The 62,043-nt window shown below is 51.5% G+C and overlaps 6 protein-coding genes across 6 annotated transcripts; 4 read left to right on the top strand and 2 right to left on the bottom strand.

The window, feature by feature from the left end:
• The first annotated feature begins 17,612 nt into the window (after positions 1–17,612).
• On the top strand, positions 17,613–19,082 carry LOC128720345 (uncharacterized). Its single transcript, XM_053814009.1, has 3 exons — positions 17,613–17,750; positions 18,412–18,670; positions 18,763–19,082. Exons 1-3 carry the CDS (start codon positions 17,613–17,615, stop codon positions 19,080–19,082), a joined length of 717 nt encoding a protein of 238 aa, XP_053669984.1.
• Positions 19,083–25,538: 6,456 nt separating this feature from the next.
• On the top strand, positions 25,539–28,341 carry LOC128722601 (uncharacterized). The gene is made up of 3 exons (XM_053816278.1): positions 25,539–25,720; positions 27,318–27,502; positions 27,617–28,341. The coding sequence occupies exons 1-3, from the start codon at positions 25,539–25,541 to the stop codon at positions 28,339–28,341; spliced, it is 1,092 nt and encodes a 363-aa protein (XP_053672253.1).
• A 4,060-nt stretch (positions 28,342–32,401) lies between these two features.
• LOC128730962 (uncharacterized) lies at positions 32,402–33,991 on the bottom strand. Its single transcript, XM_053824054.1, has one exon. The coding sequence runs from the start codon at positions 33,989–33,991 to the stop codon at positions 32,729–32,731; it is 1,263 nt and encodes a 420-aa protein (XP_053680029.1). The 3' UTR covers positions 32,402–32,728.
• A 2,497-nt stretch (positions 33,992–36,488) lies between these two features.
• On the top strand, positions 36,489–37,292 carry LOC128720405 (uncharacterized). The gene has a single exon (XM_053814074.1). It carries the CDS (start codon positions 36,489–36,491, stop codon positions 37,281–37,283), a length of 795 nt encoding a protein of 264 aa, XP_053670049.1. The 3' UTR covers positions 37,284–37,292.
• A 13,696-nt stretch (positions 37,293–50,988) lies between these two features.
• Positions 50,989–51,840, top strand: LOC128720666 (uncharacterized). Its single transcript, XM_053814350.1, has 2 exons — positions 50,989–51,430; positions 51,533–51,840. Exons 1-2 carry the CDS (start codon positions 50,989–50,991, stop codon positions 51,838–51,840), a joined length of 750 nt encoding a protein of 249 aa, XP_053670325.1.
• A 3,054-nt stretch (positions 51,841–54,894) lies between these two features.
• Positions 54,895–58,535, bottom strand: LOC128722612 (major royal jelly protein 1-like). Its single transcript, XM_053816289.1, has 4 exons — positions 58,512–58,535; positions 55,997–56,853; positions 55,725–55,919; positions 54,895–55,654 (listed from the first exon to the last, which is right to left on the bottom strand). Exons 1-4 carry the CDS (start codon positions 58,533–58,535, stop codon positions 55,054–55,056), a joined length of 1,677 nt encoding a protein of 558 aa, XP_053672264.1. The 3' UTR covers positions 54,895–55,053.
• Between the last annotated feature and the right edge of the window lie 3,508 nt (positions 58,536–62,043).

Genomic DNA, 62,043 nt, shown 5'->3' on the forward strand with positions numbered 1-62,043 from the left:
CAGTAAAGAAAGCGCGATCGATTCGAGCAGTGAAAAGTGCTTCCAAACGATCTGTCCCTTGCTGATGGATGCCGGGCAATTGGGGAATACAATCTATTTGATCATTGACGATCAAATTAGATCTTTTTTCAACGAGTTGCCATCAGTTCTGAGATAAATAATATGATTTAATTTAAAGCGCGAAACAGCAGGGATTGTATGGTTAACGTGATTGAAAACCTAATGGCAATGTGATGAGGTCGATGAAAAATAATAGAGCCCGAAATGGAACCACAATAAGATGAAAAAAGTCAAAATCTTCTCATGAAGCCAGTCTGGCAATGAAAAATTAAAAACTATTAAGGGGTAGCGTAAACAGCAGCCTTAACCTGAACACCATAGACAACTCCCATCAACACAAACAGTCACGTAGTTCCATTTTTTTATTATAGACACCATAAGCATCGATCATTTTCGCGCTTGAATGCACTCCAATTTTCTGCGTTATTGCCGTTCAGCACCACCCAACGAGCAGTGCTCCCCGCTCAAGCTTGTTGTTGTTTTACCACCCAAAACCAATAAAAAAGGGTCCATTACAAGTGGCACCTGGCAAATGACCAGATAATCTCACCTACCACGACCACCACCTGTAACCGGGCGAGCGGAACCGCAACACCGAGCGGCTGCCGATTATGCTACACCGAGTAACACCGACGGTGCATTGTTGCGGACTCGGTTCATCGGGCAGGTCCACCACATAGGGATTAATTCAAACGCGCGCTTCATCGACCGTGCGAAATTGGCTGGGAAAATGGTGGCGCAAAATTGATTGAGCTTTTCTGCACTCGATGCACCGCCTGTGGTGCCAGGTTTTTCCAGCTACCATCCGGTTGGGCTGGAACCCGAGCCGGCAAAGGAGGTGCCATCATCGCGGACCCACGTCGCTAAATAGAAAGTGATCAACCACCAAGCGAAAGCTACCTCCTGGACGAACGGCAGCCAGCGGCAGACCGCTCGATTGCATCATTAATTTCCGTCACTTAGCACGCGGTCGCGCATCGGCACAGCATGCTAAAAGCACGTCCGGTTCCGTTCCAGCGTTGTCTCGCGGCCCATTTCTAATTCCTACCATGGCATGCCGCGGACGTCACGAAGCTTACACAATCCGTTCGCAGGGGCTTCCGATTCCCGAGTCGATTGGACCGAATTTTCACGTCCGACCCGGTGTGACAACAACCGTGTGCCATCGGCCATTACCTCACGCGAACCGCGAGTCGAAGGGCAATCCTTTCGTTGTGCAATCGCGTGACTTATTCGTGCACTTATCGACGCCCGCGATGCCACCGCGGAGAAAGTGCTCTCCCATGGTGTAATGTGTTTCCTTTGGATGAGAAGGGCTCGCAAGGGGGTTTTGTGGGGAACTGAAACAATTGAAAATGGATGGAAAATGACGCGAAATTAAACGATCGACACGAAGCACATCATTTGATGTCATGTTCAAAAGGCTGTGTTTGATTCGTTTTCTCTGCCGTTCCTGGAAGTGCTGCAGAAATATTTCTTTATTTGTTCATACCAGCTTCTGTGTCGGACATTTCAACCTTTCGCAGAAATTCCATTGAAACGCAAAATTGAACCTTCCGACAGAAAAAATACCCATCCAATTAAACTATTCTCTACGTTGCCATAGAAACGATGTAGCTTTTTCACTTCTGCTTGCTGATCCCTGCCACGTGCATGCAATAAAATGCAATTAAACTATTGCTACATGCGGCTATTCTCTTTTTATTTGACAAATATTAACGTGAATCCATTCCAGAAAATAGCCTCGAGCGAACCCCAGCTGGAGGATTGAAATGTCATCACTGTATCAATGACCCATTCCGCAAACTAATATCTACGGTTCTGGTTTGTTATATTTGCATTTCGCTTGCCCGCAGAGGCTAATTAATACTGGTTCGCTGAAGTGGAAAATAATTAACTTAACACAATCAACCCTTGCATCAATTCATTTACATCCGGCTATTAGACGAATGGCAGGGACTCGATGGCCGACACGTTAGCAAGCGGCATTCATAGCCATAGAAGAAAGCCTCAGCTTGGTTTACCAAGGCAGACCTTGACCGTACATTGGTTGTTGAGCCATTTATGAAGAAGTTACACGGATGCGTCAAGATGTCGTTGGTGGATGGGAGAATTCCCTTATCATACTATGTCCTAAGACACTGACTCCAGAAAGAACCCAACTTTATCGATCGTTGGTTAAGCCGAAATCGCGAACACCATGCGATTTTACAGCCAGTTTCTTCCCGCGGTAATTCTCCAAAGGGTTGATTACGGGAAATTCGTGTAGTCAAACCTACTCATCGACGAACGTACCTCGAATTTACGTTTCTTTCCAATTTCTTCAACTATTCGTGCTCTCTCTCTCTCTCTCTCTCTCTCTCTCTCTCTCGTTCGCTCTCTTCATGGTTTGTCTTCATGACCGCTCCAAGGAGCAGTCATTAACCTCCAACCAGCCGATGATACTACGCAGTGGTCAAGGTACGAAAAACAAAAAAAAACGCAAACACTCACACAAAACGGGCGCTCTTCCGACGGAACGAGAGTCACCGAAGTCGGAGGGCCTTCCAAATTCGATCACTTTCCATTTTCATTCAAAACGCTCCCCGCTCTCCAACTCAACCCTGCAAAAGCCGGATCCGGATCGCACCGAAGCGGTCGTCGAAAGTGACGATGGCGTCGGCGGCAAATGGGAGCACCCTCCCCGCACGGGGGGCCATTTCCTCTCACCGTTCGTCCTGCCGATCAACGCCATCGATCATCGTCCCCATGCTGGCGGCCCGTGCCGGAACTTGGCCGGTTCCATCCTTTACCACAAGCCAGCCTCGACCGCAGGTCACGCGAGAGAAAACCGGCTGCCGTGTGCATGTGTGTGTATGTGTGTGTGTGTGTGCGTGGCGCCGAGGGAGCGATGGAGGAAATGGGGGAGGGAGCGGAGCTCAATCGCGTTCCGGCGAATTCGGCCGTTTTGTTTTCCCTCGCCTGTACGGCAGGGAACGAGAGAGAGGGAGCGGGTTTTTGGACAAATTTTGGAAAGTTTTACATTTTCGCTTCGCCTTCCACTATCGGTGCCGCGCGCATCTCACGCCGTTTCGTGGTCTGACCGCGCAAATTGGGGTCCTGAACGATGCCGGCAACGACGATAAGGCCGCGAGCACCGGGCACAATAAAAGTTTTGTGTGATGATTAACGAACGGCGGACCGTGCTTTTGTACGTTCGCTCGTTTTTTTTTTTCCTTTCCTTTCGAGCACGTCTCGTGACTGCTCACTTCCCAGCGGAGTTTCGGAGTTTCGCCAAAACCGTGAGTTGCAAGCGAAGCCCTTTGTGGATGGGTTTGAGACAAAAACAAAACTCGCAATAGACGGTCAAGCGTTTTTTTTTTCAGGACTAAACTAACGCAATAAAAACGCTATACAGTGAGATGACGTCTCGAAATGACAGCGATCTCGTGTCCCTTGTGACAGCTGGGACAAGACAATGAAAATTGGGCACTAAAAACAATACATCAAGAGAGATTAAGAGGCAAATTGAGAGCTCGCCTGTCGCGAGTCGTTACACAGTCGTGCACAGTAATAAATAGCCGTTAATTTGGATGCAAATGTAACCCTCATTTACTTTGTTTTTCTAACATGCACAGCATTGAGCTGCCCAGGTGCTAAACAGAGCCCTTTCGAGACAAGGTCCCAGAGTTGGTTAGAGTGTAAGTTTCTGCACCTGTCCACTGGCACCGCGTTTCCATCCAACCTTCCAAGCCACTTCCGATCCCATGTCGCGCCAATAGAAAGCGAAACCTTCGCGAAACCTTTTACAGCCCTCGCAGAAGAAAAAACACCAGACGCCACTCGTCCTGGTCACCATTCCGTGAGCAATTAACACCTTTCACGATCGCGCGCCATCTTTCACCACTCTGGACCACCCACCCACCACCAACCCAACCGGCGCTGGTGACTTTCAATTTTCATTCAGAAAACGCCATCGAGCCTCCACGAGCCATCCCGAACGTTCGCTGAATGAAACTATTTGTGGAAAGTTCATCAAACACTCGCGCGGGGACGCACCAAAGGGATCACAAATTCCGCCACTTTCGCGACGTTTCGCGAAAATGTGGGATAGCTGAAGGATAGGATGTGGGGGGGGAGGGGGATAGGGTGGTGGCCTGGTCTTGTCCTGTCACAAAATCCATTAGCGATCGTAATGAGACACCGTCTGCTTGTTTTTGCTTATTTATTGCCCTGGCCCGCTTGCAGCGAAATGGAACTAAGCGTCCACTCTCGCTCACATGCGCTTTCTTTCTCTCTCTCGCACTCTCTCTCTCTTTCTCTTTCGCAGAGTGGCGACAGGTGATCTAATTTGCAAGCGAAAAAGCATCCCCCACGGTGGTTAGCGTTCTTCTCCCATGCGATGAAACAATGACTTTCCACCCTCTGTTGACGCTTTGGAAAAATCGTGCCATCGTCGTCGAGAGGACTTCAAATAAAGCAGCGCCAGCAGTGCATCCATGCTGGCCACCAATCCTCGGATGCACAACAATGCAACTGCGGGCTCTCCGGTCCCCTGCAGCCTGCGGGGCATCCTCCAACGATCCGGCCAATCAATGAAACCTAAACGATCGCCCTCGCGTGCATACAATCGAAGCGGAAGCGTGTGGGCTGACGCGTTCACGCGCGCTCGCGTACGTTTGCGTTTGCGTATGGGATCGCTGTTTTCTCCCCGGCTATCGATGGCCACCATCGCCGCTGAGGGGAGATAGCCCCCCCCCCCACACACACACACACACAAAACACTGCCCAAGAAAACGAAATGGTAAGTAACACAAGGTACCAGCGTGTGCTCGTAAAAGTAAAACATGCGGGGAGTGTTTAAAGTGAAAAGAAAAAGCGAAAGTGGAGCCGGTTTTGTGGCCACCCGGCGACAACGATGATCGTACCGAGCTGCAGGGCTGGCTCGCTCTTCCGAATCCTGGCCCTTTGCCCTCTGGGGGTTGCTTGTCGAGAACGCGAGAAGAAAAGTCGTGCGATCGTCGAGCGATCGTTTGTAAGGCTTCAGAGATCGCGAGCGATCGATCGCTCGAGCTTCGAGATGTCCTTCGCAGGATCAACCTGTCGCGATGTGCTCTCGTATTCCGGGATCCGCATTCAGTCAACCGTTACTCAAGCGTTACTCAGTCGATTTCGGTGAGCTTTTGAGAAGCGCGCCACAGGGTGATTTGTGATTCGCAAACACAAGAGATTCACTAAACGGTTTCGCTTCCGTTTTCGGGAACTTGTGCGTATGTTTCCCACAACGGAAAACCACGGATGCAGTAACGGCAGTCGCTTACGACAATGGTCGCTTGGATCGAACGAATCACGATTACTTCCTTTCCTGGGCCAAAGAATCCCCGCCGGAACCGGTGGAACCCGGGAACGTTGGATAATCGTTGGCTGGTTGGCGAGACGAGCGAGCCGCTTTCCCGCAGCCGGTCATCGTTCGTTGACATTTCATGTTCAGCCACCACTTCTTACCGACCCCAACCCCACCAAACCTTGGCATCACCGAGTCCCGAGACGCAACCAGCACGCAACCAGAGGCTGCGGGTTTATCTCTTTCACTTGGGGCAGGAAAGTTTTCCATTCGGTCAACTTTTACCGGGCCTGCCTGTGGTGTCCGGTCGCGTGCAACGGAGGGCGTTATGGCGGAGGGTTTGGCGTCATCAAGTCATCAGCCCACTCGGACACCCTCTACAACCGAACGGAGCGAGCGCTATCAGATGGCTTTGATCATTGAGAAATTTGTACAATTTTCTCGACCGCATCGGGTGGCCATTGATCGCTGACCTGAAACGGGACGCGTGTGAGAGTAAGTGAGAGAGTGAGAGTGCGAGAGAGCGAGAGAAAGAGAGCGAAAAGGCTACGCACACCCCGACGACGCCCCGGAAAACTCGTTCCGTCCGTACCGAAACGCCCCTTCGACGAAAGAAAGCCGGACATCGGCTCGGAAGGATGGAATATATGCAAATATGAGCCCACTGTCTCCGTTGTTTCACCGACAATTCCACCGTTCCGTCGGAAGCGGGTCAAGCGAAAGTCACACATGTTTTTTTTTTTTTCGGCACACATGCTCCTCTCACGAGGCGCGGGAGGGCCACTTGGGCGAGTGAGATACGATAAAAACTAGGAATAAAAAGGGACGCGTTTCGCTGGCAAAACGTACCGATCCTCACTGTTGCGCAACGCGAGTGGCGTTCTTTCCGCTGGATCGACTTCGCGAAGTTGCTTCGCTGTTTTTCCCCATTCACAGGGGGTTCACAGATGATGGTGGTGTTTTATTTCCCTTTGTTTTTTTTTTTGCTGTTTGTTATACACCCCTTTTTGGCAACATCAACCACCGGGTACCGTGACCCGGTGGGTGGTTAGCCGTGTCCGGGGCTATCGGTCGATCTGCGAAACGGTCCGGGTCCGTGAGCTAACGGAACACGGGCGCGCTCTAGCGGGTGTCGGATGGCGGGTCGAAAAAAAAAACGAAAAAAGAGCAACCACCCACCGGACTGACGGATCCTGACCACCGAACGGATTGCTCTGAATTCGTTAGTGGCGTGGAGAAATTTCCACCCACACACGCCCACGATCGAGAAAGCCATCCGATGAGCCACCGATACGCAAGGGCGTGGAAATTCAAGCGGATTGCTTACGGATTCCGACACCACGAGACGTGAAATTTAATTCGTAAGCTCGCTGCTTTTCCGCACTTTCCAACATTCATGGTTGTTTTTTTTTTCTTCTCCCGATTTTGATTGCGAGGCAATCCGTTGCCACGTGCTCGTGATTTTTTGGTGATTAATAATGGTGCCTTTCGGCCGGTTTGCCAAACCCAGCCTCTGTGTCGCTAGTTTACGCCGTTCCATACGCAGCAGCCAACTGGTGATGCTGATGCGGCCCGGAGCCACAAACAAGTTGACAAGCCAGGCTTGGAGCCGAGTCCGAGGGCCCATTTGCGAGGGCCCCAAATCCACTCCCGGAGGCTGCTGATTCGAAGGGGTGATGAATCAAACACGCAACGGAACGATCGTTCGTTTGCTGGCTGACCCCGAACCGGAAGCAAGCGCGCACGTTCCACAAAATCACACCGGAGAAACGTGCCTAACGAGGGAAAATTAATTTTGATTGACCATTTCCACGCGTCGAAATACGCCCGTTGCCAAATTGCGGCGCCATCGCGAACGCCAGCACGAATACACCCATCGATGGGAAATGGGGAAAAATAAGCGGACAGATGCTGAACACCCGAAAGAAAAACGAGCCCAACTGGCGAGTGTTGGCAAGCGCTAAGCCACCCTAATTCCACCCTTCGAGAACTACAGTGCTTATTTGTTTTTGCCCAAGCACCCCAATCAGGGCGCGATACTTGAGTGAAAAATGGGCCCCTCTCCCACTCTGGAGGGCTGAGAGGGTTTGAACGGTGAAAAATGTGCCACCAAACTTGCGCGCTCGATCGACAGCCAGCAGCCCAATGTTCAGCTTATCAGCCTCGATTTCGAGTTCCCCTTCCGAGGGTCTAAATCACCGCACAGTTCTGTTCGATTTCTCCCGGATTTAGGGGCACTAGGCACCAGCACGTTGGGATGCGCGTCTCACCTGTTGGGGAGAGCAAAAAAAATATATATATATATTTATAAACATAATTTCCCGACCTCCCCTTTCGACACACACACACACTCGAAACACTCTACGGTGCGATGTTTTCGTTTCCTGTCGCCACAAAAAGGGCCTCGAGAAGGGGGCCACGCCACACGCCGGCGGGATGGCTGCATAAATTGCCAACAAAATCGAACCGACACACACACACACACAGTCAAAGGAGCCACCGAGGCGGACTAATCGGACGAAGAATATGCCTTAATTGATGGCAATAAATAAGCGCACGGTCCACCGTGGGCCAAGCCTGGAGCAGGATCCGGCAGGAGAGACGAATTTCGAACGGTTCAACCTAATTCTCGCCTTCCGGCCAGGATCGGAGCGCTTTGTTTTGGGGTGTTTCTTGCGTCCGGGTGCTTTTATTTTGCTTCTTCTTTTAGTATTTATGCTTCGCGATGCTCGAGCGCTCGAGCGCACCATAAATAATGCAAATCCCTAATCAATGGGGCATGGTATAGGGGGTGGGGTGGGGGGTGGGGTGGCATCGCCCACCAAGTGGCACGGAAGTACTAACCCGGCGAGCAGGCTGGCCAGTCCCGTTGCGTTCCAGAAAGAGGAGCAGAACCGGTCTCGGGGCAGTTTCGGAGCACCGAAAAAGCGGATCCCTCGTCGGTGAGCGCCACCAAAACGTACGTGTACGGGTAACGGTAAACGGGGTAGAGGCGCAGGGTGGGTGGGTGGATGGGTGGGTGCGCGAAACTTTCCAACACACACACACACACGCACACACACACAAACGGGGAGAAATCGGGGTGCAATCGGGATGCATCTGATCTGCTGCACCGATCCGATGCATCGATTGTGTGACGCGATTCGTTTGATTGAAACGCATCCGTGATGATGGCCACTTTTTGCGATGGCCGAGTTCCACTTTGTCCCGGCTCAACCCACGAGACGCGGCTCAATTCGATGCCCATGAGCAGGCAAATCACGCGCCCTTCCGGCATATGAGATTTTTGCCACCAAAGCAACCCCCAACTCGGGTGGTCCCCGAATGCACCTGGCACAACAAAAAAAGCGCACGGGTATGCAAATTTCGGCACGAACACATTCACCCCGCATCGGCCAAAAAAAAAGCAAGCAGAAAAAGGGGGTGCGAAAATGGAAATCATCCACAACACCCTCCGTTGGGGAGTCTGAAGGAGAGTGCGTTGGTCAGTACGCCGATGGATGCCTTCTTCTTCTTCCTCATCGGTGACACGTCAATGACACCTGTGCTGTGTGCGTGTGTGTGTGTGTGCCGGCAAGTGCACGAACGGATCGGTGGCTGGCTTTCACTTTCAGAGGACGCCCCCAATTCACGCTGTCACGGTGCGCATTTTTTCGGAGTTTCGCATCGAAAAAGTGGCGCCCTGTGGCGGTATCTCGGTCGTGCGTTTATACCACCCGCTTGAAGTGTGCATGGTCACGGTCACCGGCCTGCCGTGCCGCATTCCAAGGAGTGGCTCTCGCCGTTCTACATACGCCCAGGTGCCCAGGTATGACTCACGCGCGGTTCGAGTTGCGTGTCAAATTCCGTGTTTTCTCCTTCCGTGCTGCCCATTTCACTGCCAGCTGTTGGCAGCGGTGTTTCACCGTTGGTGACACCTCGAAGGCTTCCAGCCAGCCTCCAGCCCCACCGGGCGGACTAACTTTCGCTGAATCCCCAGCCGCTGGACTGCCGCTCCCAGCGCACGCGGCACTTCACTCATCAATCTGCCGAATAAATGCGAAACAAACAGGATTCCCTGGCTGAGAAAGTGGCACCGTTTCGTTTTTTGTTGTCGTCGTTGGACTTTTTTCGTTGTTGTTGTTGTTGTTTCTCGCCTTTTGCTAGCCTTTTCGTGGCTTGGATTGCTGGTCGGTTTCCTGCTGGCTTCAAGCTGATATCCCTTCAAACCATCACCTTCTGATGGCTTATCGGTGTAATTTTGACCGGTTGGAGCAGGAGGTTTTGATTTCCTTCTCAAACGGTTAATGGCTCCGGTGATGCTGGAAAATAAATGGGCCTACTTTGCTTCGAACGAGAAGGAAGTTTCGTGGCTTGTTACAATAAAATGTTTGAGGTGTGATTTCTGTGATTTACGAATGCTAGGAAATGATTGATTTTATAATAAATGGGGCATTTTAGAGAATTAATTTTCATACGACCTTTTCCGAAACGAAAACATTGTATTTAGGATATGCCAACACGAAGCTGGGTCAGCGAATACTTTTACCAAAAATCTAAGCAACCCGTCTCAGCCAACGCACACACGAGAGTTCTCTGTTACTCGGTCGCTAGATTTGCTGGAGTAAATTTAAGCCGTTATAATAAGCGGTTCAGCACATTCCACCCTTCCGACAGGATCTCGTCAAACTCGACGGGAACCCTTAAATCGAGCTCAACCCTCTTCTCACGTTTGCCATTGCGGAACTCAATCCCAACCCGGCGTTTGGGGGGGTGAAATTTTTCGGCTCACTCCCCTGTTCGATCGCACACTAATGGCTTAGCTGACCCGTAACTTGCGATCTTCGAAACCGGGGGGATCTTTATCGGGTGGACACTAACAACCACCGTCCGGCGTGACGCAGCAGCAAAAGCTAAAGGGCAGACAGACTGCGAGATGTCGATCACTGATCAAACGGAAGGATCGCACGCCAGATCGGCACCAGATCGGCACATAATGACGTCAATCAGCTGCCACACACAATAAACCCATCATCCGAATCGGTCAGGGGGCCGTTGGCTGAGAGTGGGCGGAATACATTAACATCTTCGGTGGTTCTTTTCATACTATTTTTTGTTTTCTTTCAATTTTTGGGGCCGAGAGGGCCCGATTTTCTACGTGATCAGTTTTTTTTTGCCAGCTTTCCACCCGCACAGTGCCTTCTTATCACCCAGCCGGCAAATGTGCCTCACGCGTGCCACATTCAAATTGAGGGCCTCCGTAATCACACCCCGACCCGTCGGTACAACCCACATCCGAACAGGCGGCCATTTTCGAGCGGCCGTACGCATCTCGACAGCATCCGGTCGATCGGAAAATTGATCCGCTCCAGTTCAACGGCAAACGGGCGATTCGCAAGCACGCGGCAATTTTTGAGAAAGTGCAACGATACCACCTCACGGGCGGATCCCCAATCGGATGTACTTTTAATATTCCTGCGTCCGCGTTTTCTCCACCACTGGAAATGGGCGTCCATTTCCATTTCGACCGGTATCGGTGCCGGCCAGGGGTTGTTGCTTGCTGTTTTTTTTTTTGCTTTTTTTTCACTACTGCTGCTGGTGCTGCTTCGCCTTCTTTGACTCCTCCCCGTGTGAACGCACGTACGGGCAAATGTAGCATGGAGAAAAAAAAACACCCCAGGCCACACGTACTGCACGGCGTCCGACGACCCAAACCCTACGTCTGTGCCAATGACCAGCGAGCCTCCGGTGTAGAGTGACGACCTCAGGCGATGCCGCGAGCGATTTGCAAGGGAGCGATCACCTCCCCAGTGTCCAGACCGGGCCTGTCCCTTCTCCTTCACACGCTTGTGTGTGTGTGTGTGCCTGTGTGTGCACAATTATTTTCCAATTTTCCGCGCGCGGATCCACGGTGGCGATCGTTTCCACCGAGGTAGGCCACGGGACAGTCACCTTTGGAGCGGGAAAATTGATTCACACTAAACGGTTTCCCGAAGTGGCTTGGGCTTGGGGCGCAACAAAATGGCCACTTCAGCCCATTGACCACCGTCCTTCCCGTCTCGTGACTCTCTCGGCGTGACCCTAAATCGGTGCAAACATGATCGGCTGCGTTTGCGCTCCCGGAGCTCCATAATTATACGCGCCTCATGCGGGGAGAAGGTTTGTTGGGCTAGCGCGTGTGAGTTTTTCTGCGTCACTTTCACGTGGCGTCCAGCTTGCGGAAAAACGATCCATTTCTTTTTGCCCACCTTCACGCCTGCACGTCTGCATTTCGAGTCCGCGAAGGAAGGCCGATGATTGTGCGATTTTTCTCCCAAACTGACCCTTCGGGGGGAGGCCACTCGCACACACACGAACATACAAACAGACGCTAATTCTCGCTAAACGAAAATTAACATATTCCCCGAGCTCAATCAACCGTCCGGGCATCCCGGGAGGTCGAAGGAGTGATAAAGGAAAAAAAAAGCAACGACAACACCAGCAACAACTAAATAAAACAGCCCTTTCCTTTGTGTTACAGCGCGTCGTGGATTGCCAGCGCATCCCGCGAATGGCTCTCTAAAACCATTTATACAAATTAACGACCGATGAGCACCGTCATAATCACCGCACCACGGCTTAACGGGAGATGAAAGCGCCCCACGTCTGACGCCTTTTGGTTGTCCTATTTTTTTCTTTTTCTCTCTCTCTCTCTCTCTCTCTCTCTTTCTTTCTCGTTTTTCGTCCCTTCCAAAAGCACCCCATTCTCGGGATTGAGTGCTTGCTTATCCGATTAACGGATAATGCGCTTCCCGAGGATGGCATCGATTCCATAAACCACCCTCGATAATGCCCCTTTCCGTGGGGTGTTCTCGAGATTTCGCATTCTAAGGTCGGGTCGGGTTGTTTAATCTCGAAGTGCCTGAACATGAGCACTCAACGTGCCGTAAATCTGCCCTTCTTAAGCCGTAGCGATACACAATCACGATGTCAATTACTTTGGATTACTGACGGGGAGAGAAAAATGGTCTCAAAGGACACGCGCTCTGCAGGATGTGCCTTCGACGTCGTGCCGTCCGGTGGCACTTTCAAAATCTGCTCCCAACTGCATCCAGCGCTCATTGTGCATTGTGTGGACGTCCACAGTTTCACAAAGGCTCAGCGCTGGGAAAAAAGGTTCCGTTGCAAAACTTTTTAACACCATTTTCATCCGAGCTGTGACACGTCCAGCGTCAGTCCATTCATTCTCGACATCCGTTTTCTCATTACACTCATTCGCTGGGGGTGGAAAATTGTCCCAGTCCGCCAACTTTCAACACAGCTTTCATGGTTGAATTTTTGCCGGAAAATTAAAGAAAAAATAAAACCTTATCAGTGCCCTCATTAGTAAAGGATGTCTAGCGCTGGAGCGAACTTCCAACTTTCCAGCTGCTCACCATGCAAATGCAGCCGGAGTTTCCTTCGCAGCAGAAAATACGAAGTATTCAAGGGAAGTTGAAGACATAAACCCTTATCAACACCCATCAGCGGTGGACATTTCGTGTGCAAAAGAACTCTTACTTCTCGGCATGCAAAATCTGCCAGCTTCCAAGGAAACTGGGCGCAAGTCTCATCATCAGTTTGGTCTGCTTTTTAAAAAAAAAACCCGGTCTTCTGACCGGCAAGAGGCTAATGGGGGAGGTGCGTTAATAAAATAAAGTACCTTACCATCCTTTCGCTTGCCCGGAGTGGGTCCCAATTCCCGCCTCGATCAGCTGGCCGCGTAACCTTTTCGAAGGGAAAAGTCCCGCTAAAGCCGCTCCCGAACCGAAATATGGATCGGATTTCCTGTGCCCGGGACAAACCCAGAAGTAACTGAACGTGGGTCAAATTTGGTCGCTTGCATCTCATTTCGAATCTCGGTCCGCCGCAGGGCCACACGAGATCTTCTTCCTTCGCAACGGTACTCTTCTCGGGGTGGCACGGACCAACAGATCGGTCTCGAGAACCGCACCACGCCGGAAAGGGTCCCCCATCGCACCATCATCGGCCGGGATGGCCTATAATTCGTGCCTTCACTAATTTGACCCAGTAATGGGTTCGGCCGCGAAAGAGGCCGGCTGGGAGGAATATTTATTTGACAGAGACTTCCCTTTCCCACCGGCCGCGATTTGTGTTCGCGGACGAGCCAGCAACATTAGAGCACCGGTAGCCGAATCCGCCTCCCGGTGTCGGTGGACTTTTCGCGGCTTCTCAACCATTCGGTCGGTGGGCATTGGAATTCGCGTGGAATTGGCACGGGAGGCGGATGGGCTTTTTTTGTTTTTTTTTTCTTTTCTTCCCAACCACACCGAGTGTCAGCACGCGCGATTGGTTTTCCTTTTACCGCCCCATCGTCGAAGTTCAGTGGGTCGCAGTGGGTCTCACTCATGGATGGTTGGAAGCGATGGGCTTCGAATGGGTTTTCCGCATGAACCGAAAAACCCACGGGCGACGACGAAAGGCCATACGATGAGCGTGCAATAAATGGGCCGGACGCGAGGCGAGGCGAAGGTCACAATTAGTGGCCCACCGCGCGCGCGCCCACCCACCCTAATAACCGTGAAGCTTGGAGCACCAACGCGGGAAGATCGAAGCGGATCAATAAAGCGGGCTTCCAATCGGCCCCGAAAATTTGGCCTCTCCCCGGGTTTATTTCTCCAGCGGCCCGCGCGTCTTTCTCCTTTCTTTTTGATTCGTTTCTTTCTTTCTTTTTTTGTTGTTGTTTCTTCTTCCTTTTGTTCCTTCTTCTTCGCCTTCTTCTTCGCCTTGTTATTTGGCGCTATCTCTACGGGAGTCTCTCAACCGAACCGAATCCCGGACGATGTTTTTTTTGTTGTGTTTCTTCTCCATCTTCTGCGCGCCATTTGAAAGAAGAGAATGCGTCCGATTTTGATGTGGCTGCTGTCGGGCTCCGCGCGTGTGTGTTTGTTGCTTTTATTGCTTCTTTGTCTTCTTCCTCACCCGGTGCCTCTCGCACGTTACACGGCGAGTGCCTCTTCCACACACCGTGCCACATGCGCCGGCCCCCGAGCCCCAAAAACGCGCAGGAATCGAATGTGAAATTGTACTTTCGAAACGTCAAGAAACGACGAAAAAGCATCCCCCTTAGCTACTCCCCATCACCACAAACTCGATGCCGAAAACCAACCGGGATCTGGGAACTGATCCCCCCCCTCCCCCCCCCCCTCTCCAACACAAGGGCAAGCGAAGGGCGAGGCGGTGGGGATTGATTAGAAAACGGGTCGATCGCTTTCGAAACGAAGTCGCGCGGAAGCCCCACAAGCCCTCTGAGCTGGGGCTGCTATCGGTATTATAGAAAAGGGTAAAGGCAGGAAGCGAACCACGCACGGCAAACGTGAACCCTCACGGCCCACGGTCCTGGCTATCCGGTGATCAGTTTTCCCCAAAAAATTTCACTCACCAGCCGCGCGTCGTAGAGATGCCTGAGCCCTGGGCGCCCATTAGCCCGAAAGCCGAATCCGGGCGCCGTGGGCCGGGATAACTCATCTCGTATGCACAGATTTCCCACTTTCGTTTGCCGCCGATTGCATCCTGGGGCTCAACTTTCTTCCAAGTTCCCTCGCCCAACACTGCCAGCACTTTCTCGGTGCATCGAGTGGCATGAAATTCGATTCCCCGATGAATCGTATGGTGATGAGCGAAAATTCGAATGAACGGGTTTTCGAGCGAGTGCGTATAGAGCGTGGCGTGGTTAGAAAACAAACAAAAACTATTCCGTGGGCTTTGATCTCATTCCGCTACCAAGCATACACCTGAATCGACCGTTTTTCGCGTAGTTTCGTGAAAAAGCCCGACCGATATCAGCCAGATGTGATCTATTCCGATTCAGCTTCAATTTGAATTCATTTCAAACGTTTTACATCCAAATTTGGACGGAATGCCTACATCCCAGTCACATCTCTCGCATCCGTTAATCGGCCAAATAAGTTCACCGACCCAAACACCAATGCTTTCCAATGCATTAACACCAAATGAACGCCAGAATTTGCATTTCCTTCTCTGCGTGCCGTGGTCTCAATCCCACCCGAGCATTCACGGGCGCTTTATCGTTAGCACATTTGCCGGACCAACGAATGTCCGGTAAAAATCGCAAATTCCTAGCATCCTGCGGTTCGGGACTTTAAACGGCTCGCTAATGCACGGTCCCATTAGGGTCCATTGATAAAACCGTGCGTCCGAAATGCAAATATCACATCCGCCCGTAGCTGACCCACAATTCGGTGAAATGAAAGAAAAATTCACCAAACCAAACCGGGCGGCTCTCAAGGAAGCCCCAAGCGTCGAAAGGAATCTCCCTTCGCCTGGTGGGCTTTGCCGCCGCTGGAGAAAGTGCTCCTAATGTGCGCTTTTATCTCAAGGTGGCTGTTTTAAAATTCTAATTTCGACACACAACTTTCGGAAGGGCGCACGTGGCGGCGTAGACCGAACTGATCCTCGGAGCTGCGGAATGTCGCGATTTGCATTCGACGATCGGTGTCGATCGTCGCACCCGCACCCTGACAGGGTGGTTCGTTCATTCTGGCTTGGGAAAAAAACCCCCAACATGCCCGGTTCTCGATGGCTGCTAAGCGAACGGCGAAGCTTTAGCCAATCATCGGAACTTCAGAAATCATGCGCATGGTGGCAAAAAAACGACCTTTGGCGGGTAATTTTTTGGTACGCATTTCGTACGGCATCGTCCGAGGGAAAGTGCACAGCGGCAGCCAGCAAGCGAGACGAAGCACGCCGTCCCGTTTCGACCAGCTTGTGCACATAGTTGCGGTGAAAACCATCGAATTCGCTCCTCGCAATCACACACGCCCGTTGGCCACCCCGTTTGGTGGGGGGAAAAATATTTGAAAATTATTTAAATTAATCCATCCTAATCTCGCCACGCGAACGCACCGTGGTCGATGCGTAAACGAGCGCACGGCTACGTTCGCTCTCTTTCTCGCACGCGTCTCGTCCTGACGCATACTTCGCCCCCCCCCCCCCCCCCCCCCTTTTCATCTTCCATACGATTTTATGCACCCGCGCATACTTCCTTCTCGGCGGGTGCGTTCGATGGGATCGGGGCGAAAAATACACATCGGGGCAGGGCGCGAGTGAAGATCGCGTACAGGGAGGAGCAGGAGGGGGCGGGGGGGGGTTGAGGAAAAATCAATCCCACAACGTAAGAAAGGCAAAAAAGGAAGAAAAAATCACTTACACACACGCTCGCGCGCGCGCGTAAATACCCTACCGATCGAACCGAAGCCGAAAACAAACGAACGACTTCAACGCCACCGTCAAGCGACGAACCTCCTCTGCTTTCCTGCTCGGTCGCGAATGGGGGCACCGTACTGGTCCGGTGACGAGAGGAACTGTGGGAAGAGGTGGAAGAAGGATGGAAGGGAGGAGAAAGAAATGCTCCCAGCGTGGAAGGAACTCGATCGTGCTTTCTTCTTTCTCCAACCTTTAACTCATCGCGATCATCGCGATCGTGAACGGCAGGCCAATCGGTCCGTCTGTCTCGCACACGCGTCTGCACTCCTCGCTCCTCGGCCCCCTTCTCACCTTCCCTTCCACCACCTCTCCCAGCTTCTCTACCTTCATACAACCCTCTCCCCTCCCATCCGCCAGTGTAGGTGTCGATGGCGATAGTGAAGTGAAAGAAAACTCAACGGTAAAGCGGCGCTGTTAGCGGCGCGATGTGTGTGAGTGCATCTCGTCGGGCTAGCGCGATCGTTTCCCTCACCCATCGCTCCCTCCCTCCACCCCCAATGGGCCCCCCCAAACGCTGGCAGGAAGGATCGTGCCGGCTCGCTTGCTCGCATGCACGGTCGCGCTCGCGATCGCTCTGGCCAGCCCGTGGACCATTGGCGGATCTCGGTGGTGGTGGTGGTGGTGGGAAGACGCCCGGACCAACCGAACGCCCGAGGGTCCGCAGGCCGTGGCCGGTTATCGGACGCGGGCCGGCGAAAGAGAATAAAACCCGCGGCAGCATTGTCTTCCAGTCACAGTTCACCGGTTGCCTTCCGACAATTAACAACGGCCTGCCTTCCAGCTAGGATTCATCCGGGCTTGGCAGTGAGCAGAAACAAAAACCCCCGCAAGTGGTGCAAACTAGTGTGCAAGTGTGCGCAGGAGTGACGCAGAGAGCGAGAACGAGAGAAGGAAAAGGAGTGAGAGTGAGAAAAGGATTCCCGCAAGGACTAAACAGTGTGTTCAGAGTGTGACCGTGAGCGAAGCGTGTGTTGAGCAAAACGCAATGAAGCAGTTCTATGTGTTGTTCGCCGTCCTGGCCGTGGCCGTCGCCGCCCCATCCTCGGAAGCCGATGGATTACTAACCTCCGCCCTGAAGTTCGTGCGGGACTGCGGTGAAAAGTCGATCGTCCTGTGCGCCAAGGTAAGCCACCGGCATTCGACCGTCTGGGAATGGTCACGGGACCTGTGTGATTACGAGCCCGAGTTGCAACGGATAAACGAGGGAAAACGTGAAAAACCGGAGAAAAACATCATAATCGCATAATCATCCCAAAACCGGCTCGCAATGGGGCGATCTGCGTGCGATTGTGGCTGCTCGTTGCGATCTGTGCTAGAAATGCGCACGATCGGGCTCGTTTGGTTCGGATTGTGCAGACGATCTCCATTTTGTTTTTGCTTCCCTCCGTTGTTGAGGATTCGCAGACACCTGTACGATCGCTGCATCCCATGACATCTATGGGCAAACCGCATTCGATCTGTCCCACTCAAGAGCCCAAGTCGTCAGATGGGCTCGACTGACGGGAAAGGAAGGAAAATTGGCTTGATTTGTCGGGTGGGAAGTAAGCGATAAGGTGGGATGAAAGGGTAGCTAAGCGGGTGGGTAGAGATGCCATCAAGAAGTCATCAAGAAGCCATCACTCTGGAATGACTGGGATGCAACACGTTGAAGGCCATATCCACTCCGAGCGGACTCGCTGTTGAATGCCACTAACCTATATTTGTTCTCTCTCTCTCTCTTTCGTTGTTTCTCTCTCGCTCTCTCTCTCTCTCTCTCTCTCGGTTGCATCTGTCTGGATCGATAGGAACGTGCACTGCGCCTGGCCGACAACGCTGAAGGTGATTTCGTGATCACCGACGGCATCAAGTTTGTGCAGACCGAAAAGGACTCCGCGAAGGGCCGTTCCCTGAACGATATCTCGCTGCCCGCTGAACCGGAAGCCCGCGAATCCGAGATCGATGGACTGCTCGTCGAACGTGCCGCCCGCTTCCTCGGCACCCACACCCTCCAGTTCCAGGTACCGAAGGAATCGATCGAGGACATGCAGCGCTCGCTGGATGAAGGTAGGTCGCACTTTTCTGGCGATTTTTCTGGCGACCCACGATCGTCTAACGTGATCCCTCTCTCGCTCTCTCTCTCTCTGTGTTTGCGACAGCTCGTGGCAAGAAGAAGAAGGTCAAGAAGCTGCTCCTTCCCCTGCTCCTCCTCCTCAAGCTGAAGGCCGCCGCTCTGCTCCCGCTCGCCCTCGGTGCCCTGGCTCTGATCGCCTTCAAGGCTCTGATCGTCGGCAAGATCGCCCTCATCCTGTCCGCCATCATCGCGCTCAAGAAGCTGTTCGACAAGAAGGGAGAGCAGAGCTACGAGGTGGTCGCCCACCCACACTACTCCCACTCGAGCTCGTACGATGACCACCACGGTTATTCCCGCTCGCTGGATGCCGCCCAGAACCTGGCCTACAGCGCTCACGCCCAGTAAGCTTGCCATACCACGCACGCACGCACGCACGCACGGGAAGCCAGAGGCGCCCGGTCGTCTCCGAACACGCCCGGCCAACACCATCACCAACAATACCACCACCAGCAGCAGCAGCAGCAGCAGAACCACCCCGAGCCCCAACCGGCGTGGGGCTGCGAAAATCATCCCTTCGTGAAGCGAAGTGAAGAGAAAAGAGAGCGCGTGAGTGAGCGTCTTGGCATGGAGCGCCGGCAGGCGGCAGGAGCAGGAGCTTAGCTTAGTTTAATTTATTCGCAAACGCGCACACACCAACATACCTACACACGCAGCCAGCCCCCACTACCCCCTGTCCCTGACACCACCCCCCACGGGCCCTTTCGGTAGGGTGCGATTTTCGAGCCGTGTGACCGTTAAGGGGCCGCACGAGAAGAAACCACCCCCGGGAAGCGGCGACGTCAGGCTCCAGGGCCCGCCCCCGACCAGCCACAGGACTCACTCAGCCACAGGCGCAAACAGGACGCACCCACAAAAACACCCACGCAGCAAACCGGAGCTCAGCGCAGGAAAAATTATTTAAATTAATTTATTGACCGCCAGGATCGCGATCCTTCGGTCGCCCACTCCCGTGGGACCATCTCTATGCAGTTGTTTTTGACCCCCCCGGGAGGGGAGGGAGGGAGGAAGGGAGGAAGGGGAAGGTGGTAAGGAGAGGACTCCATCCATCCGCCCACCCAACCCGGCACCCCCACCCAAACCCTTGAAGCCCGTTGTCGGTTTGTTTTTCCGCGATCTTTTCTCACGCCACCTCTCTCGAAGGGTGGCTCTCTTTTTTTTTATCAACCCCGTACCCGGTTGAACTTACCCTTTCTCGATCTCTCTCTCTCTCTCGCTCGCCGCCTCGCCACCCCCGCATCCGGGGGTGGAATCGAATGGCGGCCTCGAGTTTTCACTTTCTCTCGATCGATCGATCATTGCCGGGAGCAAGCGACAGCGCGCTTCCCGAGCCCTTTTGCGAGCGGTTTCGAGGGGTGCACCCTTTTTTGGGGGTGCAATGCGGAGTGATACAGGGGCTGCGATCCCATTGCCACTTCGCTACCTTCAACGATCGCCCGGTGATCGAACTTTGGGTGTTTATTCACCTACTTTGCTCGATCTATTCTCACCTCTCGCCGGATATATATTTTTTTTTTGCTCGTTTGCTTGTGCGAATGTGGCGCATCTTCTTCACACGTACACGCACACGTACACACATACGGGCAGAAAAACGGCATCAAGCCGAAGGCGGGTAAATTGGGACAACGCGGGGTGCGATCACCTCTCCCAGACATCCACCCCCGGGGGAAAAAGAACGTTTTTTGTAAGAATGATCTGTTCTGTTATTTATTGTTTAAATTATTGTAACTTTAATTCTTCCCTTTCCGCGCTTCGCGCCCCCCCTCTTTTAAGAAAAAAAACTCCCTCTCCGACGTTTTCCCCCCCACCCCCACTAGCCCTCCGGGCCATGCACCGGAGGGATGCGAGAGTGAGTAAGCAATTCCAAAACAAAAACTTTGACAGCAAAATGAAATAAAATGAATCAAAACAGAAGCTGCCCCCGACTACGCCGGCTACGGCTGCCATTTTATTTGTGTTTTTCTGTGGTTGCTGTGTTTTTTACCCAGATCGTTTGACAAACGTGCTCAACTTTCGGTTCCAGCTCGAAGTTTTACCTCGAATTTCAGCCTCCGCTTCATGATCGGCTGTTGGATTTGACAGCCAAACGAAAGAAATCGACTCCATCGTTTGAAGGACTAGAAATGCCAAGAAAACGCACACACGCACACTCCCCCCCCAGGGTACACGGTTTCGAGGCGATCGTAAACGAGACGCCGTACCAGAAACCGGCTTTTGGGGAAAGTGATCGTTCAGCTGCGATCATGGGCAAGGTTCGAACGGTCCTTCACCTTTTTGTGCGCGTCCCTTCTCTTCCCGAGCGGCTTCGATGCTCCTGCCGGAGGAGTCCTCTCAACCAAACTTCCTTCTCTCGCTATCTCTCTCTCTCTCTCTCTCTCTCTCTCGCTTTGCTTTCTAGTTTTCCATCTCTTTGTTCCTGCTCCTGCTCCGGAAGGGAAAGTGCAATGTGTGTCAAGAAGCGGCCGGTGAGAAGCGAGATCGAAAGTGTTCCACGCCAGCTTGGGGTTGGCTTCCCGAGTTGGGCTTGGGATTTGGGAGCAATCGAGAGCCCGCACTTACTCATACCCGGCGGGTCGTATTTCTTTCGTTTTATTTGCTCCCCATCAACGTTCAGCGGCATGAATCAGAACACGCCGTCCGGTAGACCAGGAGAAAGTTTCAGTTTATCGTTGAGTGTATATCGTTATTTTTTTTTTATTTTATTTTTCGGTCGTCATTCAACACCGCCGCAAGGCAGGAGCAGAAGGAAAGGCCACGAAAAGTAGGAAAATAAAATAAAAATAATAATAAAAAAAAACCTCCCAGACCGGTCACGAACGAACTGGACGATTTTCATCGGCGATCGGGACGAGCCAGCGAACACACAGACACAAAAACGCCCCGGTTAACCCAGGACTCAGGGCTGGTTCGGTTGGCTTTCGATAATATTTTTACTTTTAGTGCCGCCCCGTCGAAGGCCCACGAACCGGGGCCACAGGTGGGCGAGAAGTTGTTGCTGCGTGCGTTTGGGTTTTCGGAGAAATTTCTTCTTGTCCATTTCCGAAGTACCTGTTTTTGGGGGATCCGTTTTGTTTTCATTTGCATTTTTTTTACGAGCTACAAGGGCCGCTGGAATCGTGCGGCTAAAGTAACCGCGCTCTCGTTCAATGTAATGTGGTATTATCATTTTTTTTCTCTCTCTTATTCGGGGTGGTATTAATTTTATCCCAAAAAAGCACAATCCAGTCCGAGTAAGTGGCTCGGTGGTTGGAAGTGTTTTTTTTTTTTGGTAAACGCCCGCAAACACACATGCATTTTGATGCGCATTTATTAGCTTTTATGCTAGCTTTCCCGCAGGCACATGGACGGCGGTCGGAACCGTACGCTTATCGGTGCATAAGCAGCGAAATGCAGCCGAATCTAGCATCCACGAGCCATCGAGCCGCGCGCGCGTTCCGAGCCCCATTAGCCACCATGCATAAGCCGCAAGTGCCGGCCTAATTGTGCCTGTGCCAATTTTCCAGCCACCACTCGATTCCGCCTCCCGAACCGGTGAATTATCGCGCTAAAAGGTTAACTGTTGTTGCAGAGCCATTTCCTTTGGATGGCTGGCTGCTACTGCTGTTGGTTTTCCGTTTTTCCGCCACCTCAATTTTCCAACCCAATCATCTCCGGTGCGAGCTGCAGCTTACCTACTTCGCTGCCGAATGGGGAGCATACCGCACACTCACACGTACGCTTATTGCACTCCCTATTGCGAGCCGGGAAGCGGTGTTGCTGCGTAACAATTAGCATGCCTACACGTGGGGAGAGGTGCCTCGTATCGATGGCTTGTTTGCGTGACCTAGAGCAGATTTTGGAGTCGGAAAGTGAGCCAGATAAGGCACGCGGCGTGGACCGAGATTTAGCCACCGATATCCGGCGTATCTGGGACGCGGAAATGTGTTATTAATTCGTCGCAATAAAACCCCACCGAGCCGGACCGGGACCGTATCCCATTTCACCCAACATTCGGCTCTGTGAGGAAGGAATCGATGTCGGTCTCGAGAAGCCACAAATGCACACACTCACGCGCACTGCGATAATAGTTTTGCTTCACGAGCATCTGTGTGTGCGGTGTGAGGTGAAAGTTATAATGACACGAAACTCGTATTCCGCCTGGCGAACAGCTTCTCTGCCGTTTCGATGGTGGTTATGGTTGGACAAAACTGCGAAAATTACACGCTGCTATTAACGGCCAATGGACGGCAGAGAAATTATGCTCATTGTTTGTTCGCCAACGGGCATTCTTGCGAAAATTGCTTCTTTGTTCAGGAATTCATACCTGAAACGCACTCTTTTTGAGATGCAAAAGCAAAGGTAATCCGAAGCACTCAACTAACCAACGACCAATATTTTTTGTTATGATCTAGAACCTCATTCAATCGATCGATCTGCTTCTATATTGTGCGTAAACACGCTGCAAGGCATCATGAAAGCTTTACTCAATCACGCTCTCATTGTTCATCGTTCCGTGCTCTTTATGTTGAGATGCGCAAAAAAAACAACCGAAAAATGAGTTCAACAACTAATGAGTTTTAAAAGTGTTCGCGTCATTATGATTTCATATTAGACCTTCATTAACTCACAGATGAACGAAATGTTCACAAACGTAACACAACAGTGTACAATTCCACGCTCCTCCAGCGTTCAAACAGAAACAACCAAATGGCGTTTTAAAAGCAAGCCCCCGTCGCACGAACGTCGTCGCAAAATGCCAAAAAAAAGTAACCCACCGGCACCGTATCAAACACACCTGCCGTAATTATGCGCCATCTCGCTGGTGCGACAACCTCCGCATCAGGAGGATCACTTTCGCTCGGGCAGGGCCGGATGCGAACGCATAATAAGCGAAAATTCGCATCGCCCATTGTGCGGCGTGCGATGGTTGGCCGTTCATTTCACCGAAAAATTGCAACCCAAGAAAGCACAACCCCCCGTCCCATCCACCCGGACCACTTCCGGTGCGGCCACTTTCGGCACATTCTGTTGGGGCTTTTGCGTTCCGCCTTTGCGATCCTGCGAGATCCGGCACTTTCACTTTCGGTTCGCCTGACTTTCGCGTGATCCGCGCGGTGAGTTTATTTTTTTTTACGATTTATTTCATCTCCACTCGGTTGCTTTATTTTTTATTTTTTGCACCACCCCGAAAACGAGATCCGCCACCATGGGAACCGGAGTTCTTTTTCCACCGTTTCCTTTTGGGCCGGAGAGTGAGGTCAAAGCTCGCCGCATGTCGCTTTCCCGCGTAACGAACGAAAGGGAAACGTCTTTATCTTTCTGCTCGTGCGTGCTGGACCCGCTAAATGGCCGGCCACACGCAACCGCAACCCGCGTACGGGATGATCCCTTTCAATTCGCGGGAACTGACCGGCTTGGGGGGTCAACTTTTAGGTTCGCAAACATGGAGAACGCACACAAAAAAAATCCGAGCCGAAATGGAACAAAAAGCGAACCCACGAACAACGGTGGTAGGAAAAAAAACCGAACAGGATCGACGGGCTCCAGACCCGGCTGGCGAAATGGCCCCTTTTCGCGCAATCACTTCCGCTGATTGCTGTGTTACTGGGTGGGCCCAACATGGGTATGCTTTCGTGGTGGGTTTGTTCCCTCGGGTAGGAATCATATCCGTAATGTACCGGACATTAACTCCGACCGTGAAACCCTTCAATCACACACCCAACCGGGCCGGAAAGTCTCTTTCGGGTGAGGTCCGCTTTCAGCTGCGCTATTAATGTCGGTTGTTATTAACCAAAGTTTGGGGGAGGATGCAAAAAATAAATAAATAAATAAATCAAAAACCCTTCAAAAAACAACCACTCATTCGGCTTGTTGGCTTGCATGACCCTGGGTGGGTGGTTTCATCCCCACCGGCGACTGACCCTTGTAAAAAAGGGCTTAAAAAAGCGAAATGAAATTAGTTCAATGGGCCCTTTCGGTCGCGTAGCAACACCGACCGCAATGACGTCACCGGTCAAGGGGTGGCACCACTTGGACGTAACCGATGACCCCGCGAGGCTTTTCCTTTCTTCGTGGGCACCCGTTTGGGGGTGGGACAATTTTCACTCGAGCCCGGGCGTGAGTTTCCATCCGGTTCGGTTGCGCACGTAATTCCTCTCGTTTTGTTGGGTGCGTGCACGGGGATGACAGGAAGGGCAGCATCGGAAAATGGTTATGTAAATGTGCACTCATAATCGCACGGAGGATCCACGGGTGGTCGCAAACCATGGGCGATACGGATCGCTGACCCGGTCGCATTGTTGTGCTTTTCAGCGACGTTTCCCACCACGTCCGGGTCCATTTTCCCGGCCAAAACGCGTAAATTTCTTCATCCTCTTTGCGCTTTTCGTCGCGTCAGCATTCGCGCGGCATCACGGCTGCATTTTAGCATTATTATTATCATTATTATTACCGCTTCTGATTCCCACAGGGCGGGGGAAGAATCATCCCTAACAAAGCCCGGTCACAGCGAAGGCCCTACCGGAGATATATATACAATATTGGCCACCGTTTTCGCGTTCAGTGTGCCCCCGAGAGACGCCGGAACCAAATCCACCGGAACATCCGTAACTGGGCAGGAGATCCGAGAGACCCGCAACCAAGTGAAGTGACAATACGCCGAAAGGACGAGTGCTTTCGCGGGCTTTAGGTGTGTTTTCTTAAGTGAGTGTCTTACACCGCCCCAGGATCATGACCACCGTACGAGTGCGCGTGCTATTAGCCGTCGTCCTTACCGCAGGACGCGTGGTCCAAGCCCAACTTGACACGTTCGATTACTGCATTCGAATGACGCCGACGCCTGGATTGCTGCAATGCGCCGGACAACAGGCTCTATCCTCGCTGCAGTTTCTCGAGGAGGCCAACAACTACACGCTCACGAGTGGTCTCCTCGTGATCAAGGACGAATCCCTCACCCCCGCATCCCGCATCATCCCGAACATTGTCGACCACGATCCGCTCGACTTCAGGCAAGTGGCCACACCAGCACCAAAGCGCGGCGAACAATGAAAAGCAAAAAAAGGGAAGACGATCGATGCCAGTGGCGCGCGCGACTCCAATCGATACGCAACGGGACGGAAAATCCAAACATAACCACCCCACAAACACTCCACCACCCTGGAATGCTGCCGCGCGTTCCGGCTTCCCAAAACCAAAACCAAAACCAAAAACAAACCACCCCGTCCCGGAATGGAATTTGTGTCAATCGGCCGAATTGGGAACGCAGGCCACTCTCGCGCCGGTTCGGGTTGTGGGATGCGCCGGTCGAGCTGGTGTGCTATGAATAAATTACGATCAAGTGCGAAACGGAACGGAAAACAAGCGAACGGTTGCTTTTGGGTGCGATTCGATTGCGCGTGGCCACGTCGGTGTGCTTTTTCATGCCGAAGCCCTAATGCGCTCGCGAAAGGGCTTGCGTTCCGAGCTGCTTTGACATCCGCTGGGGGGAGGAGGATTACATTCCACCCATTGCCAGTTAGCGTGAGTGCTCGTCATTGGCCCTACGCGTGTAAGGACGGTGTCAAACGAACGATTTTCAAGGGTCACGAAAATTATCCCTCACGAGCAAGCTGTGTTCGCAAAAGCTCCTGCAAAGGCTTTCTAGCTGACGCCGGTTGCCTACCACACCGAAACCTAGGCCAATTTTAGCCGGCGCCCACTCGGCGTTCGATGAAACGAGCGTAATTAATATCTCAATTAGCTATCCAATTTCGAGCACTCGATTCGTGGCACCCTCGCGCTAGGACAACGGATGCCAATCAAGCGGCAGATAGTGGCTCGGCTTTGGTAGGCATTCTAGGGATTGAAAATGTTGCTTAAGCGAACAATGCCTGCCAGAGTAAGCTATCAGATGGGTCGATTTTACCACTGATTCCTGTTTATCGGCATGTCAAATACATCGGTCACACGCTTTAGGCACGCTACGAAGGCAACGCCACTGCACATCGTAATCTGAAGCGCGAATTTCCGTGCAGCTTCCCTCGTCTTCTGGAGCTAATTTCTGTTCAAGGGTACTTCCGTTCCATTACTTCCGTTGCGTTGCGATTTGTGGCCCACGCATCATATTCGTCCATGGCAACTCAGTCAGCCTGTCGCAATGCACAGCTTCGGTGGCTCGAATTTCACCCAAATCGCGAACAAGCTGGCTCACCTATCCGTATAGGTGCTGAGCATTTTTTTGTTTTGCTGCTTCTCTTTGGCTTCTGTTTTCCCTCTGCGACTCGTATCACACTAATTAGCGCACCCAAGCGCTACCCACTCGCGGCCGAAGAGCGATCAAATCCGCGGCTAAAATTGGAACATCGGAAGCGAACCAAAGCAAACAACAAAAAGCTCGTCCACGCCATTCGACTCTTCACTCATTTAATTCCATCGCGCGCCATCGCTTTGATCTTCGCCCGATTCGATATCGCGCGGCAACCCTCCCCTTTAAATCGTAACGGAACCTGGGGCCCATCCGATCGGGTGCGTCACTGGTTCGCAATCACGCGGGACTGTAAATCGCACCTTCGCACTCGCTCACCTGGTTTCGTTTTTTTTTTTCTCCACTTTTTCCACCGTGTACAGAGGCATCCTCGAGAACGCGGGTGCCGTCATCGCCCAGCGCCAGCTGCTCTGGGACATGGGCATCATCTATCCGGGGTTGAAACTGAAGCTGGGACCAACCCTTGGGGCGGCCGGTTTACTCGAATTCGTCCTCGACCCATCCGTGCAGCACGACGAACGGTCGCTGTTCGAAGAGAAGTCCACAGGTACGTTCAGTTGTCGAAAGCTCCCAGGCGCTATGTACCAGCTTTCACGCAACACACTTGTGTGCAAGCTCGCGTACAAGCTCCCCCAAAGCTTACGCTCTCTTTTTCTCTTAGCGCGCATCCTGACGAAAAGCTTCGTGGTGCCGTTCCTGTTGGGGTTGAAGTTCAACTTGGCCACGTTGCTGCCGCTCGTATTCGGCGGGTTGATTCTGCTCAGTAAAAAAGCCCTCATCCTGGGTAAGATTGCGCTTTTCCTGTCCGGATTGTTCGGGTATGGATCCTTCCTGGCGCCGTCACTGCCGTACGGTGGGTTCGGTGGGTTTGGAGGAGGCGTAGGAGGACTCAGTGGATTCGCTGGTCACGGTGGGTTTGGGTTCGGATCGAAGCCCTTCCGATACAACAACCCGCTCGCTGACAGTCCCGACTATGATGGGCATCATCAGCATCATCATCATCACCACCATAACGACGAATATCACAGCGGTTCGTCGGGATCGTCATCACACGACCACACGAGCGGTGGTTATTACAAGAAGAAGGACAAGTTCCTGAACCTGGATGAACGCGTGGAGCCACAAACAGCTTCGTCGCTGGTAGACAAGTTCTATGAATACGAGAAGCAACAGATGCTAAAGGATCGCACGGCGCGACTATTCGAGCGGAAGTTCTATGAACGGGAGCAGCAACCGCACGGACCCGGTACTGGAGGTCCTGGTGGAGGAGCCGATTATCCTTTTGTCACGGCTGACCTCGCAACGGAGCGAAACGAACGAACGCTCCCAGAGGATGGTGCCGGTGCAGGATCAAGCGGCCGAAACTTTGCCTGGAGCGATCACTAGGACCAGAAGGGACTCCTCGTTCGAGGTCCTTTGAAGAGCTAACCAAAAACAAGCGAACTAAGCAGTATTAGGCACGAGTGTCCTTTGCCGGCCAAGCCAAAGGTGAAGGTCACATGTGAAGCTTTTTTTTATTATACTTGCGCTTTAGCGCTTAACGAAGGTCCTTGAGTGAAAGGGCGCAAAGATACAGTATTTTCATTATATGAAGCGTACGTTTACGTCAGTTTATTTGTAAAATAAAATGTATTTCGTGGGTGCCGGGATGGCTCATTCGGAATTTTCTCTAACACCGTACCGATGTTTGCTTGATTGTGGCGATAAAATAATGGAGAAAAATTGTTGAGTAAACAACGCAAAGAGTCAGAACAAGACAGAAAGAAAAGTGCAAGTGACTCAAGCCCTTTCAGCTACGCATATGACCCTCCAATGGTCTCGTTCCTTCACACTCAGATCATCACTGCCGCGTCAATTCCGTGCGGAAAATGGCCCTCCAAATAAGTCATTATACGTCACGCTCTAATGTCCACCGCTCGAAGGGCCCAAATCGGGTTACTAACCCAAACACATCCACAAACACAGGTGCGCGAGCTTGGCGGAACTCCAGCAGGCCTCATTTCGCCTTCGTGTGCCTAATTAATCACCCCAAAACGCAACCCTCAGTGCGGCATTGATAGCGAACCGACCGGGTTTACTTTCTTTGTGCTGGTTCCCTTTTCAACACGGGTGGTTTCCCATTTCTTGGTTCTTGAGGTGGTACCCATTTCGGATGTCACAAAAGATCATACTCCATACACCAATTAATATGCCCCGAAACGGTGCACGTTCCGTCTGGTGGCTTTCAAGGGCGCGACCTCACGAAAAAGGGTAAACTATTCCAGCCTCCGAGATGCGCGCTTCAAGTAGGAGCTATAAAACTGTCAACCGATCGGTACGGAGCGTCTATTTACTATTCGATCGTGGAAGTGCCACCGTGGCCGTCGAAAACTCGCCGTAATGCCGCGGAGTTGTTACTGCGTGTGGGTGCTAGTGTGTGGTAGTGTCCTGTTGGACGAGTTGATCCAAGCGCGAGTGCTAACTGACTCCAATGCAACGCCATTCGTGCAGCGCCATCTGCTGGAGCGAGCACGCACCTGTCTCGATAGAGGTCAGCTGATGGAGTGCGCCCGTGGTGCAGTGTTACATGTGCTCGATCGCGCCATAGACTCTAACGTGACGTTCCACGTTACGCCCTTTCTGACCGTGAGTCGTAACCCAGCCTGGTCTGCTACTCGAGATCTGTCGAGACCAACAGAGGAGGCTCGTTTCACCGGATGGGATGGATTGTTGCGGAAGCTGCATGAAGTGGTGCAATCGCGCCTTTTCCAGGTCAGCCTGATCGACGGTGAAGGACGAGCGCTACTGGACGAAGGTCGAGGCAAAAAGCACAAGCAAAAGGGTAACATGTTCTCGATGGCATTGATGGCGCTGATGGCGATGATTGCGCAGATCATCCTCGGCAAGGTGGCTGTCCTGGCGGCGGTGGCGCTGATCATGGCGAAGATCGCGCTCGTCTTCTCCACGCTGGTAAATACGCTCGCGCACGTGTTTCGTCGGATCCAGCACTAACAACAACTCTGTATGTGCCAAAAAACGACACGCTCAAACCAAACTCTCTTTTGCTTTTTTTCTTTTCTCTCTCTCTTTGTTTTTCCTCTTGCGCCATCCTTCGTTTTTCATCCCGACACACGCACCCACACGCCACAGAACGGGCTTAAAAAGTCAACTGGATCGAGCGGAGGGCATGCGACCGAGCACGTGGTATACGAACATGGTGGAGGTGGTGGTGGAGGTGGTGGAGGAGGCTGGCAGCGTAGCATCGAGCCTCGGAAGCGCCACCAGTACTACGACGATGACGATCTGCCCTACCGGAAGCGACGCCCGGAGTATGACTACCAGGATCAATTCGAAGGCGCCTAAATGTAGGCTTTCCGTCGAACAGCCGCAGGCGCACGCGATGTGGCATTGTAAATAGCATCCCTACGGCCTAACTCTATAGTCACGGGATGGGTGGGACCGGTTGCGGAAATGGTAGGACATAAAAGCAACCCTCTCCAACAGGGGTAGTTCCTTCGTTTTCTCACAGCACGCCCCCAGCTGGGGCACAATAGACCATGCACAATGCCGGAGCAGAGAACACGGATCGAGGTGCACCTCGATCACCTCGATCGATCGGGCACCCGTAGCAGTTCCCGGGAAGCGCCTCACTCACCGAAGGCTCTGTAATCGATTTCACTTTCATGTCACGAGCGAACGGCGCTAATCCGCGCTTAGTTACGAAACCGCCATTTCCTTCCGTCGGCGAGGAAGCTGTCACCTGCGGAGGGTGCAACACGGCTACCTCACTTGATCGGCCCATCAGCTTGCTGAAATTTCCCCCGGGAAGAAACTTGTTTTCCTGCCTCTTATTTTATTATTCTCGCCCCTGTCGCTGGGCTTCCCCGTTCACCCGGGTTCCTGGATGAGCTGCTAAACGGCGCGCACGGGTCAGATCGTGAGCCTGCATTCGATGCGATTTGGCTCGGCAATGGTTGGGTTCGTTTGAGTGAAAACCCCGTTTCTGGCTTTTCGCTTTCCGAGACCGGCGCCCGACGTGTCTAGCAGTGCGATTACTCACGATCCCGCTGCCGGGGAAATGGGAACGATGGTGTACGGAGCAATTTCCGGCGATAAATTCTAACGATAATAGATAGACAGAAACGTGGGGCCTACGAATCCCTCGGCATCGGTAACCCCCGGTAAGCCGGGGGCTCGCATTGTAATCACCTTTTTGAGATAATTTAAACGGAATGTGATCAATAAATATAAAAAAGAAACACTCATACCGAGCGAGTTCTTCAACTTTGCACTTTCCGGGGGACCTTCTCAACATGTCATTATTGATCGAATCTTACCGTACATCGTTCGGTGTGATGATTTAAATGCTACCGAGCCTGCATCTGATAAAAGCTTATCCCCTTTCCATCGCAAGTTTCGAGAAAACTCCAACACACACGTACTGCACATACTCACAGCGCGTAGGTGGGAACGACCTGCGGAACAAGGGCAAAGCCCTCCTGTCACCGGGAAAGGCAGATGCACCCGGGAATGCACCATCGCAAATTGCACCCGTACGCGCTCACGGATGTGTGTGTGTGTGTGTATGATGTAAAGAAAAACTGGTCCCGGGCTCGCGCACGAGTGACGATGTGAACCTGCGCAAGGCGAAAGGTGGTCGTGAACGAACAAAAGAATAAATTGCAAACACTCGAGCTGTAAGGTGCACCGCGGTGCATTAGATGGGCCAAGGAAAGGGACCGTATGCGGGTAGAAGGGATGCCGCGGTGCTCCCGTCAGCACTCCGGCAGAATGTGACAGGGGGCAGAGAGAAAACAAAACCGGTGGAAAAGCTGCGCGAAAACAACGAAAAAAAAACCTCATGCCCCGAAACGGGTGGAACCGAGCGCAGAAGGGCCCTCTACGGTGCCCTTCCATCTTCCAGGATGGGGGGGGGGGTGAGAAAGGGCCGCATAATCCATCTCGCGGAAGGGAAGCAATAAAACTTACGCGACTGAACCCGCGTGGCCCGTGGCCGATGCGATTGCGCCGGTGCCAAAGTCCCGAGTGAAAGTCTCGTTCGTCGCATGCCATTTTTCCCGTGCACCGCATCCGCGTGACCCCCGCGCGGGAAATGGCGGGAAAAATGTGCCCCATTCGTTGCATTCGCTGCGGATTAGCCAAACAAACAGACAGAGGGAGGATGAGGTTTTCCTGCGCCATTCTCTCGCCCGTGCACTTGGGCAGCAGTAAGTCACCCTAGCCGATGGTAAGCCGCAGGGATCGCGGACAACACTTTTGCTTTCCGAAGGGAAAATGGCGGCCGGAAAAGTGGTGTTTCGTAATGGATTAGCGGGAGCGAACGGAGCGAGAGAAATAGCAAAGCCCTTGGACACCAGGCACGACAATGACCTTTCGATTGGAATAGGAAAGTTATTACGTGGGTATTATTTCGATTGAAAGTGAGTTTGCTTTTGCGCTGGTCGTTTCACATTGAACGGGTTGTGGACATTTGTGGACATACAATGAACTCGGCAATCGATCGTACTGTGTCGCTACTTTCCCGTCGAGCGGTGCCATTATGAACGTTCTTGGGAATTGTCAGGCAAATCAACTTCATGGAGCATTGAACGTTTGCAGCGGATGAAGTATTCATGCTGATTACAATTTCTTCCAATTTTATTCCTAAACGCTCGGTCAAAACACTGCAAGAAACCTCAATTTCATCCATCAAAGCAAGCCTGTTTGTCAAGCACACAAGTGTGTGACACTTCTCGATCACATACACCACACATTCATGACAGTTCCGTGTCGCCTACTGAATGTGCGCGAACAACTCCTCCATCAGCTCGATCAATCGGTTTCGATAGCACTCGTCCGCCTCAAACGCTTTCACACACACTCGCACCTTCTGGATCGGCATGAAGCTTCCCGTCAGCTCCAGATTGCCAAACACCTGCTGCAAGAACACGTCCGGCAATGTCACCTCTCCGCTGATCATGGTGGCGTGTATGAGTCCAGCCAATCGGTACACCTCTGCAGACCTTCGGAACGAGTCCTGTGGCAGGATGACACTCGCGTACAACCCATTACAGTCGAGCACCCCCACAAATACCTCGTAATAATGGTCCAGCAACGCCGGACGAGAGGTTTCACGTGTCTTCCGATCTGTCGTGAGGTACAGCAGCAGATTGACATCATACGCCGGTGGCACGTAACGGCTCAGTTGGTAGTCCACAAGTGCACACCCGATGGGGAGTCCTTTGGCATCACAACGAAACATCACGTTGTTGCACCAAAGATCCCCGTGGTTGAGAGTGTTCCGGAATTCGGTGGATGGTACAACGAACGCGTAGATACGTCGCATTAGCGCTGGCAACTGCTGCAAAATGGCGGCTTTTCGACTTTCTGGCCAGTGATCGCACAGCCGAACCAGCTCGCTGTACAACTCGATCACGTTGGTGACATCCTGATGACGCGTGCTTTGAGGGTTTGAGTTCCACGCATTCTCACGCAACACGTCAGGAAATAGCTCCGACAGTGTGCGGGCGTTGCGTTCCTCCAACACAATCGAACCAGCGTGCAGACAGGCAAGCGTTTCAAGCGCCTGCCGCAGGAATGGTTCATCCAGTAAGCCACTCTCGCGCTTGACCGTCGAGTAACCGGCGATTTTGAGGTTGTTCATGACTAACACTCGATCACCATGCGCCCAGAGCACCCTTGGAGCGATCGTACGCCATGGACACACTCGCTGGATCGCTGCAACGATGTCCTGTAGGACGTGGCTCTCCTTTCGGAAGCTACCGATCTCCTCGAGGTACCTTGCCAAAGCCGCATTCTCGGTGGGAAGGCACTTAACGAAGAAGGTGCACTCTTCCTTGCGGCCACTGGGAGTCTCGAGCGTGATCGCAAGGGCGTAGTGTGCCGCCAGAAAGCCCTCCGGACTGGGGTTGAAGGGCTGTAACGAGGTCCGTACGATACGACCCAGCTCGCCTGCCGGTCGGCCTTGGTCGGATGCGTTTTGAACCACTATTTGGCGGAGGTCGCCATCGGAAAGACCCAGATGAGTCGCCTCCATGGTCGAAGTGACACTGTCGAAGGAACAAGCTGGCGATAGCAGGTGTGCATGCTCGCAAACTATGCTGTTGCCCACGGCTGATAAGGGAATGATTTACCAGCTACTCTCCGGATTTAACCGTGTGGTCGTCATTTGTTAGCAGTCCGGTCCGGTAAATAGGCTTGAATTTATGACCTGATCTGCTGGACGTTCGTTGCGTTGATGCCCATAATAGGGAAGTTATCTGTAGTTAGTAAATGAAAATTTACCCTTTCTTAAGCTTACATTATTCAAATATTTTGAGTTAGCGTGATAAGATTAGATAAGCACGTACAACTCACCGTTTAAACCTGAAGATATTTTTATCTCAGTATCTCATAAATGATATATTGAAACTATTCAGTGTATCTAAATTGATATCACAAAACTAACGCTAAATATTCCATAAAAAACCTTAACTTATCACAGAAGGCCACATTTATCGATCGGGTTTATTCTTTTTCTAACTGTATTGATCGGGATAGGTGAGATATGGAAGGGAATGCTCAGTGTTTTGTAAACTCAATTGACTCATGAAATCAACTGTAATTCTCAAATAGAAAAAGTGGAATAGCGTAAATTAAAATCCACACAATGACATTTGGCTTTAGTGCATCGTTAAATTAATAAAAACTCCCCAAATCAATTTCCTCATGTTCATGGGAAATTTCCCAAAACTCCCCCCACATGTCAATTATTGGAAGTTGTTTGTTCCGTTGCCTTCGGATCGAAACCCCTTTAACACCCGCTAAAGGGTGCAACGCGAATAGAAACCCCCAACCCCAGCAAAAATTACGCCCGCACGATGGACAGGAAAATTACGCCCAAAGACAGCCGGAGCAACAATCCGATGGAACCGCGTGGAAATGCAAACAAAAGCACCAACCAGCCAGGCCAGCACACGGCCGTAGGTCTCCGGCCATTAAGTATGCAAATCACTTCCGGCCAACATCACAGGCCAACGATGGGCCCTTTTCCCGAGGCCGCATTTGCCAGTGACACCGGGAGTTAACGCCAGCAACCTTCACACCTGGCACTCGAATCAATCTCGCGCCCCGAGTGAAAACTACTGTTTATCGGCCAACCCACGGTCACGGTCTGAAGGGTGCGGTACTTGCCCTACCGCAGCGTCATCCTCCCCGCACCATGCATCGGAAAATCGGGGCCAAGAATCGGAAAACACGATACCGAACCGTCCGAACGCATTAAAAGTAAAACTCCCCTGCCAGCGCTGCTCGTGCCAAGCTTGGACACGCGCTGCCATAGCACCCCCAGTTCCAGAGATCCGTACCACCCACCTTTTACACACATTTTCCACAGGGGCACGTGCGTGTGAGTGCCTGTTTGCGCTTTCCTGCCACATGCGCCGTTTACGCTGGGCGGTGATGATTGCCGCGATGGGCTGCTTAATTTTCAGCGATTTTCCTTTTCGCTTTCTGCGCATCCAACCTCGCGCATCTCCTCGCGGGTGATGCATTTTCCGACTGCAGCGAGTGGAACCAGCGAGTGGATCGCGAAGGAGAAATGGGCGAGCAACAGCAAAGAAGAAAAAAAAAAAGACAGCAGCTTTGCATGTCCGCCCGCCGGAATCAGAGCTCACCGGATCGGATTAGCTTGGCTCGACTTTCTCGCTCTTTCACAACGCGTTCTCTTTTCTCCACCGAAAACCACGGCACCCCGTGTGTGAGGGTGTGCTTTTTTTTTTGTTTGCTCCTCCCGACTTTTCCTCCGCTCGGCCACGATCGCCCATCCATGGGGAAGGTATGTTTGCGTTTTTGCACATGTTGCAGCAAATTAGTGAAGCAGTTAGATGATCGGTCCGGGCGTAGAAATCGTACCAGCACTCTTTCTCTCTCTTTCTCTCTCTCTCTCTCTCTCTCTCTCTCTCTCTCGCGTGCGCTGACCGGGCTCTGTTTCGATCATCCTCACACCAACCAAGCAGGGCCATTGGCAGAAGGAAAGCATATCGGTATCGCTGCACCGAGCGATCCTAGCGATCCTCTTGATGCATGCACCTCGTTGCATGCGATGAACATCTACCATGCGTGCTCGTGTCCGTGTGTGTGTGGCTTACAGTTTCACGCTCCAAAAAGTTCTAGGTAAATGCCGCTGAGCGAGGCGGGACTGATGATGTCTGTGCAGTCAGTCAGCTGATCGGTCCGACCGTCCCGTAAGGACTGCACCGTGTGCTGTGGGTGTGGATGGGCTAGCGGGTAGGTGTGCGTTATCGCTTGGATGGCCGCCGCCCAAAGGGCTGGCGATAAAATCGGCCCTCAGCTCCCGAAATGCAGGCAGTTGTATAAATAGCTCCAACCGGGCCAGATCGAAAGGAAGCGCATCCAGTTGTCCGTGTCCAGCAGGCAGCAGCAGCAGCCGTGAAAACAGCCGAACCAGCAACCCGAAGGACGACCCCTTCACCCCTGTCCCATCCCCCAAAACCGTCCCCCCCCCATCCCTCCCAACAGCCCCCGGTCGAAGGATGGTGTCGCTAAAGTTCGTGTGTGCGGTAGTGTGCGTGCTGGCAGTGGCCGGCCGAGGATACGCGGCCGAGGATAGCACCGTGCGGGCCCTTCGCAAGGTGTACTCGCTGTGTGAGGACAGCGACGAGCTGCTAAAGTGCATCAAGGTGCAGGCACTTAAGCTGACCGACCGTGCGATCAAGCTGCCCAGCATCAAGCTGCTGGATGGAGTCGCGATCGTGAAGAAGCAGGACGGTGGTGAATCCGCGAGCCGCACCCTGGGAGCTGACCCGACCCTGAGCGAAGCCGAGCTGGCTCGTCTGCCGTCCGGAAAGGTCGATGAGCTGCTGTTCCAGCGCGCCCAGCGATTCATGGATGGACACCAGCTGCAGCTGAACGTGCCGCGTATGCTTGCCTCGGGTCAGCAGGAAACCGGCCGCCTGGTCGAGGAGGGCCGCAAGAAGATGAAGAAATACCTCGGACCATTCCTCGCTGCAATGGCTATCAAGGGAGGTATCCTGACCATGGTGTACCACTCGATCGCCATCGTCGCCGGTAAGGCGCTCATCATCGGCAAGATCGCGCTCGTCATCTCCGCCATCATCGGGCTGAAGAAGCTGGTCACGCCGGAAGGACACGAGAAGACGACCTACGAGATTGTGAAGCACCCGCACGTCCAGCAGAGCCACACGTACTCCTCCAACCACGGTGATTTCGACACGCACGAGGCTGGCCAGTTCCACCGCAGCTTCGGAAACTCCGTCGACATGATGATGCAGGATCGCGCCTACCACGCTCATGTCCCCAAGAACTAGAGCAAGCGAGCCAGCGTAAGAGAGAGAACGAAAGAAAGAGAGCGAGAACGTTTGAGAACGAGCGAGAGAGAGAGAGAGAGAGAGAGAAGAAACCTGCCAACCCGCCAACCCGGCACGGATGGATGACGACGACCACCAGCCCCGCACCCCCGCAAGAACCAACACACCCTGGCCATAACCGCACGCCCGGATACGGAACGATGGAATGGGACCCACCACCAGAGGGCGCCACCACAGCCGGCGACGGCTTGTGGTCCTTTCGCGAAAGGGTTCCTTCGATCCGACACGCCTTACACACACAAACACACACCGTCCCCCCGTACCTCCCCCCCCCCAAAGTCCAGACACTCATACACACACACACACGCATACGGTCACGCACACGCGTACACTCACACGTATCCATCCACACCGGTAGAAGAGCCGCGGAAGCCTACCCTGCCATGGCGCGGATAGGGGTTAGTGTGTTATGTATTTATATGGTTAATTTAAATTATTTATTTATTGAGCCCCCCTCTCCTCCACGTGACCTACCATTCCCTTGCCCGACGGTTGTTGCCACCCCCACGGGTGGGTGGGACAGCCGCAGGCGACCCTTTCTGTCGTCCTCTTCCATTTCCGCGCGCAGACGTCGAAATGTGTAATTAAAAAACCCCACGAAATCGAGCAAAATAAAGAATTGACATTCAATAGAAGCTGGGTTGGAGTTTTATTTTGGTTTCGTGCCCGAGCGCAGTGAAAGGATTTGAGCAGATTTTCCCCTCGAATGATTATAAGGATAATGAAAATCGGGAAATCGATTAATCAAGTAACGATTAGTGTTTGTGCAGTTTTGGTGCAATACTTCCGTCGTTAAGAGGAGTTCGATTTAATTGGTTGATATTGTGATTAACAATCTTTTGAAGTTCTTTTGCCAATGTAAAACATTATAACAAATCAACAAGTCAACCCAATACAATTGGTGAAAGCATAAAAGTATACCAATAATTTGATAACATAAACTGGCAAACTAATGAAATTCAGCGTAGTGCACTGTAAATAGTTAAAACAATTACTGGTCTGGTCGTTCACTCTCAAAAAGATGCCAAATGAAGAAAAATAAACATAAAAAGCAAGCCTCATGCATCCTAAGACCGTTCATGAGATAATCGTTCTGTAAAATAGCTCACCGGAACAGGCGCTGCGGCACGTTTTCCTTCGGTTCAGTGAGCGATTCCAAGCACCAGATATGCTGTACTCACGCATCCATCACCCACTGACCATAAACAATTCTGCATGGGAGCAGATGCCGATGCACAACTGCATCGAATGCATTATGCTACGCTGCATTTACGAACGAGCGGCGTGTGGCATATCGCGCAGCATGCTATGCGCTGGTTTTCATGGCACGCTCAGTCAGACGAGCCCGTTGCTGTTCGCAATTGATTTTAATTAAGCTATTCTAACCACAGCAACTAAGCTTCATTTCTACCCATGATGGTCTCATTTACGCTTAGAGCTCACCTCACGTGACTACTTCTTACCGAAAGAAAGGCAACGAGCTTTTTCTAAAGCGTCTACACCTGGCCGGAAGCCGGAGAAAGTGACCAAACTTGAGTCATACGTGGCTTGCAATGCTCGATTGTTCCATTCCATCTCACGATTTCGCACGCTTATAATGCACATAGTCCGGCGCGCGATTTACATAAGGCACATTTACCTACTTGCGCCGTGCGGACGAACGGTTCTGAGCCAACATGGGCTGTAAGTTTGCAGAAATTAAGTCCGTTCCGCGCGGAAAAATTCCACCCAATTCCGGGACTGCTTCCCTTTAACCCGGTCACCGCCACAACGGGTGCCGTTGTTCGCGAAAACCTACCCCACGAGTTTATTCGCGCGCCCCTTAAAAGGGCACTCAAGATGGTCCGTTTTTTTTGGGGTTCCAATTTATACGGCGCACTTTTCCTTTCGCCGGCCAACGGCAGCCCAAACAAACGAACCCGTTTGTTCTCCGCGCACATCCGGACACGTGATTTCTTCCCGCGTGACTCGTAAACACGGCGATGCTTGACCTAGCCCCAGTCCGGTGATAAATCCCGCAGATGGGAAGGAAGCATACGCGAAGCATAAATCAACCACCCCAACGGGAGGCTCGCAGAGGCAACATCCTACTGCCGTGTCTCATTACAACCCTTTCAAAATCAATGCCGCACATTTCGGATGGTGCTCGCCTCATGTTCAATGCACCTTTTGCGCTTGGTCTAGGGGCCTTAGGGTGGCTAAACTACTACCCAACTCGTTACACGGGCTTTCGAGTAAACGAACGACAATCTAATGTGAGCTTTTGAACGCGCTCACCATCCCTGTGTAGAGCGATTTGGCGAAGCTGTGGCCGTACTTTCAATCAGCGCTAGGCGACTTTCCTGCCCTGAAGTCTCCCACGGCCCACGCCGGTGTTAATCGCTTATTTTCCGAACCATTAATCATGCAACGCCGGTCACCGCTGACGATCTGCTGCTGATGCAGCCTAAAACGCAGACCTCAACCGGGGCTCTAGTACCGAGCCCATGGATCGCCATTTGCCCAATGGCTCGCAACGAGTGATGCTGGTTTTTAATGTGTTTGCTTTTCTCGCCTTCCTTTGGGTGGGTTCGTCCTGAAGGGATTAGTTATTTCACCCGCCTACTGAGATGGGGTTGGTTATGCTGGATGCGCCCAGCTCGTTTATGCTGCTGACACTTGGATTGGCCTTTGGCGATAGTGAAACTAAGCGAAAGAGATTTCCGGCGGATGAGCAAATGAAAATGAAAACATGTCCGCTGAGTCGACGCAAATCGCAAGTGTTGTGGAGTTTTCCTTATACGCCTAATTGATTACTACGAAGAACGTTATGTGGTCACTAAATTTTGCACCATTTGAATATCGTGGGGATTTACATAAATTGGGCAGAGGCATGAAATTGTTTCGGTATGATGTATATCGAAACCTGTTGAAATCATCAAAAGTACTATGAAATATTATTTAATTAATCTTTAAATGTTCTAGTATTAATCAGCTTTAATTGTTTTTGAACAACTTTCACGTTCTATCGATCTATTTACTTAACTACTCTTAGCAGCGCTTCTTGTAAAATACATTCTAAATTTGAACAAAAATGATATTCTAAAAAAATCAACTACATCAACATCAAACGGAGAATTATCATCTCTGCCGTAACAAGTTTATCTTCCTTAATGACCAGTGATCAATAATAAAGCAACACCTCTACTGACACTGGCCATTATTCGTCGCTACTCATCGAATATCGCTGATTTCCCATGCACCGGTGAGCTCTTCTCTCCACGCTGGTGTAAATTACTACATTTAGTGTAACCATCCCCCATTTGGCGAAACGAGAAGCACCAATAAAGCATCCTGCCAAACCACACTCGCTGCAACGAGCCTAACGAGCCTCCCTTTTAGCCAGCTAATGGGTGCCATTCCGCGGCCAGAGCCATTAAACGCTTCGCTCGATTAAAAGAGCGATAACTGCGCGAAACGTACATTTCGGGGAGAAAAGCCGCATATATGCGCATCTCTCCCGTGGTGGTGGAAAGTGAAAACATTGATTTTTCCACTCCCCTAATGAAACATTCGGTGGATCAATCACACTCTCCCGAGCGGCCTTCGTCGATTAACGAACGGCCTCGTTTGTCCTTTGGCATTGATCTTCAGTGGCCCGTACCCTTTGACCTCGTTTTTCACCGAGGTCACATCCCCATTAGGCAGATGGTCGATTTTCCACCTAGTTTCCGATTCAAGCTCGAACCAAAGTGCATCGCTAGGCCACTCAGCTGTCGATCGCAAACCTGCACCCTCTGATCGTCGGTGAAAATCTGATCGTCGGTAGCTTAGCCGATTTCCTCTAAGGTGATCGCCACCACCGACACGGCGCTCCCACGATCGCACCCACTTCACTTAACGCTCGTGCAGAGTGCATTTGCTTTCCTTCCTTCCTTTTCGATTTCATTTCACCGACCCACGATCGCGCTCCCGAAATGACCCTGGGGTGCGCGAGCGCTCGAAGGAAAGCGGCAAATGGCCAACAAAACGGTTGCATCCGCTTCGCCAGTGGATCGATTTTCTTTGCCCCGCTTTGCGCTTTTCGCGCGGGAGCCGCACTGGAGCGTTGCAGATTGCCTGTGCTCGAGCCACCTGCCCGAGCCAGGCTGTCAGGCGTCCGTTTTCGCTATCAACGGCACCACGCGATCGTGGCGGAATGTAAATTAATAGTTATTCAAATAACGCGAGCATCCTGCCGGTATGCCAGCTTTTCGTAGCGAGCCGTAGCACCGAAGGTCTGGGTGTTCGAGCAACAAAATAACGCGCTTGTGCGGGGCTGAACGGGACGATGTTGCTCATTGTCATCGTGTTGAAAAAATGAGAGGCTTTCGTAAATCATACTGCTGTATTAAATATATCAAACATTGAGAAGGCTAGGAAACATTCCTTAAGAGCGAAATTTCGATTGAACGCAAATTCAAACATGATTCACTTTTCTTGTTGATATTGTTATTTATTTAAGAACGGCCTGGCCGTATTTAGATTTGAATAATTTTTTGTGAGCTGAAAGGCATTTCCTCCAGCCGCAACATCCACAGAGTGCCTTATCCCGGGCTGACTCGGTTTAATGATTCACTTTTCCTAACTAAATCATTTCCTTCCTATTCTTCTACGGAAATAAAACCTTACTAATAATTTTGATACAATGCCGATTGCAAGTGTTTGAATATTAAATGTTTTGGAATTTTTCAAGTATCGATTTTCTCTTTTCTTGCTACTTTTTTCATGCTTCGAATATAACGACGATAAATTGGAAAAGGTTTCAAATAAATTATATTTGAACCAAAACATTCACAGAATCCTACGAGCCTGCTGACAACCTCGATAATTTTCGGGATTTTCTAACTACTTTGTTTGTTCGCTCATATTTTACAGTTATGATAAATTCACCATCACCATCCATTATCCCGCGAATGACTCGAGAAAAGCGTTCATGCAAACATCTACGCTACCATTAGTGCGCGGACACATGCCACATTTCGGCTAATGCAACGTTTATCTCGTCATCTAGATTAGTTCCCGAAATTAGCGACTGCTTCCAAACTAAAACCGTTTTAACCACCCGGCTCAATTCCACCATTTGTCACCTGGATGGGCTCTTCACGGCATCATGTGCCACCCATCATCGATCATACGTCTGCCATTACTCCTGTCCAGTCCATCGTGCGAATCACTTTCCCTTGTCCCGGAGGATCGTCCCTCGGGCACTGACATGGCATTCCTCGCACTTACAACACCGTTCGTTACAAGCTGACAACACCAACAACACGGCCATCCATGCCCTGTTTAATGGCATGTCCCCCTGGCGTAAATACTGCGTCACGGTCATTTGCAACCTCTACCACCTTCACTCGGAAGGAAGCACTCTCGACAAACGTCAGGTCGGAAATGGGAAAATCGGCTCACGAAGAAAACACCTCACAAGTCCGAACCAGAGCCGAAGAAAACGGCAACCCGCTCGGTGTCAAAAATGGCGCCAGAATGCGTGTGTGTGCGGCTGCGTGTCGACCGACGACGACCTGTGGAAGGCCACGAGGCACTTTCCCGTCGAAAAGTTGGCACGAGGAAAAACGTACATGTAGCGGAAATCTGCCGGGCAGAACGAATCTGCTGAATCGCTAATATTCCCGCACCGGCCGATGGGTGGGAGGACGACTTAAATTTAATTTCCTGCCCCATCGTGACCATCGTGATTGTTTTGATGGTGCTCGTTTCTTTCTGTTGCTGTTGCTGTTGCTGTTGTTGTTGGCACACATGTTATGCTTTGTTTTTCGCGAAGAGAAAGCACCCCTATTCGGCCACCGATAACTTATTAAATTCCCATTTAAAGTGTGCACCAAAAATCAACCCCCAAACGCCGCGCGTACCATTAAACGGTGCCGCTCGGGTAATTTTGACGGGCGGCTTTTTCGGATGCATTAATCGAAAATGATCCATGTCCCTTAGCCATCGCGAACAGCACCAATCGGCTGCCGTGGCTTTCCCCTAGGGCTCGCGGTCAACCGGTCAAGCTAGAGCACACAAAAAAGCACACCCGTGTGGGAGGTACGTATGAGTGTGTGTGCTGCGAGAGAAAGCCGTGTCTTATGGTAGCATAATTGAATTAAGCCTTGTTCCTGTTTTGTTTTTTTTTGCTGTGTTTTACTCCTGCTCGTCGTTTTCGGCCTTTTACACCCTCTCGCTGTGCTGGAGCGGGAAGGAAATTTGGTGCCCGCCGCAAACAACATCGTTTTTATCTGCATGCGCACAACCGTATCGACTACTACTACGCGGTGGGAAGGTAGTAAATCACGGGGCCTGTTGGGGGGGGGGGGCAGTAAAACCGCTTTTCCGTACACCTGTTACTGCTTGCCTGCCCGGTGCCCTTCCGCCTTTTCCCCGGGGAAGGTCAGAGAAACCGTCCGTCCCGTGAGCTCTTTTTTGCGAGTTCTTTATGGTTGGTGTTGTATTTTGGTGATTACCTGTGAACGAAAACGAACCTGTGCGCGGAAGTGCGCAACGTCCACTCGCTGTTGATCGACAGTCGCGTTACATCAGTCACTTCCGGATGCGCGATGGCGATCTTTTTGGCACAAAAATACGCAAACCGTGCAGGAGACTTCAACGAGTGACTTCAACAGGCGCAAAGACAACGAACCCCACTCAGCTGAAATTGGGCTCCTTTTGGTTGCCGTTCCCATTCGCTTGCTTGCACATTCCCACGCGGCCATACATGTGTGCTATACATTGCGCAAATTAGTAAGGAAAATAATTCTACCACCCATCCCAGCCAACCGGCCTACATTTGGCTACGCCCGTTCGCCTCCCTGGCGTTCCTTCGCTCGCTGGTGAATTAGCTCAAATGTGAGAGGCAGCAAAAAAAGCAATCAAACACACATACACACGCACGCGAGCAAGCACACAAACAGTGCATTCGCATCGGGTTTATCTTCCATTCAAACAATCATTTCTTCTCACATTAGATTATACACCCTTTGCGAATCTCCCCCGGGCAGCCGGCGGGAAAATAAAAGCGCTTTGGGTGCCGAGCGGGAATGGCAGTGGCCCCCTTTTGCGCTGGCCTTTTTCTCCTCCGCAACACACCCAACGGGAGCTCCATTCTCAGAGCAGTGACACCGACGAATCTGGCTAGCGACCGCATCGTAATGCGGTCGTGTTCGAGTTCCCTACGGACTCTAATCTAGAGCGATCCTTCGATGGAGAACAGAAGGAGCTCTATGTGTGGGTGATCTGTATGTGTGTGTGTGTGTGTGTGCGCGAGAGCAAAAAAGAGAAAGAAAATGTCCTTACATCTCGATCGCGATCGTGCGCCTTCCCATTTGAGCCACACGCCAAGCATTCCATTCAAACGTCTGAGTGTGTGTGTGGGCAAAGTGCAACGAACTTGCAGTTTTCTTGCTGTCTCAACCACCATCGGTTGCTCTAGCAAAACCCACCCACCCACCCACCCTAACAGTTGGCAGCATTGTTCCACACACTTTGGCACACTTTTCTCGCACGTTGTGGCGTCCCCGGAGCTTCAGCGATGCACGCGGGAACGATCGTTCGAGCTCATTTGGTGCATCGAATGGCGCCCAAACGCAGGCATATGCAGACCCTTCGGTGAGATCGTGCAGTTCAAAGGTGACTGAACTGGCCCATGACCCAGCCCCGACGTCGCACTTCCGATTGAGGCGCGTGCAAAAGTTCAAATCGATTATCGGTCGCCATTTGCCAGTGTTTTCCACGCGCCACAATCAGGCGAGGGGTCAATTTTCTTCCCCGAGGTGGAGGAACGGTAGCCCAATCCGACAGTCAACGTCTTGACACCCCCCGGTAAAGGCCCCCGGGTGCGGTTGCGCAGTGACTCGGGAGGCAATTTCTCCCGACTTGTGCGCATGATTTATCATCGCGAAAGGCCGCACGCCGTGTTAACCTCACCGGGGCTCTGATAAATCGCTGATAAAATGTGTGCGTCCTACCGTCGTCGTGGTGGGGTGGAAGGAATGTGATGCGGCCGTCCTCGTCAACACCCCATTCCGGTGGCAACCTCCCTCGCGGTACATTTATGAGTGCATAAATGCAACGAGTCACTGGTGGAAGCGAACCAGGACGCCTATGACACTGAGGAGAAACGGAAAAACGAACCGAAACGTGTGTGTGTGTGTGTATGCGCATGAAAGCCATCGCTATTCGTGTGGGGCCATTTCGCGATCAGCCACACGTTGTCTCTGCGAACTGAGCGCTGGTTTTTGTCAGCAACTGCGTTACAAACCGAGTGTTGATGATATTTTTAAGAGCTTTTGGATTTCTTATTATCTTAAAACCACCCCCATCGATCCCCGTTTTCATTTCGCGCGCATTTTCCGAGCGCACAAATGGCCCAAACGGAACGATTTCTCCTGCAAAAGCCCCCCCCCCCCCACGGTGACAAATGGATCACCCTTCCACGATCGAGGGCTTGTCCAGCTTCCTCACCAAGGACGAAGGTACGATCGTAATGTGATTAGTCAGCAAGCCAATTGCATCGCGAACACTCGGTAGGGAGCCGCGTAGACCTCACGGCTCAGTTCAGAATGACATGTCCGTCCGCTAGCAGGCGGGGCACTTTCTCTCGCCACACAGCTTCAAAACGCGCCCCCCCCCGAAGGGCGTACATTCCAATTCCACCCAACAACAATGGCATACCACAAACGCTAATGGCAAGCTGGTGCGCGCCCTGTGCGCATTAATTGTCGCAAGCCGATTTTCCACCCGTGTGTTTTTCGCCTCGCTTTTCTTGACCCGGACGTGTGTAAGAATCCGTCACTGAATGTGTGAGTGTATCTTTTTGTCTTCTTTTTTTGCCACACCGTGATAAATGACGCATGTCCACGTCAACTCATCGTGTCCGCGCGGTGGCCATTGTTGTCCGGAAAACGCCCCCGAAACGATCGGAACATAATATCAACGTGCATGCTACGTGCAAGGGCACCCCCGTGCTGGTATGCACATATCAGCGTTTGTGTGTTCGTTTTTTCTTCTTTTTTTACATGCTTTTCAATTTCATTTTTCTTGCCGCATCATCACCGATCGGTGTGATCGAGAGAAGGCGCCGGGCGTGGCCGGTCGAGAAGAAAAGTGAAAACCCCGGTGTGCGAGCGTTTTGCTAACGCTTTTGTTACACCCCCTGCGTGCGTCTTTTTTCCTTTATCGAATTAGCGAAAATGATCGCACACACACACACACACACACACTAGCGCACGCGGACACACACCCCGAAAATACGTCCGCACGGGAAAGCCTCTCACTAATTGCCCACGATCACGGTCAGCCGTTGCGGTCGGTTATCGGTTTAATTTTTATAGGCGAACGCCCGGCCCCAGCATCCTGCCCACACGCTTGCTCTCTCTCTCTCTCTCTCTCTCTCTCTCTCTCTCTCTCTCTCTCTCGCCAATGGGGCGTTTTCCGGGTGCCAATTTAGGGTGAAATTTTCCGACCGACAAATTTTCCCGACCACCAGTTAGGCGCACGCACGGAATTAGTAAAAAAAAGGAGACCAGCTGGCCGGCCGGTCTCCTTATCGGAAACCGTTTATTCGCTCGCAATTAAGGCGTTATTAAGGTCTTCGGTTGGCCAAAGTGGCGTAGCGTCCCTTATTTGCAACCCAACAGTAATGCGTGCGCTTCGAACCGGATGTGCCTCGAAAAGGGCTCTGTTGGATGTGTGGGAAAGAAACTCGCAAAATGTTTTCGTATTAGACACACACACACAGCCACGCAAAAGGGTCGGACTCAAGTCGACGAGTCTCTATGGTGCCATCTGCTGTGTTGTGAAGAGCTGCCTTAACAAAGCCACACCGAAAAACACCGTTCCATGCGACGCCGTGCGCGAAACGTCGATCCTTATCAATATTTAGACAATTTCGGTCGTAACGCTCGGCCGAGGCGCCCGGCTACCCGCGGTAAAAGCTCCGTTTGAAGCTTTTTTTTCAGTTTTTTTGTGTTGTTGTTAATTTTGAACCGATTTCGGCTCACGTTTTGTTTCGGGAGGTGGCGTTTTCTTTCGCACGATTTGAGTGTTCTTCTCCACGGTGACGCTGGAAGTGGGTCTCGGCTTAGGGCGTCTAATCGAAAATCAGCCCGTCTGGACGAGTTGCGTCTGCGGGACGGAATTTTCCGCGGCCTGGTAATTATCGCGCAGCACAATCTGCCCCGGAATGTGCCACAAAACGTACCGTTCCGTTGGAACTGAGTGGCTTTTTGCCAGTGCCAATTAATGGACAACGCGTTGTCACGTTAGTGGGTTGAGTTAGTTGGGGTTTTCTTTTTTTTTTTTTTGAAACCGATACCGCGCATCTCGTGGTGCAGCTCCATTAAAGCTCTTTAATCAAAGCAAATAATGCACGCGCTGTCGCTTGCAAATTGCCAGCTTTAGATGAGCGAAGGTATGACGGTAGAAAAAAAAACCAACGCAAGATCCCGAAAGCAGCTTCTCTCGAAGGTCACACCGAGAGATCACACCACGTCGGGTAATAGGCCGATAGGAAACAGGAAATTCTGCATCTCCGTGGCGGTTTGAAAACCGAAAGTGGACGGTTTTCTGGGCACATGCAAACGCGCGGGTACTTGACGACACCGAGACTGGAAGTACCTGTTTTTGTTCCCGAACCCCCCCTCTCCCAGCTCCCATAAATCCCTTCTCCTTCCTCCCGTTCCCCAACGGTCCTGTCCAGCAGTCATCGGTTGCGAGCGTCCAAAAATACACCCGACCGTTGGTGACCATCGAAATTTATTATTCCCTCTTCCCGAGCTGGGGAAGCGACTCTAGGCTTTCCCGCCAGCGAATCTACGAGATTAGACAGGCGAGATTATTGTCCACCCCATCGCCTCCTTCTTCATTCATCTCCCTTTGAACCCCCATTGAAACCACTTAACCGTGCGGTGTGATGCGATCGCGGGGTGAAAGTAAATCTAATAAAATTGTAATTGTTAATTCCATCCGACTGTCCAGCGGACGACGTGTGCGATTGCACGACCCTTTTTCTCTTCCCGCCCCACTCGCGCAGTGGCCAACGATGGGTTTAGTTTTCCACTGGCAAAAAAGCGGCGCTGGTGGGAGCCAGCGCATCCTTACGGGCCCGTGTCATTGCCTAATTGATGGTGAACGAAACTTTATGCGCGCCCTTACAACTGTCCCTTTCGCAGAGCGAAGGGAGCATAAATTATTGATGAGATGGCCACATCGTCCCTTGGGGGAAAGGCACTCGTCACGGATGCTGCTTGCGCGGATCGCGGAACCGGAAGTGCAATATTTGACGTTTGTACGCGTCGCCATTCGAACACGATCACTTTCTCCCGCACGCACTAATAAGCACCCCCAGGCCGCAAGGGTGGACCCGAAGCGTCGCGTTAATGTGACGAATTCGCTCAAACAGCGCGCCCTACTCAATGATTAAATGATAATTTCGTCACAGGGCTTGCGTAAAGTGATGGTGCGTCTCATCGCATCCTTCTTGCTAGCGCGCAGCCTGATGGACGTACTCCGCCCCAAAGCCAGTTGGACGGTATTTTGAGAAGAAGAAATAAAAACCACCTTCCTAACTAGCCCGCATTAGCTACAAACCGCATTATCTTCACTACGCCGGCTCCTACGGTGGGAGCCCGTGGGAGCTAAGTAATGGGAAACACTGGGCCAGCAAAATGGTACTTAACTTCGGTTCGCATACGAATTCAAACGGATCCGCCCGGAAAATGGTCTGGCAATTGGATGGCCCAGCCAGTCCATAGGATCTGCGTACTGTCAATTACGGAGCAGGGAAAACGGTTCCGAATCAACCCCGGCTAACCCTGAAACCCCGCAACGGATCGCGGATTCCGCTCTTTTACCGTTCATTAAGCGCTAACAAACAGGTTCGTTACTTTAGCCTGGCGAACAAAAAAAAATTAACTAAACGCATTAAATACGTCGCGGTAGGCTGCGGCTATCCATAAAGCTCACGGAGCGCTTCACGAAACACACACCCCACACACACAAACACACATACACACGTGGGACTTTCTTTATCTAATAAAATGAAAATAAACACCAACCTGTGGCTGCTTCCGACCTTTGCTGAAATGAAAAATCCGCGCCTCGAGGAAGAAGCAGCGCGAAAGAAGCACAGGTCACGAAACTATATTGCTGCCCTTGGGGGCCCTTTGGGAGAAAAGTAGGCGAGCCGGTGGTTTGTGGTGCTGACTGTGAGCGAGACAGACTGTGAGTGTGAGAGGGTCGGAAGCACAGAGAGAGAAGAAGAAATAAGAAGGAGAAAAAAAAAGAAACCCTTAAGCTATGCACACGTCGCAACATACGAGCAACGTACTTTAACGACACCAGGTCAGGTGGTTTCCACCCCTTGCGGGCATCCTCATCATCGTCATCGTCACCGTCATCGTCATCCACTGACCCCTCGGTGCGAGGTCGTACGGAAATAAATCACCACCGTTTTCGGGGCGAACGGTGAAAAGTAAGACATTAATTATTCATTCCGACGCTTCGACAGCGCTATCACTTTGTCGCTTACCCGCTAGGAGCTTGGGTGAGTCATCCCACCCTGTTAGGGGGAGGTTTTCATGGGGGGTTTAGCGATTTTCACTCCACCCCCTCATTTACCACCCCCTGACACGAGGTGCACTTTTCCAAACAAACCCCGCGAACCATAGAAACGGCACATTCCAACTCGAAAAGGAAAAGTCATTCCTTCGGTACTTTGCCGCAAGAAGTGGGGTTTCCCATTCGCCCGTTTGGCCCTTCGCTAGCGCGAGAAACGATCGCCAACGAAAGACATCTGTATATGCAAAGTGTGCTGAAACAAACGATCGTACGCGATCACGCTCGTGGCGCGCGCCAATACACTCATGCCCTGTCCCTTTTTCCCGATCTGGGTGCATCTTCCGATACGATCCCAACGACACGAGACGCCGAAGGGCTGGTGTCGAATGTGGAAGGTGGAAATCCGCAACCGACCCGCCAGAATGCCATCACCGGGATCGCGGTGAAACCCATTCCCGCGCACAGTTTTCCCATCGCGGAAAGCGAAAACTCCGACCGACCGAGCGCGAACGAAAGCGCGGAACGACCGATCAGACCGAGCAGAGAGCGCGAGAGAGAGAGAGTGAGAGAGAGAGCGACACTTTTCGGTTGCACTTCCGTCCCGGTTCGAGGCGCGAACCGAGAAAAGCGGCAAAAAAGTCCTCCTTCCCGCGAGCCGCCGAGATTGAACTTTTCATCGACGCGGCGAATGACGGAGAGAGAAAAAGATATCTCGCACATGCGAGAGATCATGCACGCGCGAGAGAGAGAGAGAGAAAGCACCGGCTGCAGCAGCACGCGAGTCTACTCTCACGGTGAACCGCGCGCGGTCGGGAAAAGGCTCGCTAGCGCGTGGGCACATATAAATATGACGTACCGACGGAAGCCCAGCATCAGTGATCTAGCGATCGACGCTCGAGTCTGAAGTCAGCTCCTTCGGCAAACCAAACCCAAACCATCCCCAGTTCGTGCAGGACATTCTGAGCCGTGTGCCGTGTGCGTTCGCTCGATTTTCCCGAAAAAGAAAACAACCCCCTGTGGTGCGTGCGTGTGTTTGTGCGAAAAACACCCTCCAGCTAGTGAGCCAGTGAAAATGAGCCCCGTGTTGCGTTCCGTCGTCGTTGTTGCCGTGCTGCTCGGTGCAGTCACACTTGCCAGTGCTGCTACCGAGGACTATCCTACGCAGAGCTTGCGAGCGATCGCCCGTGTGTACGATGAGTGCGCTAAGGCTGAGACCGGCTTTAGTCCGTGTCTGAAGAAGCGCGCCATCACCTTCATCGATCGATTGGCACGTGTTGATGCCCTCGCTCTGGGTGATCTGAAGATCGTACGCAACGAGCGATCGTCTGCTGAACCCACGAAGCCCTTGACCGAGGCTGAACTCGAGCAAAGCCTGCCACGTGGTCTGGAAGCCCGCGATGAAGCCCTCACTAACATGCTGCTCGAGAAGATCGCTGGAGTTTTCAGCAGCCGCACTGTACAAGTCACTCTCCCGAAGCTGTCCAGCGAAGAACTCGGTCGTGGCTTGGAAGAAGGTAAGCCGTTTTGTTTCGGCACCCGTTTGCAAGGATGCGAGATCCTTTCCGAGAACCGCCATCGATCATCCTACCACGGTGATTTTGCGCTTTTCTTTGCAGGCCGCGGCAAAATGAAGAAAATGATGAGCATGATGATCATGGGTTTCATGATGAAGATGGCTGCCATGGTGCCGGTTGCGATCGCGGGTCTGTATCTGCTCGCTGGTAAGGCGTTGATCGTGTCAAAGATCGCACTTCTGCTGGCCGGAATCATCGGGCTAAAGAAGCTGGTTGCGAGCAAACAGCAACACGGAAGCGGCTGGTCGAGCGGTAGCTCTGGACATGGTGGTTGGGATCGACGATCGACTGATGCGGCTGCTCTTGCACAGAGCATGGCGTACAGTGCGTATGCCAAGAACCAGGCGTAAATCCTCCATCATCCCTGTCCGATCTCCTCATACCTCTCTCTCACTCTCCACCCACGCCCAAGCTCCCATTATCATCCTTCCGAGCTGCAGCAGCAGCAGCAGCAGCAGCCGACTAGGGCGCTAGGACGTATTTATTTATTTATTTAAGTTATTTAAATTATGAGCTGCTCGTCGTCGTCGCTATTCGGGAAACTGTCACCGCGGGAAAACCCGTGCACGTGTGCTACTTTGCCCCCGTTCGGGCCGCGAAAAGGTCGCGGAAATCTGCATACAATGCGCCGCCGTCGTTTTGTGGCGCTGGCGCACTCCTTCAATCGCTCTATCAACAACAATTGACCCTTTCTTTACTTTCTCTTCTCGTGCGGTCGCCCTTTTTCCACCGCCCTAGCTTGCGGTTTTCCTTTTGTTATTCTCTCTTGCTTCTTCGTTATTTTCTGCCCCCATCTCGCGGGGCACTTTTCGCGAACGAACTTCACACTATTGTTTCGCGCATTTTCACGCTCTCGGTGCATCACACACGCGTTCTCATACCCCGGTGCCGGTGACTTTCACTCCCGGCTCGCTCCGAAGTGCGAATTTTCCGGCTCCGGTACTCCAATTTTCCGCCACTTTTCCGATCACCGCGAGAACGGGCACACACGCACGCAGCTAGCGCATCGCGTGGCGGCATCTAGGACGCACGTCATACGCGAGCAGCTGGAGTAGCAGCGTAGCAAAATGGCCGACCGTCGAGCCGTCCGTTTTGGGGGCAGCATCAAATGGCAGCAGATGCGTGCGAACAAACTGGCACCACAAACGAAACAGGAGCGAACAGCGACATTAGGCAGAGCAAAGGCAAACCGTCAGCCGTAGGACAGGAAACATTCCGAACACATTCGTTACACGACTGCAATGTGCATCAGTGCATCATCTGCAGCGCGTTAGATGCGAGGGAACACAGAAAACCATCACAGAAATGCAACCAAAACCGAGTCAAAACAATTACAAACACGCAGCGTTTTCTCTCTCTCTCTCCGAGCGATCCGAAATTCGAACGAAAGAAAATTCATATGCTCGCCCGGTCGATGGAAAAGGTGCAAAATCACGTCCTCGATCGGCTGCTGGAGTCGTCGCGGGGTCAACGAACGACAACGGGCACAATAGAAGGGAAGCTTCACACGTGATTGGGCCGCCGATTGGAAAGCTATTTTTCCGGCAGTGGCCGTGTTATCGTACGGGGAAAATGGAACCTAGGGAGCGATGTGAAGAATAGTCCGCCTTTGAAATCGTCTGCCTTCGTGACTAGGAGAAAGAATTGGTGAGAAGAGGAGAGAGAGAGAGAGAAATAAGCAAGAGAGATAGCAGAATGAAGTAGGCAGCATAAGCCAGTAAGAAAGGTGGGATGTTCACCCCGAAGATCAGGCCGCAAGAAGCACGGCTGTTAACACACATTTTCCGGGCGTGAGGCGTTCTCGCATGGGAAATCGTACAGCGAATGGGATGCGCGCCGCAATTTCGAATCGGTTCATTTGCGCAGACTGGGCGCGTTACATTTTTGGAGCAAATTTAGTATCGATCGGTGCGAATGAGTAAATCGTGCGTAGCGAAAGGCTAGCTCGTTACGGATCGGAAGCTTCTTTGATCTAAATATGGCCAGTTTCGTATGCCAGATAGAACGCAACCGGGGGTTGGATTGGAGCGAACATTACCGTACGTGCGGTGTGTGTGCTTTGAACGGCTCGTCATACACCCTTCGGGAAGTGGGTCAGTAATGGTAAAAGAATCTTGCATCGAGCTCCTGGGAAAAGCATCATCGGCGGCGGATTATAAAGAGATGTTTTGAAATTACCTCTCAAATGGGCTTTTAAATCGCTTATGTTAGAATGTGCAGAATGTTATTCGGCATTTTGGTTTGAAACAAAAAATCATGCAATACAATTCCATACAATTCATACAATAGATGAAGAAACTACTTTCGTGCTTTGAAGTTATAAAATCAAAAAGGAATAAGATTAAAAAATCAGCCAAAACTTCTCTAAATCTCTTTCTTTGCCAATGAAATAATACAACAGATTGATAGAAATCAAAAACTACTATAAACAAATCAAAGCGTTATAAATAATAATAAGTACATTTTGTAATCTTATAATATGTCTTATTCCTGAAACTATCTTGAATCATTTTTTCTCTATAAATACGATGTTAAGTACATCAACCTCAGTTTTGATTTATTTTGTAAATATATACAGGTCTTTCAAAGCGTATTATGTGTTCTAGGGACAAATTCCCATTACTAAGTTAGAGACATGTTCAAACAAAGGGGTTTCAGTTCATTTTAGTTCCATTATGCCCTATGGCTTTAAAATATGAGCTAGATATAACAATAAAGTTATAGCAGCTTATACCGTTTAAACCGTACCGTACATTTATGGTCTTGAGATGCTCTTCAATGCACATGTTTGCAGTTTATAGAGAATAACGTGTAGAAGGCGAAGGACATGAGATTGAGAGCTATTTAGCTAAAGAGTTCGTGCACAATATACTCTTTGAAACGAATGTAATTATCAATTTTGACCAATTTACATGTCATTTTAAACAATTCCGCAAAAGACAGCAGAACATCAGCATGGTGCTTTTATTAAAAAGTTCATAGACCTCTGATCATGATAAACAACCAGCACGTTGCGCTCAATTCGCAGAGTTGCGCTTAGTTTGTCATCGAATTGCGCCTGAAACGTATGCAATTCACGTACATATTGTTTCAATCCCTTCACATGCAATCGTTTCGATCCCTTCACATGCAACGAATCCCTACGGACAATAACATCTACAAGCATCATACCAGCCACGGTAGAATGTTATTCAAACACGTTCTTCTCCTGGAAATCATCTTAAAGAAGTAGTTTCTCAAACGCTGCAATAAAACATCATATTGACTCTTGGATTGGAAGTGATGATTGGCTTTATTTTGTGTTGCGTAAATCTCGCATTTAAATACACGTTACAGGGCGGAACAACTAGTCTTACTTAAGGAGTATCTGCGGTCCCATGTGATGATGGTGTATCGAACCGCATATGGGCAGTGTTTGTGTGTAGGTGTGGGTGTTTGTTTCAATGGCGCTGCTGGCACACCGTTCCAACGGCTATTGCAGAGCAACAGCAACAAAAATCTCATCGCGCATCCCCTCGACGCTATGTACAAGCCGCTTCAGCTAGCCTAAGAACTTCACGGACTCACGGGAAGCTCGTCTGATTCGCTGACAGGCTCTTCCGGTATCGCAGTCCGTTCAGATCGTTGAAGTTGTGGCTCAATTTCGGCACAAAGATGGGTCCACCGTTGCTGGCTCCAAAAGGCAGTCGGGATCCGATCGATGGCGGTGGGAACGTTTTCTCTCCGCTGTTCAGCGTGAAAAACGAGCTGGAAGACTTGCCGGTCGTGTGTTTCGTGAAGATGCTATGGCCAAAAGGCATGTTGGGCGTACCGAATACATTCACTGGTGTGGACGTGGAGGCGACCGGTGGTAAAGCGATGCTCTGTCCCGCCGGAAGTGGTTTGTACGGCACCGGAAGCACCACGGATGGGTGATAGTACGCGTCCCGGTTCAGCGTGTCGTAAGTCACGGTTGGGCGCAGGTGATTCTGCGAAGCCAGCTGGCCGCTTGGTGTCACCACACCGTCAATCCGCAGGATGCGCGTGTTGAACTCGTTCGCGTCGAGGTTCTTCAGGAAAAAGCGATGGAATTTGCTCGTCAGCACGTAAAGTGCTGTGCCGTCGCGGTCCGGCGTGCGAAGATCGGCAGCAAACTGGATTTTCTCTTGATCTTGCGCAAGAATCCTGCAAGAAAAAAAAGCCCACATACGTTAGAAGGTGTCTAGGGTCAACGTCCGAACCAATTGCCACTTACTGATGCTCGTTCGTTCGCGGGTTCCAGGATGCGACGGCCGTTTCAGACAGAGGCGCGTAGAAAATGGTACCACCGTTAGGGGACGCCGCTAGTCCAATTCCCTGTGAGGACTTACGACCAACCAGCTTCACGGGAAGGTCCTTTCCGAATGGCAGTGGTCCGGCACGGAGCGCATCAGTCGTCACTGAGAAGATGCTGCAAGGACACAGACAACGAGATCAGACACGTGTCATTCGAGGACCTCACCGAAGTCACCAACCCAAACTACCTACCGGTCGGTGGCCAATGGCTGGAAGTAGACGATGCCGGCCTCCATGTCAAATGCCAGTCCCACGATGCCGTCCATCAGCGTAAAGCGGTGTTCGAGGATGGATGATTCCGCGAAATCCGGATCAGGATACATGGCTGGATGGCTCACACGCCAGGTTAGATCCCGCCCGCTGTCATAAACGACGATTCCGGGTGCGACCGTGTCCGTGATGTAAACGAATACATCATCACAGCCATTCTCAGGACGCGAGTTTGTCTCATCCACAATCAGGTTAGTGTAAAGTGACTCCCGACGTACAACCTCGGGTGGAAAATCAATCCGACGCACCACCTGGTCGGTGTGCAGATCGTACACCAGGATCTTGGGTGGACAGGTTACTTCGAAGTCCTCGAGCGATCGGGACACGCCAGCGTCGAGAGCCCACAGCCGGTTACAGGAGTCGATGCGTAGTCGATACACCGACACCAGCCCAATGTCGGAGCAGTTGTACTCCTTTGTAGCCGCCCGGTGATGCGTCCAGTCCGGGTAAGCCTGCAGCACTGGCGAATCACCGTTGGTGCCACGTGGAACACTCGTTACGGTAGCTGGGACGCCCGAAAACAAACGTGGTGTCGCGAGGAAAATCCGATCATAACCCACTTCGACACCCGTGGCGACTACATTCTCGGGGTTGTAGTACTCTTTACTGGCAGCCGGGTAGTCCCAAGGGAAGTTGAAGTTTAGCAGGTTCCACTGCTTCACGACCTCCATCTTGGAAGCGCCATCAGCCCGGCAGGATGGCGTGTTGCACGCGAGCCCGAGCACGGCAAACGCGCTCCAGGCCTTCAACAGACTCCAGCGGCTCATTTGGAACAGCTGCTGGAAAGGAGAGAAGCGTAGGAGACTAGAAAAACATCAATTCAAGACACCGGAGCTCGATCGAGAGATCGTTAACGATCGATGACGTAACAGCACGGCGAGGCAACAGAGCGAGAAAAAAATGAAAAATGGCCTGCTAAGGTGAACTCCAGCGCCAAACTCATCGTTATAGTGAGAGTGTTGTTTGTTGATCATGTTGGACATGTTGACGGAAGTTGCCGGCATCAAATGTGCAAGGGTGTGACAAGTGCATTTAGCGGTACATTAACGATCAGTTTCCTTTCGCTGTATGATTTTTGCAAACATGGAAAATGTTACTTCTTCGCTTAGCAATACGTATATATAAAAATAAGGTCATCAACATAGGTTTTATATATGAGCATAAGTCATCAACATAGGAAATATATGTTACATCAATAAAGATAAAATCATCAATCAATGAAGATGGGATCATTAATCAAAAGTGGATAATCAATAGCCAATAAAGCATTGAATAATTTGAATCAATTCAGACCGCACACCAACCAACCAATGAGATAATCAAATGTTTCGTTATGTAATGACCAACCATCCTACGCCGGTGTGTAATTTTGTCACCGAACTGCCGGAAATTTTGAAACGCTCGCAGCGATGCATTAATTAAACGGCTTCCACACAATTGCATCCGATTACGGAGGCGGCATTCGCGGCCGAGTGCAATTGCCGGCTCGACCGGGAGCCAGCAATTGCGGCGAAAAGTAACGGATGCACACCGTGAAAAGTAAAACCCCGAGAAGAGAGACAGAGCGTGTGTGTGTCTGGCCGAAGTCTGGCCGTAAATTTGCACTACCAACGCGGTTTCGGTCACGTGTTGCGAAATCAACGCCAAGCCCACGCCTGGCCGATCGTTTCTCGCGTCAATTACCGACCTCACCGTTGCTGACCGTTGACCCGTAACGAGCACTCCGTTTTACGCGAGGATACCCGAAAGTGATCGATTCTTGTGTAACGCATAACGCGTCCATGTTGTGTGTCATTTTGCTGAAGGTGCGTTCCCTTTTACGTGCTCGAAGGATGATCGAGTGATGGAAGCTGTGCTCACGGAAGCAATCTCACGGTTTATTTTATTTTTTTCATTCCAAACACACAAAACATTCCAAACACACAAAAAATAGATACATTTAACGCCACCCTTCCTTTACAACAACACGGAACGAAGTTGCAGCAGAGTTGTAAGGCGTTGTAGGGAAAAAAAAAGCCCTTATAAACACATGAACTCCCCAATTGTAGCTGTAGAGTGGCACAGAAGAGCGTTAAGTGCCCTCGTTACCTTCATGTTGCTACACGACGCGATCGCTAACCAGTGGGTGAGTGTGGCGGGACGTGGTGTGGAAGCGGAAAAGCGCCATTTTATTCCCGCCATAAAACTGACCCACGGTTGCCTTCCAAAGAAAAGCCCAACAAACACAACCCATGAGGCCGACCTTCGCCGCTTCGAAACGCTCTGAAACGGACCACCGATGAGCTCCATTTTTCCACGTTCGCACGAGCCTCCCCCAGCCGTGGAAAATTACTCTCCCTTCCACTTTTACACAACCAAATGGCCCCACGATGGCGGCCTATCGAGATTCCCATGACGATTGGGACCGGGACCTGTGACAAATATGTGTCTCACTAACCGAACCGTGTCGTGGCTCGTCCATTGTGGGCTCGCAAAGCAAACAACCACGCGATGAGACACCGCGGCCTGATTCCCCGCCCCCAACACGGTACTTGTCACGCCACAACCACCCACATACACACACACACATACACGAGGCCACACGACGATCACAATCGCAAGCGTTATGCAAACGCGCCGGGAGACTCCGAAGGCAAGCCTTGAAATCCAAAAGGCCACAAAGCAGTCTCCGAGCGATCAGCGCGAATCCTCATCCAAAAGCGCGGAACCAGAACGGCCGGGTTCGTTAACGGGACAGTCAAGCGAGTAATTAAAGCGGGGCCGCTACTGTCACTGACACAGAATGCAGAACTGCACCAGGCATGCATCCCTTATCGAGCCAAACCCGGGGGTTGGATGTCCGAGTTCCGAGGCTCCACGGCACTGGGTTCGTCCGGAACCGGTTGCAGTTTGGAACGGGGTTCACCATGCTTGCCTTCGCGTGGTGCTGGACCACCTTAACTGCAGCGGTTTCCTTCACGTGCCTTTCACTTTCGCAGTTCTGATTCTAAGGACGCGTCCACGCCAGTGGCACCCAACTTACATTGTCTTTTGCAGCCCCTTGTGATGGTGGCTTTAAACACGGCGATCGAGGTTCACTCGCGGTGGCAGGAACACTGCCCACGGCACTCCCCTCCACAGGACACACACACACACATACACACACACGCAACACAACGAGGCGGACGAGGCACCGGAGAAGGTCTGCACCGATTCGCGACCGAACGGCAACTGTGAACGCGCCCGCTCCGGTCGGGCACTTTTGATGCCGGACTTCTGCGAGTTTGCCTGCGGGCGCGGCTAGCCACCCCTTTGTGGGAGAGGGTAGTAAGTTTGATCGCATGCCACCGGATGGGTGGGAAGGCACGGGAACGAGCTTTTCGTCCTTTTGGAACGGCGTTCGTCCTTAGCGCGTGTGACCTAAAAAGCACCGGTGCAGAGAGGAAACGAGCGAACCATTTGGAAAGGTTGATTGATTTTTGGCAACGGACACGATGGCACGGGTGTCTAATAAATGCCAAAGGTGTTATCGCGTTTCAAATCTGCAACCAGTGGTTAATTTATAAGCGCTTTAGACAGTTGAATGAACGTTGCACTCAGGAATATCGTGTTAGCGTTGTTGCAACGATTGATCGTGTGAGGACCACAGTAGGTGGAATCTCATATAAAGAGAATTGAATGCATCTGTCCAGCGAATTTTATGTAGTTTGTACATTCCCATACATGCAATAGAGTTGAACTTATACTCCATTTAAACGTGGTTATGTATAAATTGAGTCAACAAACAACTATAAAAATTGTATCAATGGCAATTAGAAGCAAATAAACAATTTCGAACAAACAAAGATTTTCCAAACCTGCATTGAGTAACGCAAATATCACATGTAACCGAAACATTCCCACCGTCAGGCTACATTTTATTTACCTATTTAACCGTCTCCCAAACGCTGCGTACGCGAGACAATTGTCTAATGACACCGCTAATGGCTTATGCAGCTCGTCGATGGCGTGGCAATCTAAATCGGAGTGAATTTTCTCACGGATCTCGCACCATTCCCAGCCACCCGAGGACCGCTGACCCGCACCTTGAACGATGGCTCAATTAGGGAACGAATCTTTCAAACACCATCGTAGACCACCGAATCCGAGCGTGACATTTTGGCACCAATTTACCAACCACCGAAACTGACCGATGGTGGGCATGAAAAAAAAAATGCCAAACCCCTAATCGGCAGCACCATTGCATGGGAAGTGGTTTCAACACGCGCCTGGCACGCGAAGAACTAGAACCGTTTTTTTTGTGCTCTTTCGATGGTTCAAGACCGTCTCTCGAGATACTGAAGTGCGCCATTCGAAAGGAGGCTCGTCGTGACCAAAGCCACGCGCGGCATAGCCAAAATAAATAAATCTTTAGCCCGCGCCACGCCACGAGGGCTTTACATTCGGTAACGCTGGGCTCGAATTGAAGCGGTCTCTTTTTTTTTGTGCACTGAAACTGAAACTCCTCTCACGCAACGGGCCAACCTGACCGTCTGACCAAATATGATACTTAGCAACATTGGCCGCCGCGTACTAGACGAAATCTCGCACCGCCACAATCGATGGTTGCTTCGATGTCCTTGGGTGTTGAAGCCAAAAAAAAAAAGGCATCACTCACTCGCCATCTTGGTTCGGAATTTTCTTTATGCTCCTGTTCTTTGGACCAAGATATGGACCGAGGTCCTCGTGAGGGTGCCCAATCCCTGCCAGAATGTACTCAGTTCGTTCTTCTTTTTTTATCTGTTTCCTCCCTCGACGACGCCAGGGCCACTTTCATTGCCACCGAGCCGGAGGGGTATTTTATTATTATCTCTCAACGCCCGGCGCACTTTCGTGGAGAGATTGATCGAACCCCGAACCGGTATGTCAAGACCTCTCGAGTCTGGAACGAATGCATTTTAGCTCTTTCTTTCCATTCGCTCCGTTGAACTGGCGTCGACGAGCGCTTTACATAATCTCAGCCGTGCACTCGGTGAACTGCTGCCCGGCCAGGACCAAGATCTGGCTTCGTGGAGCTGATACACGGGTCGGAAAAGCTTCGTGCAGGTGTCCCCGCATTAAGTGAACAGTTGGCAATTAAAGCTGTACGCTTTCGAGCTACATTTTGAGAGGCTGACTTATAGGCCGGTAGTGCACGTAGCCTAATTACCTTTGCAATCGTGGCTTTCGCAGGGTAGAGTGTGATATTGAGCACGCGTCATTGTTCATGCATTTGGTTGCCCTCGGCTGATCGACTTTTGTTACCGATTTGTCTCCACAATCCTTGCGGGTGTTTGCGCTACTTGGCGTGGCATTGGAATGGTTTGCCATCGGGATGAAGCAAAAAAATCGCACGATCGGCTCCAATAACTAGCTCAAATGGCCGCATATTAACTGCAAGGTGTTGAGGTCTCTAGGTGAGCTATGAGTAGCATTCAAAAATCGATTTAAGAGATAGCAATCTTGGGGCTTTCAACCACGTGTTGCGCCCTTCTGGCAAGACTTTTATTTTTACTTCCATCTACATCCGCTTAAGCTACGTTTATACATTTTTACACAAACACGCACACTCCCATGCACATGCACAGCTAAACCTTCTTCCCTTTTCTAGTTTCGCTTCACGATTTACGCAAAATTACAATGCAAATCCCGAAAAAAAAAGCCACACATACACACCCGTAATGCCGTTTCCGCCCAAGGGCAACTCGGCGCACTTAATCAGAGCAATTCGGATCGGGAAACGGTTGGTGTGGGCGTGTGGAATGATTTTCCCGCGCTGCGCCTGGCTGCATCTGGGGTTCTTCCGCGTGGTCAGTCCGTCGGAAGCGATCCGACTAATTGCTACCCTTTTGGCCACCCCCAACCCCCCATTACAACCCTGCGTTGACAACGCGTTCCGTTTGGCGGTTCAACTCGTTCGATCGTAAGCGATGGTATCATTCACTCTTAAGACCGCCTCAGGGTGCGAACCA

This window comes from Anopheles nili, chromosome 2, assembly GCF_943737925.1.
Source record: "Anopheles nili chromosome 2, idAnoNiliSN_F5_01, whole genome shotgun sequence".
NCBI classification, from domain to species: domain Eukaryota; kingdom Metazoa; phylum Arthropoda; class Insecta; order Diptera; family Culicidae; genus Anopheles; species Anopheles nili.

Bases quoted from the DNA above. Each gene is read 5' to 3' on its own strand.
- LOC128720345 (XM_053814009.1), top strand. From the start codon at position 17,613: ATGAAGCAGTTCTATGTGTTGTTCGCCGTCCTGGCCGTGGCCGTCGCC. The intron at 17,751-18,411 runs GTAAGCCACCGG...CTGGATCGATAG, and splicing joins CGATCGTCCTGTGCGCCAAG to GAACGTGCACTGCGCCTGGC. The intron at 18,671-18,762 runs GTAGGTCGCACT...TGTTTGCGACAG, and splicing joins GCAGCGCTCGCTGGATGAAG to CTCGTGGCAAGAAGAAGAAG.
- LOC128722601 (XM_053816278.1), top strand. From the start codon at position 25,539: ATGACGCCGACGCCTGGATTGCTGCAATGCGCCGGACAACAGGCTCTA. The intron at 25,721-27,317 runs GCAAGTGGCCAC...CACCGTGTACAG, and splicing joins CACGATCCGCTCGACTTCAG to AGGCATCCTCGAGAACGCGG. The intron at 27,503-27,616 runs GTACGTTCAGTT...TTTTTCTCTTAG, and splicing joins GTTCGAAGAGAAGTCCACAG to CGCGCATCCTGACGAAAAGC.
- LOC128730962 (XM_053824054.1), bottom strand. From the start codon at position 33,991: ATGGAGGCGACTCATCTGGGTCTTTCCGATGGCGACCTCCGCCAAATA.
- LOC128720405 (XM_053814074.1), top strand. From the start codon at position 36,489: ATGGTGTCGCTAAAGTTCGTGTGTGCGGTAGTGTGCGTGCTGGCAGTG.
- LOC128720666 (XM_053814350.1), top strand. From the start codon at position 50,989: ATGAGCCCCGTGTTGCGTTCCGTCGTCGTTGTTGCCGTGCTGCTCGGT. The intron at 51,431-51,532 runs GTAAGCCGTTTT...TTTTCTTTGCAG, and splicing joins CGGTCGTGGCTTGGAAGAAG to GCCGCGGCAAAATGAAGAAA.
- LOC128722612 (XM_053816289.1), bottom strand. From the start codon at position 58,535: ATGGACGAGCCACGACACGGTTCG. The intron at 55,920-55,996 runs GTAGGTAGTTTG...GTGTCCTTGCAG, and splicing joins CAGCCATTGGCCACCGACCG to CATCTTCTCAGTGACGACTG. The intron at 55,655-55,724 runs GTAAGTGGCAAT...TTTTTCTTGCAG, and splicing joins CCGCGAACGAACGAGCATCA to GATTCTTGCGCAAGATCAAG.